Source organism: Conger conger, chromosome 10 (assembly GCF_963514075.1).
Source record: "Conger conger chromosome 10, fConCon1.1, whole genome shotgun sequence".
Taxonomy (NCBI): domain Eukaryota; kingdom Metazoa; phylum Chordata; class Actinopteri; order Anguilliformes; family Congridae; genus Conger; species Conger conger.
This window is the reverse complement of record NC_083769.1, coordinates 33,199,353-33,271,441: the sequence shown is the minus strand read 5'-3', so window position 1 is coordinate 33,271,441 and position 72,089 is coordinate 33,199,353. Positions and strand designations below refer to the sequence as shown.

General features: G+C 40.7%; 1 protein-coding gene across 1 annotated transcript; it reads right to left on the bottom strand.

Moving 5' to 3' along the window:
• Positions 1-12,577: 12,577 nt before the first annotated feature.
• Positions 12,578-68,265, bottom strand: klhdc8b (kelch domain containing 8B). The gene is made up of 5 exons (XM_061258030.1): positions 67,465-68,265; positions 36,772-36,936; positions 33,169-33,393; positions 17,725-17,826; positions 12,578-14,387 (listed from the first exon to the last, which is right to left on the bottom strand). The coding sequence occupies exons 1-5, from the start codon at positions 67,853-67,855 to the stop codon at positions 14,191-14,193; spliced, it is 1,080 nt and encodes a 359-aa protein (XP_061114014.1). The 5' UTR covers positions 67,856-68,265; the 3' UTR covers positions 12,578-14,190.
• Positions 68,266-72,089: the final 3,824 nt, after the last annotated feature.

The following is a 72,089-nucleotide window of genomic DNA, read 5'->3' as shown; positions in this document are numbered from 1 at the left end:
AGCAGCCAAGTGAGCTGTGCTGAATTCCCTGTCAATAATCCTCTCTCACACAGATGTCTGGGGTATAAAAATAAGGTTTCTTGCTGAGAAAGAACACAATCACTCGATGACTTGGATGAGTTTTCAAGCAAAATAAGGCAATCTGCAGCTGATGCTTTATGGAAATATGGCTTTTTAATGAATAATAAATGACAGGCATTTACAGTGCTGCTTTGGCACAGCGAGGCACACTTATTTTTAGACACCACTTTTTTCAGCTCAGGTCACTCGTTCAAGCAGGAGAATTTTCTCTGCTGAGCTCAAGACAAGGGCTGAGACTGAGAGGCTCTGTTTATGCTCTCCTTATTGTGCGTGAATGCAATTTGGATCCTCCATTTTGTATCCACGCCAGGACAGGACCTAAATAAAGTCCTGAACAGGAGCGAAACCCGATAAAATACAAGGAAACATTTAGACACAGTATGTTTCAGACATTTCCTGCTAAAAATACACACATCACAGCTGAAATTCCATTTAAACACAAAAATGACATTCAGCCTGGGTAGGTACCCATAATACTATCCTTTGCTGCCCAAATAAGGTGACCAGGTTTAGAAATGTAAATAGAAAACTGCTTTTTAGATCTGTACCAACGTTGAGTAAATGAAATTCTGAAAGATTGCGTATTCTATTATAAGAAGACTGTATTTTAGACAAATTTACGAAGAATTAAGGTTTTATGGAAGACCGAATTAATCAAATGAGGGGTTAACATACTTATAACTTTATAATTTCATTATTTTCTAATCATTTAATCATTTTCATTAAGCTACATATTTCTATTTACAGTCTGTATGTGAATAAATGTATGGAAGAATGAAGAGAAAGTGTAAGACAAGGCTGGGTGAAGACATTCTGCAGATGCGTATTCACTGCACACACACACACACACAACATGAGCTCCAGCAAATTATTCCTAAATGAGTTGAGCTTTGTACACAAGCTGTGAAGATCCAAACACCCAATCTCCCCTACTGTGACAGATCTTTTTTCTTCTTTTTTTAGCTTCTTCGGGGATAGCAGAGATATTATTAACAGCATTTCACAACCAAATGTTCTCTAGTTTATAATCCCCAGGAAAAAACAGAATTCCAGCATTGGTCAAAGGAAATGAATCACGTTTAAACAGACCTGTTAAGACCTTTTAGGAAAAAGGAAATAATGTTTCCACTGCGTCTAAAAATGGATACTCAGACACGACAAGCTTGTGCAAACAACGGAACAGGTCTGGAGGTGATTATGAGGGCAGGGGACAATGTCTTCAATACGCAACACAGTTCATCTATCATTTTCCACTAATTTGTGGAAAGTTTAGGCATTTCAGGGCCTATTCTTCAATGCATTTTGTCATTAAGTAAAATTTACCCTGGTATCATCACTGATGAGTCCCAGATTCTTAGGTGATCCTTGTGTGCCACACAACAACAAGAAAAAAATTGTTAGAAAGTAGCAATCCGGAGACTCAGAGAGGGCGTATTCATAACTAGCAGTCCAGGTAGTAGGATGGCGGTACACATCTCTGTGCTTAAATGGAATTCTGCTTTGGAATCAATGACATCAAGAGGTAATTTGTAAATTGTGTTTGACAATTGTATTTGTGACAATATTTTTTCATCAACCATGTGCATTGCTCATCATTTACAGTACATTTAACAGGTGTCAATACTCAGATTTAGAAACAAACAACTGTTCACCATTTGGAGGAGAAAGAAATGGTGTGGAATGAAGGTAACAGCAGAATGTTAATGGTCCAGCAGCACAGACAATCTGGCAAGATCCTGATAGCCTATTGTATCTGATTCCAGCAAGTGTCCCTCAACAAAAGAATGTAATGATAATGTTGTGGATCAGTGCTCAAACACAGAAAGGATCAATTAGAGCCAGACTGAAAGGATTTTCTCCTTGGTCTGTCACGTGTGGAAAAATGTCCTCTTTGGACGATTTTAGAAGCAAAGCAAATGACTGCTCTTACCACCTGAGCCAATGTCGCCCCATGATGATGATGATGATGATGGTAATAACAATTATTATTATTATTATTATTATTATTATTATTATCATGCCATGGCTGGATCACCTGACAGTTGACTAACTGAGACTGACATTGTTACAGTAAATTGTGAGCACTACCTCAGCACACAGTATTGGAAGTAATTAGATTATCCATGCTATAGGCTGTAGGTGCAAACTTATTTGTATTGAGTATTCTTCTCCAAAATAATTCACTCCACTAATCAACCAATGGCTACAGTACCAGACTTTGTGTTAATTGTCAGTCTATGATTGAGCACCAGAGGGTGCTAAAGAGCCAACCACAAGGGAGAACATAAGGTACCGCTTTCTGGGAAAAAGTTGATTTTTTCCCAGAAGTCTCGTTATAAAACACAGTCAACCACATTACAATCAAAATGGCTTTACTGATCCCATGCTGTCTTTTATGAGTGAAAATAGAGTAATTAGAATTCTAACATTATTGAAATTTTAAGCATTCAAGCTTCTGCAATGTAAAGCCTATGAGTCACTTCTGGGAAATAACACATGATAAACCACCCTTGTTTAGTCATTATCTGAAATGCACTAGTGGTCATTGGTATGCATACACTCATTGTTCCACCCTTGTTCTACAACAATCGTTATTGTTTTTTTCCTTATTTTACCAAACTGTGCTTGTTCTTTCCACTTTTTCCACCTACTCTTTCCAAAGGTTTGACATAGCTTGGCTGCCAGTATTTGCCTCGGAGAACAGCCAATCCTAAATGAGCTCACTTGGCAATAATCATCGCAAAAATTGATCATTATCATTTTGAACAAACATGGTAGTTCCCGATGTAGGATCATCTTGAATGTCACTCTTTGTATTGCAGTTTTAGGACTCAGTTAAGTCACTGCATAGACAACACCGGCCAAGGGAAAGATGCACGTATGGTTCTCGATATTGCTCACATTAACATGGTCTCACACAGGTATGTCATGACAAGTTATTTAGCTGACACCACGATCAAATGCTTTCACATAGACTTTTCACGCAGACAAGTGTAAGAGATCTCCCCACAGTCCAAATAGAGTTACTGCAGCCTGGGATTTTGCTGCAATAGCAAGCCCACTTTCCAGTGTCATTAATGTATGGTGAAAGTTTGTCATACAGACTTTGAAGAGATACTATAATTAATTGGGTTATTCAGAAAGAATCATTGATTTGGATGTTCTCATGTTTTCTAATGCATCTACTATGAATTGCAGTGATCTCTACCCAATTTTCTTTCCATGGTATTAGTTTTGGAATCATGTTTCATAGCCTACATTACATTACATTATTGGCATTTGGCAAACACTCTTATCCAGAGCGACGTACAGTTGATTAGACTAAGCAGGAGACAATCCTCCCCTGGAGCAGTGCAGGGTTAAGGGCCTTGTTCAAGGGCCCAACGGCTGTGCAGATCTTATTGTGGCAACACCGGGATTAGAACCACCGACCTTGTGTGTCCCAGTCATTTACCTTAACCACTACGCTACAGGCCGCCCTATACATTCATAGATTGAGTAATTGTAACTGATAATTTCAGTGTGTGATCTTTTGAATGTTCTGCACGATATCATGCTGAATGAAAAAACATAAACATATTTTGATGTTGACGTTGACACAAATTTCTGAGAGATCGTTGACCGTTTTAAGTACTAGCTGGAGGTTCCACATAAAATGTATCATTTTAGTATGAAACTCCTTTATAACAACTCCCCTGATATGCAAAGCTGTGTCAACAGTTGCAAGTGCTCATATTTTCACTGACCCACAGTCTATTTACAGAGCTTGCCCTCTGGCATGTCCTGCTTGTTTGAAAGGGCAAGAGAAATATTGTGAGTGCATGTGTGTGTGTGTGTGTGTGTGTGTGTGTGTGTGTGTCTGTGTGTATTACGGAAAGTTTATTCACTTGAGAGAATAAGTTCCAATTTCCTAATGGAAGGGGGAAGGAGGGGTTGGAGTGTCCACTGTACATTTTACGAATGCTCTGTTCCAGCTTTAGTCATCATCCGGCTTTTAGCTGAAGAGCTTTTCAGTTACCTTACTGATTCATGAGCACTGTCCCTGGGGGACTGTAATGGTATCCCTGCCCCATAAAGAAATGCACTGTTACCTAATGAAGTTGACTCCAGACGGGATACTGGTTAGGGTGCTGGACAGTGAATAGAATTTAGCAAAATGCTGCCGTTGATTCAGTGATATTAAAATGCATTTTAAAAGTCTTAAACTACAGCTAATTGGGTTTAGTGTGCATGTGCGTAATCGCAAGGCATCGAGCAGATTCTGCATTGATTGACCACCTAAATAATTCATTTATCCTGTTTCTACCTGGCTTCAATGTCTTCAATGAACTATCACCAGCCTCAGCTGGCACAGATGAAGCTAGGCTAATCTTCCAAAGAAATTCATTGTATTAGAGTGCACCCTTTTAAGGGGAGAACAGGTTGGAACTACTCGCAAGCTTTAATCAGAGTACACAAGAAACAGATCAAATCACGGCAGACAGGGCAATACAGGAAGACAGTACATTGCCAAGTCCAGGCAATCAGAGCAATGAGCAGAAGGCAGGGCGAGGTCTGAAGTTGAGTTGAAGCCTGGAGATCAAGCAGCCGGGAACTGGAGAACAGGAGGGTAGAAGGGCTGGAGCAGGGCTTGGATGGAGAAGCAGGCGGGGATCAGGAACTTGCAGGGTGTCAGGAGCTGGCAGGAACTGAAAGGGTACAGGAACTACGAGAATAGAGGCAAAAATAGAAATGGAGAACCAGGGAAATGAACTAAAACACAGGGGCATGGGATGCGACAGGGAAAACATGAACCAGAACATGGAACTAGAAAATACATAAAACAGGAAAATCAGGAAATTACAAGAATGTGGGACAGAGACACAGAACGTGACAGCACCAGTAATATACTGTAATTAAATTTAAAAATGTCAAATTGATTAATCATTTTACACAGGACAATATACATTTTCCATACTGCTTTTGCACAACTGCCTTCTTGTCGCAATATGTTAATTTAACCAGCTACACTCTAGATGGCAGTATGGGACCTTTGAAATTGAATTATGAATGGCAGCAGCATAGCTGTTTTTCCATGCAGTAGAATAATGCAGGTTAATTATCTCCAGAGATTTTTATTTATTGTTGTTATTATTATTATTATTATTATTATTATTATTATTATTTTAATTATAATAAACATGGTTTCTGAATTCACAAACCATTGTAATAAAAGTATGATTAGACATTGCGTGACAGAAAATCTGGCATGGTGGTCATGGTTAGATCTGGGCTGTGGCTGGGCTGTGAGATACATGTGGGACAAAAACAAATGTACTGCATGTCATACATCTTCTATTGACCATTCCATTCCATTGACATTCACACGAGTCAAATTAAACAGTTTGCCATTTGATTGGCAAATCAAGAGTTGTTAGAATGTAAATGCTGTTTTTTTGACATATCCTAAAACATATAGTATGCTTGAACATACGTATGCTAATATAATTCTAAAATGTACAGGTGGGTACAGAAGTGGGTGGTGGAACCTTGTTCTCCGGAGGACATCTTCTTCGCTCTGTGGAGGAGCTGAAGATGATGAACAGGTTGTTTTGGGTGATTGCCTAGAAGTAGCAAGATGTTTATTGTTATTTTTGGTTTAAGCCTTGACATTTTTCATTGCTCTGTATTTGCTGACATTTCCAGTGTTTCCATTTGATGTCCTATGACTCAGACAGGTTCTTTCCAGCACCCAATTAGAAACTATTTGATCATTATTCAAAATATGAGTTAGTATTGAAGCACACTATGCTATTGAAATCGTCAAAGGATGCCAATACCTACTTGGTAATCATTGGTTTGAGAGTAGGGATCAGAGAAGCTGAAATAGTGGAAACTTCAGAAATTATACTTTAAAGACAAATTGCTCAGTACTTTTTAATTTTGCTGCAAGGGTGACTAGCTAGTTGCAAATGAAACTAGAAACTGAAATTTGTATTTTTGGCCAATGAGAGCAGATGGACTCCACACATTTGAAACAGTTGGAAAATGGCTCACAATCAAATGTCTTTGGTACTTAGTCCTTAGCACATGGCCACTTAAATGGTAAATTGCTGGAGGCGTATTTGAACATTTTGAGGAAAGTCCTGATTTTATGGGGGTGAAAAGCCATTTTTTAAGCTTAGGAACTTGTCCTGGAGGCATGCCATTAAAGGCTTGGGTGTTGCTCTTAGTTCTTGTTCTTCACAGCCTGGTAATTCTGTATTTAGATGCAAAAAACAATGTGAATAAAAACACTGGTCCACCTGAGACAAAACCCCAGAGGTCCAATCTGCTTATAGGAAAGATGGTCATCTGGTGGAGTATGTTCAGTCCATGCTCCACCTGCTGACCACCTGCACCAATGGGGCTTAAATGATTTGTGAATGGTTTGGATGCTTGGGTGTGCAGGGGCTCCACTGGCAGTAATATTTTTGTTTGTGGTTTTCAGGTTGGTTTTGTTGATTACATTGTCATTACATTGGGTAAATCCGTTTTGACTTGGAGTGTGCCTGTCTATTGGCTATGTGTGGCCCTCTTTGAGGGTATATTTATTCTAAACAACGGTCTTTGAGGAAATGTATGTTTGGGAAAATGCATGGAAAGATTTTGAAACTCGAAAATAGGTTTTTGTACTGCAGATGGCAGACGTTTCGGACAAATGTGCCCAGAAATATCCCAATGCATTCCCAACCTGTGCTGTTATTCATGCCATGACGCAAAATGTCTGTGTTGCTAGCCATTCCTCTTAGGAGGATAAAACCTTGGTGATTTCAGCGATACACTATATGCATCCTGAGGCATAGCACAGTGCTTGATGTTTCTTTGATAGCTTAACTTTCTGATGGCTACATAGAATTGGGGCTCAGATTCTTATGCTTTGCAATATATCCTGAGAGACGTGTTTCTGCATAAAAAAATATCCTGATCTCTCTGTTTCATACTGTGATCCTAGAGGACATAATGTTGGTCCTTGAGGGCATTTACTTAGAGTTGGCCTTCTAATGACATGATGGAGGCCGCGTAATGTCCCAGATGGGGTGACTCATCAAGCAGTCATTGCTTGTAAGTACAGGCATGGCATATTTAGCATTGCTCATGGTGGTTTAAATCAGACATTTACAGGAATTTACTCAAGAAAACGTATGATCACAAACACTTTTGGTAGCCAAATTACAGATAAACCTCATCTGAGCCTGCCTATTCTGCTTCATCCAACACTAGTCACTAGAGAACCTTTCAGGGCACCCACCTTGGTGTTCGGCTGCTTCCCAGGTCTAAGGCAGGAAATCAATATTGCTAACAATGTGTGCTGCCACTCACTTCCCAGAGTTTGGGAACCTTCGGTTTGGGCAGTAATGAGCTGGTGTTTGACCACATGCTGTTGCACTCCTCTTGGACAGCTGAAAGACCAGTGGCTGAAAGATGCTCATCCATCCGACCTGTTGAAATATGTCAATGAATTCCATTCTCATTTGCATGAGTGTGACAACTGGGTTAGCAACATCTTGAATCTACTCAATGAAAAATGGGTTTGAAAAGTGTGAAAATGCAACTCATCCATGTTTAATGGTAAAGCCCACAAGCACAGGTTTTATGTCAGTAATAAGGTGTTGGTTTTGCTATCTATTTCCAGTTATGCTTTGTGAGTCTTTTTGTTGTTGAACAGAAAGTGTCTGATTGTGATTACATAATTGCCACTCCTGACAGCATACCCAGGCAGGCAGCTTTTGTGTCACATTAATATGGTAAGAACATACTGTGAGGCACAGTTAACCAATAGTGCCCTCTAAAGAGGATGCTGTGCAGTTTGATTCACCATCTATTTTTATAGCAGAAGCTGAAGATGTTCTTGGTCTGGTTAGGGGGCTGGCTGTAACAGCTTAGTTAGTTTTTCATGGAGCAAGGTCGGTCATCATCTGTACATATTTGGTCACCCACATGAAGCCTTGCTTTGCGAATTGAATTTTTAATGTGATGAATGATAATGGAAGCACATATTGGGTTATGGTTTATACATATTCCTGCTATTCAGTGTCTATTAGCATAAAGCTGATTTCAGATTGTAACCATGCCATACGTGTGATTTGAGAAGACTTACCACATTCACCAAATTTCACAAGTTGTCCTGACCTGTTGCTCGAATCGTGTACACTAAAGATGCTTCTGCACCAAATCTGGCATGCAATGCATTCCATTCATTTTCTATGGAGAGGCTTGCAGTGTGTTACTGGCACAGTCCAGTAAATGCTGTGCTTCTATTTTTCCACAGCATTGGTTCCGTTCAATGTTTCTGTATTTTTATACTTTGAAAATAGGAGTTGCAGATCAAATATGAATCAAGACTCAGCAACTGCATTGCTTATTTCTCACATGTTTTCAGAAACTTGTTTTAGTGGACTTTTTGGGAGGAATAAGAGAAAGTTTATCAACGGTCTGCCGTATGGCATGCCAAAACCAATGAATGCAGTCTACCCAATCAGGTACTGACAGACTTCTCTAGTATACTACACCATGGATACATGGAGACATCTATCCGACAGAACCCACCTACAGTACTTTCCAGAAAGCAAACCACTGGGGGGTCCAATGCCTTATTTATGAATGAGTTGTCTGGACATACATGGTTCACAACTCTCATCAATGCACGTTCATTCACGACTAGGTGGGATGACATGATTAGTTTGAGAGGATTTTCTGTAGTAAGGATCATTTTTTTAATCTTTTTAGTCTTTTTAATTAAGAATATAAAAATGTTCTTGCATGAGGATTGTGGTTTCTTTTCCTTGAGGCTGAATTAGTCACTTTTTTACTTTACACTGAGTCCTGGAGGTACTAAATGTCAAGTAGGGTCAAATAAAATGAACATGAATTGGGAAATAAAACTGGATTTTCCTTTTAGTCTAATTCAGTGTAATTTGGAGTGCCAGGACTATCAGTGGTATTGTTTGCCACACTATCAGTGGTAATAGCATTTGTTTGTCTGTCCTAAAGAGTGTAATATGATCAGCACAATGTGAGTGAATGTAGTAAGGGCCTTTTACTTTAGGGTTTATTATTAGAACTGACCTTAGCAATCGGGGGTTTGTTTACTCAGTAATCCTGTTTAGTGGAACAGGCCCCAGATTTTGTATAGTCCTCATAAGGATAGGGGATGACCTCAAAGCTATCATAATAACCACAACCACAACCTCATTTGGAGCCTTTTTCAGTTCACTCACACAATAAAGGAGCATGGGGAAATACTATTGCAGCAAAATGTATTTAGTATTGAAATCCAGGTCTTGGATTTTTGATGTTCATTATTTTAACCATGCTCATCAGCTAGAATATAAATATATAAATCAGCTATACATACAGTATATAAATTGGGACCTTGATAAAACACATGAAAATGTGTAACTTTTTAAACTTTAAACTAAGTAAATGTAAACATTTTGCAATATGTAAGGTTTCAGCCTTTTAGCCATCACACAGAAGAGAAAGGGACACAACCAGTGAATGAAACAGCAAATAAAATATTTTATTTTATAATCAGAGGCACTACCTCACAAATATAGGCACTGAGCTACTGTACTGACATCACTGCCACTCCTTAACATACATACCTTTTCTAGTGGAAATAAGTCCTCAACAATTAACCAATGGGCGTGTCTGCACAGCTCTCTGTAGTCCTACTACCTGCTGAGATCACACACAAGGTCCAGACTCATCATCATCAATGGGTCCAATGAGACCAAATACATGGCGTTGATGTAGACAGTTTCAACCTCCATCCACAGATCATAGATCAGTATTCACTTTTGTTGCAAAATGGCTGTGGTTCAGAGTAGAGGCAAGTAATCTGATCCTGGATCAGTTGATGTGGGTGTAGATTTCCAGCAACTTTCTGCTGCAATATGAAAACTGTAGGTGTTTTACAATAAAGTGGGGGAAAAGATGGGGGCATTATTCCTGTCTTTGGCTCGAATTGCCATTGCCATGTTTGGGTGAAATTGCATTCTGCAATAGTCTGCATACAAATACATTTGCAAGACACCCCTCCATTAACCCAAAACATCAGCCCAATATGGCATTTTTGAAATGGTGTATTGTGGAAAATCCATAAGTGTAATGTGTTCATTGAAAGAATAAGATAAATTAAAGCAGCGGAATTGTACTTGAGTTAAGAACAGCATTGAAGTTAAGTGATCACAGATCAGAGGCAGGGAGCACTGTCCAGCAATGTTATGTTATGTTATATTATGTGTACAAATGGTCAGGTAGTCAGAGCTGGTTGAGAAAAAACCCTATGTCTGTGGAACCTGAATTGGCCAATCTTGATTTATTTAACTGAAAATGTCAACCACCTACACTGAAAACTTGAACCCACTTGAAGCAGATTCTACATTTTCTACATTTCTACATTTTCATATTTCCAAAATGTTTCTGTGCAGAGAGAATACATATCATAGTGAGACACATTCAGGACCAGTCAGCTACAACTTCTGTATTACGCACTGATTAGATATTACAGCACAGCATAGATAAGAAAATGACAGACCTGATCTTGGCAGTACGTTACATACAGATCAATATTACATGGACCTTCATTTCACAAAGAAAAATGGCCAAACCCACTGAACACAAACTGTACTTTGAGAAAACGTCAAACAAACCAGAAGTATACACAAACACAGTAAAGCCAACGTTGGAGAGAGGTAATACCAAGAACAGAAAGAAACAATATATAACGTGAACACAATTGCTACAGTACGGACATCACTGTGACCATGGTGCTCTGCTGGTACAAAGACTAAGGTGCATGTTCACAGTCAAGATGGTGTAAACAAAGATAAAGCTGTGAGATAAATTAAAAATACATTTCAGATTTAAATACCAGCTTTAAAATGTTCTTTACAATTGGAGCTATTTTTCTTGAATCCAATCCATAAGGACTCTAATGAAATAAAATAATAATAATAATAATAATAATAATAATAATTTCACTGAAGAGTCCCAAAGATGAGCCTGCCATTTTCCCATCTCTGGCTGTAGCTAAATCTCTTCTCTGCCTTCTGCCTAAAACTGAGAAGGCTGTGACATTGGTGGTAGGGAATGAGTCAACATGCCTTAAGCCAAGTTTACATATTTGAATGAAGAAACAGGTGGAAGCATTATGTTTTTGGTGAGTGGTCTTCGAAGGAATCTCTGTGCTAGGCATGTATTTTCTCTGGGGAGATACCTCAGTAAAGGGAACGAGATCTTTAAAAATGAGAGGGTGGCATAGCACACTGTCACACACGTTCTCATCTATGAACACATGCAGGGGCAAACAGATCATCCTTTTCTCAACCTCCCCTCCTACTCTGAAATGAATATAGTCCCCTATGTTATATAACTGCTTAACTATATGTATGAAAAAAACATCCTTCTCCCACATGTATAACTTTAGACAGAGCCAAACAAATATGAATATGACAGAGCAGTGAAAAACAGGCAGGGAAATACTGACAGGAGTAAATCTATGGTATGTGCAAATGTGTCACCATTATATAAAACTCAGAATAGGTTAATTTTGTTTTTCAGGCTGGCGACAAAACCACTGAGTGACTGAGCTTTTAAAAGCCTCAGCATACAGCATGTCAAAATGCAGTCTTAAGGTGAAAGCTTACAGGCACACAGCTGAGCAGCTTATTGATTTATGACTGCAGACAGCCACACCAAGCTGCACAGAGATCTCAATACCTACTGGAATAACCTTGGTTCTTAAAAAAACTACTCATATTTCCTCCTTCAGGGATTCCACTATGGAGTTGATGTTTGTTTAAAAGAGGTCCCGTCAACCTACCTGTCTGGCTGGTCTTCTTCGACATATTTTTAAATAAGCCATTCTCTCAGTTGACAGCAATAATGATATCCTTACTCTAAATTGCATGTACTGTAGCTTAGAAAAGGTGTGTGTGTGTTTGCAGGGGTGGAGTGTGTTGTATAACTGTAGAAGGCTTTGATCCAAGTGCTAGCCTGCATCTGTTAGACGCCGGAGCAGTACCAGTGGCAATTAATTCTAATTGCAGCGGTATGATACAGGCCAGGGACAGCTGAGCTCCGTCATACTGCCTGTTCTTCCTGTCCAGAAAGCACGAACCCCTGAGACCACAGCGCAATGAATATGGAGATATCTCATCGTGGACAGCCTGGTGAAGCATGACAAGTCCTGATTAAAAACAGGGCACGGTGCTGAAGAGAGACACCGCTCCCAACACCTTGCCTTGCCTGCTGTGGAACAACATGATTGCCACCCCCAAAGCAGGAAGGCAGCTGATCAGAAAATAGATAATTAACCGGATGGCAGTGTCAGACCTCGGTATACAGGGACACGGAGGAAACAAACACCCCGTTAACCTCATGAGGGGTCAGCCATTTCAGGAGCATGAGGGGGGCCTGCTTGGTGATTGCATCAGATGAAATACTGGAATGATGTTTCAACCAGCGCATGCACACACACACACACACATGCACACAGGCACACACGCATACACACACACACACACACACACACAATGAGCCGATATGCAGAAAGTCAGTAATAGAGTATTCGGGAGATGAGTGAAGGCAGCCTCACTCCCGCTTTTGACCTAAATAAATGGTAAAAGTGAGATTGTTTTGCTTTGAAATGTAGGAGACAAGCAGAGGCAGTAGTACTTGTATTTTTTACTTTTCTTCCTCACAAAACTAAGACTCAAATTCTGAAACAAAAACACTCTGGTATAAATCAGTTTTTCAGGAGGCAGGCCTTTTGTGGTCCTGTTGACAGTGACCCCTACAGCATGACCACTGAAGTGTGAATGATTCCCTAGCACCTCCCGTGCTGCCAACTGCCTGAGTGTAAAAGGAGTGGGGAGAAGGGCAAGCCAGGAGTGATCAAAACACAAAGATATAGTGACTCTCTCATCTACCATTAATCTCACCATGCCACCACTGCAAAATCTAGCACAGCACACTTGGTCCAAATCCAAGCCAAACAATGATGGGACAAGGGCCCCCTCCGCCCCCCCTACTGAGAACTCCTCCCTTATCCTCAGTTAATAACTCTGCACGTTGTAAATAAAGCACTGATGTTTAAAAAGGTAAGCTTTGTGAGTGTGAGACTGTGTTTGAACTACCGCTCTGTCCACATCCCGTTGCCATGGCATCAAGGTAATCAGCCGTGGTCCAGCAGAGGAACTGTCATACAGACCACAGGGGTCACAAGGTCACAGCCCTGGGCTGCAGTAGGCTTACTCCCCCCCCCTAACATCTGATTCATTTGTTTTCATTCTCAACAAAGAGGCCATAAGCATCCAGTGAGCACTACTGTGGCAACCAGGGTAACCACTGGCTGGTTATGCGTCCACAAAGGCCTTAAATGAGTGTCGGGAGATTCCATACTGTGGTAAAGTACACAGATCTGTGAGCGACTGAGCATGTGCGTTTATGCGTATGAAACCCTCTGAATCCAGAGTTTGAATCATGCCTAGGTTTTATAAATATCACAGGATTCTAGCCTTCATTCTGTGTACTACTGGGCTTGCATCATTCCTCCTGCAGTCACTAAGCCATTTCACATCAGGTGGTGGTGTATTCATTCAAATGTTCAGTGTAAAATCTTATTCCTTATTATAAACAGTGCACTTTCCACACATGCATCTCTGCAGAGGTAAAAAATGAAAATAACTTGTATTCATATTGTTTTTTGGAAAATAAAAAAAGTGCTAAATATGCTACCGCAAACAGGTGCTGCAGTGGCTTTGCATTATGGCCCTAAGTTCCTTTTTCAGTAGAGTACCCTGCTGTGATTGTGAAAACGACTATACAGTTCAAAGGCTTCTTTAGTGTATTTTTTTTCGTTTTTTTTGCTTGTGTTTCCTGTTCATCCATCCAACTTTTTTCCCCATGAACGGGCATGTCATTATTCTTGTTTCTGTCGATGAATACCCATACAACATGGAGGAGAAATCAATGTTCAGAACTCCTCTGCCTCGATAGTCTTTGGTGGGTGGGGAGAACATGGAGCACTGCTGCATTCGCTCTACCCTTCCTTGCTCCTCTGTCCACCGGTCTGTGCGTGTGTCACACAGTCTCCCTCTGGCAGAGAGCCTCCACAGCATTGCTGGGGCCCTGGGCCACACCTCCGATGAGGAAGAGCATGTGAGGGGTCTGCAGGCCAGCGCAGGAGCAGCGGGGACTGGGCAGGGGGGCCACAAACTCCCAGCGCTTCTTCACAGGGTTGTAGCTCTCCACTGAGCCCAGGGGGGATGGCTGGTTGCCTGCCAACACCAAAACAGAAATCCAAACAATAAAAAACATACTCTAAAAACAAAGTATTCAGACTGAAAGCATTCATACATTGAGAAAAGATGGTATACACAGAGATTGCTATCTTTGTCACAATAAATGTATACATACACATGGAAATAACTGCATTTCAAAAGAATCTAATCTATTTTATTCCCAACATAAAGCCCTACTACTCCAGTAATATGCCTCATGTAAAATCCAGCTGTGACCTGCTTGAAATGACCAGCTACGAGCTGTTCAAACCATGTTGAGTATGGAGCTGGTCTGAACTGGTCAGCCAGTAACCCGCTGTTTCAAAACCTAGCTTCAGCTGTTTTTCTCAGCAGGGATTATAACTAATCATACCAACAGGGCCTTTCACCATAGCAACACCAATTCCAAATATCCCTCCTAGAGTTATATTCATTCTCAGATAGCCCCCAGTGTATTTGTGACACACTGACACAGCAGGAAGTCTCATATGCTGCACGGCAGAACAGCCATTTCCCCCAGATTAACTCCCACGTCGCATGCTTTACAGTGGAGACAAACACTCATTTTTACATTGCTTTTTTAATTAGGACTGAAAGATTAATTAGACAGCTGACAACCGTAAGCCCACTTGTTCTGTTGAACACAGAAACGAACCCATATCTGGCTCCTTCCTGTTCACATGCGTGTTTCTGAGTGGTAGAGAAGAAAGATGACCTTCGGCCCTTCATTGAATCCTGACTTGAGATTGGCAAAAGTTGAATTGAGTCAAAGGTTAGAGTACTGATTCCACTCTGAACAAAATCTTCAGGCACAATATTGATCATAAAAACAACAGCACATTGACAGGAAGATCACTAAATTCTGAAGCCTCCTGTCAGGTATAGTAAGTCCCAAGTTTTCCAAACAAGGCTTCAAGGCATCCCTCCTTTCTCCCTTGTGCTCTCTGGATATCAGTCTCCCGAAGCCAAGAAGTCAAAATAGAGCATGCAAGTGTGTGTGCCAGTGTGCTCCTCTTTTTCTCCCTCTCTCTCACATATTGCAGGCCCTGTAGCCTTTGACCCATTTCCACCCCAGGCTCAAGGCATGTTATTGCCATAGAGCTAGAGGAGACACTTCAACTCGAATCCTGAAAAACAATTATTTCTGATTTAGAACCTGTTTGTGTAATGATGAAGGTTACGGGTCCCTGTTTGCTCATCCAGTATGCATGCAATATGGTAAGATATAACCAATAATTTATGTTGTTATATTTTACTATATGCTTACGTATGAACCACCAATCAGAGGTATAATTACGTATGTTATTAGTAAAACACTTCTTTGATAATAAAATGGCAGAGTGCTTCCAATTCTTCAGTTTATGCTTGTCCACCTTGTTTTGTGAAGGTTTCTGCATAAAATAAATTCCCTTTCTTCTTAGATATTCCTGATTACTATAAGGAGAGAAATTTCTCTGCTCAACACATCTATCACCCAATAAGGGTGAAAGACTCACACACACACCCTCACAAGAATAGATACAGTATGTTCATATGTAATATCCACACAAGAACAAGACTGATGTATTGTAGCACTGATTGGCAGCTTTTAAAATTACACCAGAAAGAATAACACTTCCTTACTGAATATCTGTGCATCTAGACTATTGTTTATATCTAGTCTGTTGGTATCATGTCAATGGTCTAAAGCCAAGGGGCAACCCTGTTGTAAAGGCTAAAGAAGGGTGGTTTATTACCTTGCTGTTTTCTTTCCTGTTTTCTATTTAAACATTATAATTCCTGATTTTGCATTCATGTTAAGACATTAAAAGCCATTTAATTTAGTACATACAGTACATTCATAATTTGTACATACATTTCAAAAACATTATAAATGACTGAAATACAACTTCTCCATGAATGCTTCAACAAAGCTGACACCATGCAGGCATTTCTCCAAAGCACTTGTTTGAAGTGTGCTGTTTTACTCTACTATGAAGCAGAGACGTTCTTAAATCAACAATTCTGCTCAAAAGTTAGGGCAAACTTCATAAATAAACAGACAAAAAACACAGGTAGCTGCAAGATAGATGAAGAAAGGGTCTGTACGACTGAATTTTATTACCTCTGGTGTTCAGCTCCGTCATTATAAATCACAGACCACTCAAACCTCTAACTTGTTCGGGTTTCCATGGAGACACAAATTGAACTGCAGATGATATGGAATGAAGCATCTGATCCAGAGGGTAGGTGTATGTGTGTGTGTACGGGGGGGTGGTGGCTCTTTGTCTTTCACGGTAATCAGAGCATGCTTATTATGGTCAGTTCAATCATAAGAAGCTCAAAATCTGCTCAATTACACAGAAACAACAGTGGTCCACTGAAAGTGTGCGTGTGAGAGAGAGATGAGATAGAGAAAGACAGAGTGAAAAAGAGAGAGATGAGACAGAGAGAAAGAAAAAGAGAGTGAGAAAGAGAGATGAGATAGAGAGAAAGAAAGAGAGAGTGAAAAAGAGAGATGAGATACAGAGAGAAAGAAAGAGAGAGTGAGAAAGAGAGATGAGATACAGAGAGAAAGAAAGAGAGAGTGAGAAAGAGAGAGGGGATCCTTTCAATAGCATGACAATCTCATGTCACTCTGAGACCTTTCACCACCCAACAGTATGAATAATAAAGAGGTTCTTTATTCATCCTGAAAAGAAATGGGAAATTCTTAGCTGGCTTTTGAACTGTCTGTAAACCTCCTTTTTAGAGACAAAAGGCCTATGCATGAAATACCCTGCATTTAAAGTGCAGCGCTATGGCCTCAATATTATTTGGTAGACAGAAAAACTCTCCTGCCCCTACATCTATTCTAACATTTGTATAACTCTACCAATCTAATGCCTTGAATGATTTAAATGTGAACATATAAAGAACCAGAATTATCACATTCATATTTCACTCCAATTACTGTATGGAATAGGAATAGAGAACAATAAACCAAGTATGAATAATAATGCTCTAGGAAATATTGTTGAACTGTTGAACAGAAGCACACACATTCATCTGAGTTGCACGATTTATCAGTCTTTCTGTTTTTCTGCAGAGTTTTAATGGCATGACATAAAATCCCAATATTGAGGAAAAATCATCTCTATTTCATTCTAAACATAACTTGGAAAGAAAAGGTCTTTCCTCACCATGGTGGATTCAATGGCACAACTTACGTGAGTGGAAAATTAAAAGTGAACAAAGAATAATAATGAAATCATGAATAATAATATTAGTAGATAGTTCAGTGGCTATAGCAGTTGATTTAGAAACAATTATTATTATGTGTTAAGGTCAGGCTTATTGGGTGTACTCTGCTTACCTAGGCCACCTGCTGCAATGACCCTTCCACCAAGGCAACCAGCCACAAAGTCTGCCCTTTTCTCCCTCATACGAGAGGCCCGAGTGGGCTTGATCCAGACACCTGCCAGGAGACATCATAAAAAGGGGAGAGCGGATGTATTATTTTTAATATAATAATAATAATAATAATAATAATAAGAAGAAGAAGAAGAAGAAGTACAAAAGTGCAGATCCATGCTAAAACAAGTGAAACCACTAGAGAGCTTCCAATATTTCTGTTAATAATTATAGTAGAATGGAACAGTGAGCTAAATAACATTAGCTATACATTGCAGTGGCCTTAGTAGATAGCACATGAAGTTAAATATGTTAGTTAGAATTTTAAAAGCATTTTATAAAGATGCCTTGTTATACAGTGTGTACTGTATAGAATGTGCACACGTTCATGTTCTAACATGCAGGTATATGCACTCAATCTAGACTCTGGGTAAGTGGAAACAGCACCCCTTTAAATTGCACTCCTTTAAATTGTGCTGAGTATGGTAGTGTAGCATGATTAGCTCAGCTAGTTCACTAGAAAGCATGACAACACTCCCTAATGACGTAACCCTCAAATTCAAAAAGAACGCTGTTGCCCTTGGCTAGGGGTGAGTTTGTCTTTTGCTGATTGGTAACGCGTTCGTTCAACAAATAATTTGGACAAGTGAGAGGCTGGGGTTCAAATCTCACCTCGGACTCAGGCAATTTCTCACCTGTTACACTAGATTATGGGTTTGGTGTGTGTGCGTTTTAATTGCAATTACAATCCACCATGAAAAATGTCAAGGCATGGATAGTACAATTGAGGGATGGGGAAATTATGAGGAAAAATAAAGACACAGTGAACATGTTGAATTGGCTGGAGGTGATTGATTACTTCCTAATCTGTATTAATCTTACATGATATTGTGCATATGCTGAATGATCCTGAACTGGGAAGTGAAGGAAGACTGTTCAGAATGTGTGTATTTAGAGTCCAATGCAGGCTTAGGTTGTTATCTGGGTTCCTGTGCCTGACAGAAGAATACATTTACAAATTTAAGGATTGTATGTCTTTAAGATATTTCTTCCTGTCTCTTTGTTAGAAGAAAAGAGATGTGAAGCAGGTTTTACATTTACATAAAAACCAGATGCTGAGGGCTCCATCATCTCTCCATGGAAATTAATGAATAAAGAGTCCTGGTGCGATCTGGACAGCAAGTCAGTGAGCACCCCAGCCCAGGCACACCATGAAGCTGAAATTATACTGGATTAGACTGGATTTCTCTCAGTTTTGGACAATGGTGAAAACAATCTTACTTGCGCGTTTCTAATATGCCTACAGGGGAAGCAGGCTCTGGACTCATCGGGCACTATGCTGTCAGAACCAGAGCAGGAGGCAATTACAGAATTTGATTCTACAGCCTAGTAATTCGTGGTGGCTGCCATGCTGGATTAGGCCAAATGAATGTTTTGGTTTGTGTCTTGATCACCAGCTTGGCGTGAGTGACAGAATCACTATCTCGGATTTTCCCAAATGAATCACATGGAGCAACCGAGGTAGTGCATCTACTGCAGACATGGGAAATTACTTCATTTTTTAATAATGCTTCGCTTTTCTGAAATAGAAATGTTGCGCCTATTTGTAGAAAGCCTTAGATTGTGTTCTGTTGTTACTGGTGGCCTGGTGCAACTGCAATCCATTCCCCAGATCAGGCCTGCAAAGAGGAATTCAACCAAAATACATTGCTGTAATACATTGATATTACATTGATGGCATTTGGCAGATGCTCTTATCCAGAGCGACGTACAGTTGACGAGACTAAGCAAGAGACAATCCTCCCCTGGAGCGATGCAGGTTTAAGGGCCTTGCTCAAGGGCTAAACCGGGATTGGAACCACTGACCTTGCGGGTCCCAGTCATTTACCTTAACCGCTACGCTACAGGCTGCCCTACAGTACATTGATCACAGATAATGTACATAGATCACAGATAATAACTTTTACATGTGGTAACTCAATATTACTGTCATGTTCAAGCTTTGCCAATCATCCAGTGATCTGATCGACAGAGCCATTTCTATTAGGTATAAGGTCGCTAACAAAAAATGTGAAGTGAACTGCTGAGATCAATAAGACCCCTCTTTCTGGCTGAGATGGTTCTACCAGTACAAGTTGGCTACACATGATGAGTCAGCTTTTAGGTCTTTCTTAAAATCTGTGTGAAAACCAAGAGCCTAAAGGCAGACAAAAGCAAGTACTGAGCCTTGAGCAATCTTGGGCCCTGTGTCGTACACATCACTGATTTCTCTATTGTTTGACTGTCTACATTAAAATGACAAAGCAGAATGCACACCTCTGCAGAAAGATTGGCCTGTGTTTCATGGGTAGTGTAGCAGGTGCAGCAAATCACAATGTTGAATGAGTGCACACACCTGCAAAGGCTGAAATAAGAAAAAGGGCATTTCGTTCTTGGACTTCCCGAGTTTCACCTTCATTTAGCAACATGAGTGTTATATTGACTGGCTGTTATGTAATCAGAGAGGCGAAAGCCATATTAGCTTTTATGCACAAACACAGTTCTTAATGCATCACTAGCTTGAGAGACTCAGAGAAGAGAGGTGCACTGGGCGCTGAACACAGAAAGCCAATGTCTCCTGGCCTGTGATAAATAAGTCCCCAGCTTTGGGTCTGCTATCATGCCACGTCCCAAAATGCACCCAACCACTTGCTCTGCGGAAGGAGCACAGCTACTTATGCTGCTAATTTGTGTACTTGAAGACTTAACTGAGCACTCTTAATGAAACCTCGGCAATTAGGGGATTTAACTGCTCAAACCAAATAAGAGAAAGGATAAAGGAGAAATAAGACGAGAATAGTGAAATCAAGAAATGGTTTAAGACGGTATGAGAAATGAATTTATTCTCTCATTTTAATCACGTCTTTGTCTCTATTGTGGTAAAATTATTTTTTTACCTAAGGGAATAGTCATAGCACAATCCACCCTGCTACAGTCACGCATGAACACATTAACAACCAATTTACTAAAACTCGCAATCAAAGAAATGAAATGCTCTCATTTGCAATTTCAAACCAGGCTCAATTAGTGAGGCCACTTAAATTTACTGATCAGGAAATGGAGGTAATATTCAATGAGGTACAGTTTTAGAATGCTGTATCATAGCATAGGAATATATTAATAATTGAGAGAAGAGATTTGAAGTAACATGAAACCAAATTAATTTAAGCCTAACAAAACGGAACCTACAGAAAAGATGGCATGATGTTAGGTGTCGTAGGCTACAAAAGAAGAAAACTTTCCTCCAACATAATGTGGGCAAAAGGCATATACTATATTGGTCTAACCAAGGAAAGATATGGGCAAAATGAACAAGTATGAATTTCAACTGAACAGATTGATCGATCCCTGCACCATTTCAGTAAAATAAGCAGAATTTTCATTATACATACAAGGAAAGTGTACACAATAGAAGAAAGAGTAAATCACTGGGATGGAACCTCAAACAGTGCAGTACAAAACATCAATTAAAAAATACCTACAACTCTAGGGTATTTTACAAAGATCTGGAAGCAAGGACATGTACTGTGAGGTTGAGAAAACTTCATCATAGCCTGCGGGCAATTTCATCTTTCAGTGTGAGGCTCCAGTTCCTCTTTTACTTTATTTTTAAACACACAATGCATCAGACCTCTAACTGGATTGGCTATAGCGGCTGAAAACCAGTATGTCTAAAAAAGAAGTGTAATCTATACCTAATTCAAGCAGCACCTCTCCCCATCCCTCCCTACCTCCCTGTGATCCTTAATTGTTGTCTTTGTGATTTACTTTGTGTTTTGGTATTTTTAGTTGGCTAGGTAAGCAGTATTTGGATAGTTAAGTTTGGTCACTTTTGCTTTGTTGTTTGTTCATTTGTTGTTTAAAAATAAAAAAAAATAGGCCCTGGTCCTTATCTTTGTTGTACGGGTAGCAATTGAAATTGTACTTCCCTCTAGGGTCTTTCTGCGCACTTAGCCCTGGTTATGGGTATGCACTTTGTTGTACGTCGCTCTGGATAAGAGAGTCTGCCAAATGCCAATAATGTAATGTAATGTAATAAAGTGCTCACTGAGTGTATATCCTCTAGTCGTGCAATTATTGTGTGGTCATGCAAATTGCATCACTTCAAATGTTCACTCCACCCTGTTTCTGTGCATTCATCCCTGGTATACGCATACTGTAGATGTGAAGATTTAAAAATATACATATCAAAAGAAATGTTGCCAAATGATGCAATCATTGCAATGATGCAATCACATCCTAAAAGTGATTTTGACCCATTGTGGCCTTCTAAGTCTGGCTTAGATATTATTATTGTTATTACCAGACCATAAAAATCTAGCATCAAGTTCTGATATAATGGCCTTGTAACCCTACTTAAAATGACCTCATACTGACTTCTGTGGCTGGGAAAATATGCAGAACGTTTGTGGGTAGTACATATGTCCGTGGTACTCTGTGTCAGGATTTTCTCATGGTGTTCATCTCATCATTACAGCTGGGCACAGCAGAATCCACTCAAACTCCTCTGGCTCCCTGCCACCCTGCTGAGAATGAGCTAGGTGTCAGGAGTAATGGAATGGCACTCACAGTTTGAGCCGGTTCAGGCTAGCAATTGGGGAAATGGGACTGACCCTGTTATCAGTTAAGCTTTCTGGAACAGGCGCAGAAAGGTTTTTCAGAACGGGGATATGGAGATTATGTAAGTAAATTAAGCAGGGAGCAAGTTGTCCATCTGCAGGCAACGTAGCGGGAAGAATTTGACCCTAATAGCATGTTTTTACTCCAAAATAAGACTGGCATCAGCATTGGAGTATTGCCAGATTTTATGCTGACCATCCAATGCGATGTCATGCCATATACCGGGCCTCATTTATCAAAGGTGAGCCAAACAAACTTCATCACAAATCGTTCAAAAAGTATTTACACAAACAATGTGGGATTTACCTAAGTTTTCCTGTGTTATATTATATATGACTATATTTCCTACTTGGAATTACAATTCGGAGGTTGAAGTGAACTGATTTTCCTAGGCAGAAGGTGGTAATTTTGGTTATCCCAATATGACGTGAATGCAGCATTAGGCTTTGTTGCTATGGCTGACCCCCCCCCCCTTATATTGCATGTACTGCTTTATTAGATTTGGTGTGTGGCGAACTTTGTTTGAGGCTTATGACACCTCCTTCTGGCTCAGTCCAATGACAGGGAAAATGTAGACTATTCCTTTCACCCTCTGAGGGTATTCCAGACAGTGAAGTCTCTTCTATATTTTGGCCAATGTGTTCTTCCAGCGTACACAACTGGGCCAAACTCTGACCTTCCCATGTGGCTTCATCTGTGTACAAGTTTTCTTTTTGCCACCCGTTTAACTTCAATCTCTGCTTTAGAGATTTTTTTTCTTTTGTCTTTTTTCGGCTATCTCTTTAAATAGCCTGCAATGACTTTCAAGCTCCTTGTATAGTATATTAGGAACGTAAATGTATGAAAATTCTGTGAACACGCGTTTGATGTACGATTTCTGGGTATATATCAACATACTGGGAATATAAAAAAATGCATGCGTATTTGATAAATCTGGCAGAATTTGTTAGTTTGTATCTGATTGCTGATACATGGATTTATGAAAATATTGATAAATGAGGGCCATTGTTTGTAAATGTCTGATGTACTTCCTGAAGAACTGTGGTTAGTTTCAGAGGTAATAGAGGCTTCTGTTTGCTTGGATTTATTCTTTTACTTTCCCGATGTAATTTACTACCAATTTAATAGCATACTGTATGCCAAAACACATTCATAGGCCCTTCTCTCTACTGTAACATCCACCATAAATCTGAGAGAGCCACTAAATTCAGGAGAGCCATTTCCTTCACAGTTCACCAACTGAGCTCCACAGTCCTTGTGCTAGTACACTTAGTGCACAGTCAGTGCAGACAGACTACCAGTTCATCGGACCAGAGGTAACTCTTCTGTGATGAGACAGAAACTGACTGAGAGTCTTCCTCTCTGGATTACATTGCACCCTATCATGTACCCTCCAGTGCATTAACACAGGCAGAGTCCAATACAAGACCATGGGATGTGTCACTACACAGGAACCTACAGTGTCCGCGAAGGAATTTCATATTTAGGCAGCCCAAATATTGTGTTCAAAATGAAACAATGTACTGTATCATAGTAAATATACTCTACCTAGTTAATTTAACACTGACAATTTTGTTGTGTACTGTAGGCTATGATGAAACCCTTTGATTTAGTATAATAAATAAATAACATTTTACACTCTCACACACTTTAGCAATGAGGACGGCTTCATCAGCTGACTCATTATCAAAACAATCACTGCCTTCAATTACTGACCTGAAGAGATACAATTTACTTGGTGAGTCGGTAGGAATTATTGACAGGCCTGTAAAAACTGTAATATTTCTGTAGGAGTGAAGTGGGTGTTTGTATCAAAAGCAATACTCAGTTTTGTACATTTTGGAGTCCAAGTACCATTTCTTTGGCACATTAGACAAAATCATAAGGAGATATTTAATACCCTCCTCCTCTACCCTGACAACGGGAAACTATTAATCTATCAATGTACAGAAATCTTTGAATGTCTGGGATACTAAAAATATGAATGATAAATGTGATGAATGGCATGTTGTGGTTATACGTATTTATACTAAAAGATTTTTACATACATTTGGCAAGTGTTGGACACATCTGTGCTATGGCTATTATTTATCACGAGAAACTGCTTACAAGTAACATTCATTAAATCCCACAGCCTGTTCACTCTTTGTATGTATAACGTATTGAATTCAACCAATCCGATGTTACCCACAGATGCAGCGTGACAGTAATTGGACCCTGTCATGAAAGAAAGAAACGTGGATAACAGGAAGGGAATTATGCCATGAAAGGCCTCTCACTTCCCCACCCTGCTCACGCGTTTCTTTTCCCACAGAGCTATGGTAAACCGCCATGGGATTATGTGTGAGAGTGAGCATGGGGGAGAAGGCAGAATGTCAAATCTTTCTGGCTTGCGTGGGTGTACAGGCACTGAACTGAAATAGGCCGGCATCGTAATGAGCACGCAGGGCTGCAGCTCTGCGAACCAGTAGGGTCCCAGACACAGCCCGCGCCATCATGCTGATTATTTCTCATTTATTTGTCTGCCGTTAGCATCATTTTGTCATCGGACAGTGAGGCTCTTAGTCTAGACCGAGCGCTAGCTCCAAGTGAATTAAAGTCAAAACTTTGTGCAAAAGCAAGGGTTACACAGTGAATTAGTTTTGGAATTTACACATCCGTACTGTATGTATGCTCGTGTCCCCACTCCTTGTCTGTACCACGGTGTGCCAAAATAACATTGAGGGCATATCACAGTGACAATGGACAGTGCTCCTATGCCATTTTACATTACAGTTATTTATCTGATGCTCTTGTGACTTACAGTTGATTAGACTAAGCAGGGGACAATCCCCCATGAACCAATGTGGGGCTGAGGGACTTGAACCAGCAACCCTCTGGGTCTCAGTCATGTACCTTAGCCACAAGGCTACAGGCTGACCATATGCAGTAAAGTTCTTGATCTAGTACTCTCGTACTCTGCTACAGCAAATAAGCCAGCTGTCCCCTGACATTCACAGCTCTAATACCACAGAGCTTCGGCACAATTGCATGTCACTTTATTCTGAGAGGACCCCTAGAAGTTGTGCGACAATTTTAATGAGTTGGTGTCTCATTGTCCCAGCTCATCAAAGGTAGTAATTGCTGTCCTGTTTAAGATAAAAGCCTCACAAGCGTGAGTTTTTTCCCCTTTAGTGTAAATTAGCCACTTCATCACTGATTTTTGAGTAGCCCCACCAAATTTATGTAGAACCCTTTACACAAGGACCAGGGGAGCCAAACTGTGGGGATCATTTAATGAGAAGTAGTTATCTCTTTTATGAATGTGCTAAAATGTGCTTCAGTTCTGAACTGTGGAATTCCAGTGCTGTAGTTACCGTATATTACTTTTTGACACTATTACCACTGGTGTTTGTCTCGCTGTCAATGCAAATAACGGTCCCATACACTGCCTGGAATGACAATTAAAAAATTTTAATTTAAATAATAATAATAAACAGAAGCCAACCAACTTGTAGTCAGTCAACATACATGTTTATGGGGAAAAAGCATGCTTGTAGCTGTAAGGGTATAATATCATACTCCATTAATAATGTCTTCATTGTTAGATTAATTCTTAAACACTGAATATTTATAATGCAAACTAAAAAGTAATTTAACTGTGAACAGATGATTCATAATATATTGTATAAATTAATAGATTCGATTTCAAATTTAACAGAAAGCTCATCCTTAGCCCTGTCTGTTCCCTTCAAGGATCCTTGGACACTTCTCACACATGGCAAAGGAAGGCCTATTGCACGCAGAGCTGTCATTTAACAGTATACACTCAGTAAGAACTTCATTAGGTAGACCTGTACACCAGCTTGTTAATGCAAATATTTAATCAGCTAATCATGAGGTAGCGACTAAATGCATAAAGGGATGCTGACATGGTCAAGTGGTTCAGCTGTTTTTAAGGCAAATGTCAGAATGGGGAGAAAATGCGATCTAAGTGACTTTCATCGAGGAATAATTGTTAGCGGCAGGCAGGGTGGTTTGAGAATCTCAGAAACTGCTGATCTCCTGGGATTTTCATGCACAACAGTGTGCAGAGAATGGCTCAAAAAACATCCAGTGAGCAGCAGTTCTGCAGACAGAAACACCTTGTTAATGAGAAAGGTCAGAGGAGAAGGGCCAGACTGGTCAAAGCAGCAGAAGACCAATAAATAAAATAATAAGTTTGATAAATACTATATACTATGTATATATTGTGGATTACCTGCGACCTACAACATAAAATTAATCCTTTCTACAATGGAGTGAGAATTTACTGGGCTACTGGGGCCCTCAGGGGGAGTCAGTGAAGTGGGAATGAGACTCAATTTCAAAAATAGAACAGCATGTATCACAAAAAATTATGAAAGTGATTGATGCATTAATCTAGGCCCCCTGTGGAACTGGATGCTTTGCTTATATTGATTTTATCCATCTTATCATTATTATTTTAAACAAAGCGCATTTCAACAAAATCCCATTTTTGTCCTGCAGTTTAAAAGTTTTTTTCAAATGATCCTCTGAAGCTCAGAGTTAACCACTTTATAATGCTTGTCGGGTTCTGCACAGTTGGCTGCTTTCCAGGGGAGACTTACAAGCCTGGAGATATGAGGCCAGAGAGATGTGCAGTCACGTACAACATGCTGCATGCACACACAAACACACATGTACACGTCCTGTGGGCAGTAGTCTGACACAGGGCTCCACTTCACCAACACACACTTGTAATTACTGTAGACTATTCATTACTGAACATATGCCATTTTTCACAGTTACAAGCTGTTTACTGGATTTAACTTAAAAAAATGGGTGTTATAGATCCAGTTGTATATCACAAACAGTAATTTGCATTAGTACTGGATCCTTACTTACTGAATATGCACATTGTGTCTACAGTGCAATTACAGTATTAACTGTACTGCCTCAAGCAGCAGGAACAATCGCCAGTCACACTAGTAACATGCCCTATAATTTGCTTCTTGTAATATAATGTACAATTAATAAAAAGGTATTCATCTGACTCCAACAGCTGTGTTAAATAACACAGGAATATAAGAACAGACTACACGCAAACCCACAACAACTTGTGCACAATGACTTTATTAATGCGGTATTCTCTGGGCTGACATCTTGCATTGTTGTGAAATGAAATGATGCAGAGGACACAGAGGCTGCGTTAATGGGAACATTAGAGAAGCACAGAAAGACTGACTGAAGGACTGATAAACATAGTTCTGAGTCTAGGCCCTTCCATGAGGCGACATCAGGCATTCTGAGGACATTGAAAACCTTTTTCAGTTTCGATAAAATTTCACATACACTCAGTAACCACTTTATTAGGTATTTATTAGACTTACGTTTGAGACTTATTGGTCTTCTGCTGCTCTAGCCCATCCACTTCAAGGTTAAATGTGTTGTGTGTTCAGAGATGCCCTTCTGCATACCACAATTGTAACACATGGTTGAGTTACTGTTGCCTTTCTGTCAGTTTGAACCAGTCGGCCCATTCTCGTCTGAAATCTCTCAGTAACAAGGAGTTTCTGCCCACAGAACTGCCGCTGACTGTTTTTTGTCTTTTGTTTTTAACAATATTCTCTGTAAACTCAAGAGACTGTTGTACATGGAAATCACAGGTGATCAGCAGTTCCTGAGATACTCAAACCACCCAACAACAATCATGCCTTAGTTACGTAAATCATATTTCTTCCCCATTCTGTTGTTTGGGCAGAATAATAGACCTGCTGGAGGCATGGTATCACTACTCAGACTCTTGACACATTCACCAGGGGCTTCAAAAGCATCTATGAGAATACTGCTGTTCACAAGTAGAGCACAACAAAATCAAATATATTTCAAGGTGCAAAGCAAATTTGCTAAGGCCATTTGTGGATTGAGCATTCATTTGCGTTTAGTTTCTCAATGATTTTGTGCGTGTGCATGCGTTTTCACATGTTTTTACATTTCATTCACCAGCTAATATCCTAATGTGCTTCAATGTCACCCTTGGATCTCGTAATAATGGACATTCATCATATATACCAAATTTATATTCAATTTTGTCCCCAGCTCCGCAGTTCCTGGTGGAATACGGAAAAGCTTTAAGACCGCTAGTGCTGAACTCCACCTGAATACAAATCAGTCAGCAGACTCCCTCCCCTTCCCGCTCACACAGTTCATTCACACGCCTGAGGTTCATTTACCAAGGATAGATCATCATCATACATATTTATGTGAATGCCAAATTACTTGAACTAGATGCTTAATTAAGCAACCTTATAACTGCCTATACGTGAAATATGCCAGTGTACTGCAATCATTGTACACCGCTGAACTACTCTCTCAATCTGGAAAGCTTATGTGAATAAAATATAACAAATGGTACTGGCTAATCATGACAGTACATTAGATTTTTTTTTTTTTTCTAAATTTCTATTTTCTTTTCAAAAGTCCATATCAATATTTCTCAGATAAACTGACACATTACAATGGAAGATAATGTTACCTGTGGTACCATGTTGTCCACATATTCTTTTTTTGTGGCAGGTGGACACATTTTTTTCTGCTATTTTCTCTCTTAACAAACACACAGGAAATAACAATGTATGCAATTGTGTGTGTGTGTGTGTGTGTGTGTGTGTGTAGTATGTATAACAAAGTGAGAAACAGCAGAGAGAGAGGAGGAAGGGGAAGGGTATAAATGAATGAGAGTGAAAGAAAGAAAGTATGTATGTGGAAAAATGCCCGTGGAATTAAAGATTCTTTGAAAGGATCGCAGCTTCTCCCCCATCCCGGTAAGGAACAGTTTGGACTGACATGCCCTTAGCGACAGCTCTCATTAAACACTAGGCAGGGTCAGGGCAGGTCCTGCAGCCTCTGTAAATGTCAGCCCCTTCATCTGCTGTCCTGGGACCAGCTCTTTCTGCATTTCATACAGACCAGCATGCCTTCACATCCAGCCCACCACTGTCCTTTCATTTCAGCTACAGCAAAATACACTCTTCTGTGTGCCTCAGACAGCAAAACCTACTGTCTGCAGAGACGTGAGTCAGCCATGGTTTCTTGGAGTTACCACTCTAATAATCCCTCTAAACATTGTGCTAAGCAGCCACAGCTTAACAGCTGTTGTAAGCAAGAGATATAACCCTCCTCTGATATGTGCAAGCTGTGTCCTTTCGTATTGTGTACATTTTAGGGTGCAAAATAGTGAAGTTTCATGTAGACCAATTAAAGGAAGGAGGGCATGCATTCAGCTGCAGTTTCTCCTGTTATACACAGTAGTAACACAAGAATCACAGTGGCTAGGGGAACAAAAAGAAAAGAAACAACACAAAGAACCCCTGTTTCCTGTGTACCTCATTATCATATTTAATGATGACCTGTAACTTCAACTATAAAACATGCCATTGGCAATCTACTAAATTAAAGAACAGCAAAAGCCCATTTTCTGAGAAAATAAATATGCGAAAAGCAAGTTTCAAAATGGCAGATGTGTCAGTCCCTGTCAACTCTTAGTAGCTACTAAGAAAAAAGCGAATGAGAGAAATGCAACTGTTTCACTGGAGACTGGATTCTGCTGTCGACAGCGGTGCATTGGAGCATGGTAATTCTCAAATGACCACTGTTTGTTTTATTAGAACTAAGAAGTATGTTTAAAGATCTCTGAGTGGCCGTAATGTTTCTCAGATAAAAACAACATCATTATCAATCACATTTATTGGAGCTTAACTATGTGTGTAAATGTGTGTAGGCGGTGCTATAGCACAGTAGGAATAGACAGAAAGCTGCATCCCAAATGCCAGTGCTTATTTCAGATCCCACTGCGCAAGCCCCTGTCACAACTGATTTATCATGACTTCGGCCTGAGAGAAGCATGGATTCTGAGATACCACATAACATTGAGCCTTCTTAACCTTCCCATTATGTTTGGGGGCAATTTGACCGCATTCAGTATTTGATATCTCTTAAAAACCAGTTAACTTTTTTTTTCATTCTGATACTGTATGATAAAATTTTTTTTGGCAGGATTAAATAGTAAACATGCAATAAACAAAATGCTTTGTTTTCAGAAGCCCTGTGCCAATGTGTTTTATGGGCTATAGCCTGCCCCTTTGGAGTCAATTTGTCCCCAAACATAAAAGCGGTCATAAAAGAGTAACATAATAGGAAGGTTAAGAGAATAGTAAAGGCAAGGGCATCTTTGGTTGTTCCCAGGCCAATGACTAATACCACTACTACTACCCAGTGCACTACTACACTACTACCAATACTACAAATACCACATTATACAAATATAATTGAAGTCCTCTCTTAAGACAACAAGTGTGAGAAAGGAAAAAGTTGAACTGCTTTTTTGTATGAAATGTTTATTATTAATAGTAATTAGTAGTTGGCGAGACGAAGCGCAAGTGTGTTTGTGTGTGTGTGTGTATGTGTGTGGGTGTGTGTGCATGTGTGTATACATGTGTGTGTGCCAGTGCACAATATCTCTGTGGCTGGGGAGATGGTCTGAATTGCCTAGAGGACAGCCCCATCTCAACCACCACAAAAGGCAAGTCGTGACAGATGTCTGGTTCTCTCCGGCCACACACCTTTCTACTGTCTGGGTATCTCTCTCTTGTCGTGTCATAATCTCTTTCTCTCACACACAGACACACACACACACACACACTGTACAGCAACGTACAGACATGCCGGTCTCCCTGAGACTGTGTGCAGTACATCTTCCAGAGCGGGCACTGGGAATTAGAAGATAAGCGTAATCTATAATTGATGAGTTGCCCCGTAAACCAAGGGCTCATTATTACACAGGGCTAAATTATTGTCAGGTTTTTCAGAGCAATGGGTGAGCTGATAATGGAATTACAGCCAAATAGGGCAGCACAATAGGTTCCATTAACTCATACCACAGCCAGGAAATTTAAATGTAACCAATCTTGATTCAATTATTTGAGAATATACTGTATATTTGAGCAGGTTACAACACCTCCTTCTCCTGAACTAGTTACAGCATGACAATATTAGCTCTGTCTACTGCAGGCAAAAACATCCAATTTACTTATTTTTATTAGAATGAATTCTCACACTTCACAGAAATGCTGCATGAATATGTTAAAGCAACTGAATCCACAAAAGGGCTTGTCATTATGAAAATGTAATGCTTTATCTTTTCTTTAACACACCCTCCCTGGATTTTAATGCTGTTCAAGTCATGCCTAAAAATGTCTCTGGACATTAAAGAGATTAAATATAATGATGGCTTGTGCTCCCAGGCAATCTCTCCCATAATCACCGTCAGCAGAGGCTTGAACCTTTGGTCAGCCTTTCAGAATCGGGATGTGAAGTATATGTGAAAGGAAATAAGCCTTATCGCTACCCTTTCCAACTTTACGATAAGGAAACTCAACAGGGTGCAGAGAAAACATTTCCCTCATATTAAAAATGTGTCAAAGAAAGTTCAGGTCGCTATTCAAACATTAAACACAAAGAAAAATTTTGATTCAGATTTAATAAGTACAGACCATTCAGTTCTCTATTGTATCTATCTAAATCTACAGGAAGGGAAGAAGCATTGTTAATATAGATGAATGATAAAAACTGGGGCTAAACAGGGTCCTACATTCCACACATTCCCATCAGAAGACTTCCATCTAACCCCTCACCCAGCAGAGAGCATCGCCTACAGAACATTTTCTCCATCACTGCACTGGGGAATTGGTTTCCTGCTTGATCCAGAGGTAAGACTGCCCCCTAATGGCCCACCAATTCTACATCCAACAGCAACTTGTAACACAGTGACTGTGTTACAACTAAGCTAACAAAAACTCCTCAATCAACATTTGGATACAGGGTGGTGGAGAGAGTGAAATGTAATTGACTGGATACAGGGAGAAGTGATCTGTCACTAAGAGGGCACAGGCAAAGGGGACAAGTGTGATTGAGTAGGGTTGTTACATGTAATTCAAATGTACTAATTTGATCTATTAGGATATGGTATGGTTCATTTGAGCTCTTAATTTATCAGTTGATAGAAGCATTGAACTGAGGTTTGGTCCCATTTACTTATATTTCCAACTCATGCCACACCACCCCGCACCCTATCAGGTTATTAACACTTTCTGTCAGAGGAGCACTCTTTTCGAAAAGCACCTACGCATACAGAACAAAGACATGTTATCAGAGCTATCTTTAGCTTTCCTGTACATGACAGAAGCCATGGCATAATTGGAATTTCTAAACTGCCATCAGTCAATGGTTAGTTCTCATGGCAACAGAACAAGACTAATAAATAAAAAACCCATTGTGACATACGTAAGTGCGTTTGGCAGCAAAATGTCTTGGCTTAAAAATGTGTTGACTGAGCATTTAGTCGACTGAATGCGAGAAGCTATCGCCTAACTAGAGAGCAGAGAATGAAAAAGTACAAGCATATACAGTATAGTCTGTAAGTATTTGGACACGGACACAATTTTGGTTGCATTGGCTCTGTTCTCCAGCACATTGGAATTCAAATGAAATGCTGAATATGAGGATACAATTCAGACTGTCAGCTTTAGTTTACATGGACATCCACATCGGGTGAAGCATATAGGAATTGTAACCTCGTATTAATTTTTTTCATTTCAAATCCAATGCGCTGCTGTACAGAGCCAAAACAACAGAATTGTCTCACTGCACCTTCAAGCCGCCACTTCTGGTCCATGTGACAGGACTGAGCGCGCTCTCTGTGACTCACCAAGCTCGGTGTCGTACTCCTCCATGGTGCTGACGAAGTGCGGGCGGGAGTAGAAGTTGTGGGGTCCGGGCTGCTGCAGGCCCCCCAGGCTGTAGAAGCAGCGCTCGCTCAAAGCGCAGCTGGCAAACGCCCGTCGGCTGGGGATGCAGGGGAAGCGTGTCCAGCTCTTCACTTCCAGGTCAAAGGCCTCAAACGCTGTCACAGGCAGCTTGCCCTGCCGTCCACCTGTGAAAGATGAGGGGAGGTGAAAGGAATAAAGTGATGAAACACGCACAGCTTGGAGGAACGCTGAAAACAGAACACGATGAAGGTTGGAGAAACTGAAAAACCTCTGATAAATGCAATAGTGATACAAAACACATCATAACAACCGTTTTAAAAATGAGGCTGCACAATAGGGATTGTTGTTCACTCATGAATATAAATGGCAGTAATCATGTGGTGTGGGTTTTTAAAAATGTGCTTGGCAGAAACATGAGAGCTGATAGGAGACGAAAAAGACAGAGGAATCTCCTAATGAATGGAAGGAGATTTTCTTCTTTGTCTGTGGCGTATCCCGATGAAGCCAGCCCAGACAGTCACAGGGCCTCTCCAGGAAATAGTTCCTCTCCGACTGCACCGTTGGAGAGCATAAGATATTCATAAGATATCCACCATTACTTAATTAAAGTCAATTAAATAAGCTACCTTCTCTTCACCATTTACAGCGTTTGTAATTATGTGGGATGTGACAGCAATTTCTCTGTCCTTGCTTCACTCTGCTTTGATGACATTGACTGAGTGTGAGGGCCAAATCCGCTGTCACTCTGGTTCTTTTCCCCTGTGACATGTTTGTGATTCTGCCTGATATGTTATCCAGGCCTTTGCCCCGGCTCCCTTGCAGTGACCACCTGAGTCTCCTCGCATTCTGGCTTTGGCCACGGGTGCACACACGGGAGGGGCCACAGAACACATGGCGTTGAGTCGCTGGTCAGATGGTAGCATTCTGCCAGCGGTCATTAGTGAGGCAAGGTCGGCAGAGACTGAGAGGGAACCCTGCATGACGGGTGGCTGCCATCCTTCAGCACACACATTCATTTCAAAGCAGACGGAACACATCGCCCCCGTGTTTGTGTTTCCATAGCTCCCAGCTTGAAGCCACACAGATAAAAATGCCTGGCTGATGCCCACCCCCTCACCTTTAAAAAAAAATAATAACGTGTTGAAATGCTGCCGGCAATGATGCTTGGGCAGTGTGAAAAATGTCACAAGTACAGCACAGCTTCAAATATGTTTAATTCCGCCAAAGGCGAATGTCAAGAGGGCTCAGACTCACTGTGTTTCTGATCCACTGCCAACACGGGCATCTATTTTCCATCAGAAAAAATAAAGGAGAAAAAAAATGCTAAATCAGCAAATGGAGGATTTAATGTCTGACACAGCCCACATCACTGTCAGACACACTGTCCAGTCACGGTGTAGCACTGCTCCATCGTGCTGTTCAGAGGCCTGCCTGAATCAACTCACTCTCTGCACAAACCAAACTGCTCCTGCTTTGAAGATGAGCTGCTGCAGAACGGCACAAACATCTCTATCTCTGCTACTGCAGTACAGTCTAATGGCACGGCTCCAGACTTTCGCAATGTCGGGCTGCCTGACAATATCACATTTGGCTGACTAAGAGAAACACAATCTGGATGATTAAAATATCGCCAATCATAAGTGCTATAGGAAAAATGCAACAAATCTATCAGCGCATCAAAGTGAATTCTGCCTGAATTCCCCATTGTTAAAGTAAATCCCCAGTAAATATAACAGGAACAGTAACTTCAGGGGGTTGGATAACCTCCGTGTGTCCTGTGTTTTGGCTTCAGTGGGGATGCAATTGCCTACTTGTGGGCCCATTTTTACCCAGGACAGTGACTCACAGCCCCTCGGTGAACAAAGCGGCAGATACAAAGCACATTTATCTCCATAAAACAAACGATCATTATCCGCACCATCCCTCACTCCGCTGCATAATGCAATTCCCTGGCTTTCGCTGAGCACAGGCCCAAGAGGTGATCTTTCTGCCTAGAATCCAGCAAGTCATTTCCTGCAATGCTCGAAATTAGGTTTAATTCCTTTTATTGGTTCAAAATATCACTACCCTTTCCCCCAATCTAGCACTTATATGATGAGCAGGAAGCGAGGAATTCACATTCTTTCGATGGGAAATTGGAAAGCGAGATCATGGTTATGATCATAGTACCTCATCCATAATTCCAGGATTACTATTATCCAGCTAATTTATGAGGTCTGGGCTCATACCATTAAATTCAACTCGATTTTATTTGTATAGCGCTTTTCACAGCAGACCGTCACAAAGACGCTTTACAGAGGTACAGAAGGGAAGACGAAAAAGGGAAATACCAGCTCCGAGCCCCCAGATTTTTTTTACATGAGGTCCCTTGTGGGGAGAAAAACCTTCAAAAACTCCCAGATGGAAAGAAATCTGGGGAGGAACCCAGCTATAGGGGGGATGCCCACTCTCTGCTCTCTTATGGGTTGAGTTGGTAGTCCACATTAAGGAAAGTAAAATACGGTATGTACTTCAGAGGGGTGGGGGATGCATCTGTAGCTGCAGGATGTGTAGGGTGGGGATGACCCGGGGAGGAACAGGGCTACAGTAGGACCTCAGAGCGGGGGCCCTCATTGGCCGGAGCACTTTTCGCACAGACCCCATGTCCAGGGGCCAGTGTCGGACAGGGTGCACATGGTGTTCTGACATGTAAACACAGGACTGCACCGGGAGGGCTGGACATCCCAGACACATGACACATACAGCCAGCTGTTGCTGACTGCGTGCCGAGCTTGCCGACCTGCAGGGGGCGATGGTGATGATAATCCTGACAACAAGCACATCCTGCCTGAGCCACACGCCACGTTGTATACAATGTGCTTTGGTCTATGCTGCAGCGAAATATGTCATCCTTAGTGATAAGACTGCACTCTCCCTCTGCCATTGCTGAAGCCTCAGGATGTAGTGTTACTCTAAGAACTTACCAAATTGCACCCAATAGCTTGGAATTAAATCCTCACCAATGGCAGGTTTATGATGGTGAACTTAGCTGATTAGTGACAATGTTGATTATGACACTATTGGCCACTGGCCATAGCATTTCCCTAGTAGGTAGTGTTTCTAGTGTCACGGTACCTACAGCCAATGCCAAAGAAAATCCTATAGTTGACTGTATGCCTGCATTTAGCCCTCACTAACTGCACATCAACGTAAGTCCACTGGTGCAGTGCAGCTGGTAGACTGCAGAGGGAAAAGAGGAAGCTGGCTGAAGATGTTCCAGAAAGGAGATGCAACAATTTCTAGATTAAGGGAAGAAGTAAAAAATGGAAGTACAAAAGATTTCTGGTTTCAAACATTCCACCCTTTCTCATAGTGAAATGAATGTGGACTCGTAAAATGACTACCTCAGTACCATGAACTGTATTCATAAGCACCCAACCTCATGAGGATACTTCATTCAACAATCCATCTATACAAAGTGCTTGTTATAGTGTGTTTTTGGATGAAATGTGTGGAATGGGTTCCTTCCTCTGGATGTTGGCGATGGACTGTGAATAACCTACCCAGAACATATATCTTGTTCCCACGCAGGAAGGAGGCAGCGCCATAACGTGGAGTGGGCATGGAGGGAAGAGGCTGCCATTGGTCTTTCGCTGGCTCATACACTCGCACCAACGCCTGGGGAGTCGTGTCCGCACCCATCCCTCCCAGGGCGTAAACCTTCCCATCTAAGAGAAAAAGAGGGGGTTATAACCTACAGTTTCAAGAACATGAAAAAAGACATGGAAAAAAAAACATCCTTGAAGATACTGAAATCATGATCACAGAGTAGTTGAAGAATTCACTTTCTTTCCTTAGTCGATTTTTGTCACGATAACTTTTTTTTTCACTTGTCAAAAAAAAGTGAGAACAGTTGGAATGTCATGTACAACCCAGAATTCTTTTTTTTTATCGGACATAGAGGATCATGGGAGAAATTCTTTTCAGTCCCAGTAGATGTGCTCTACTGATCTACAGAACGGAACACATTCCCCAGCACTCAACACAGTCACAGACGCTGTCTCTGAAATGGAACGCGCACTTTCTTTCCCTGTGACCAAACTATTTTAGCCTGTCGATTGAACTTTTTGACCCTTTCAATCATTTGCCAAGAGACTGCAATATTTCCCATGATCCACTAAGAGCTGAGAGTAAAATATGTCTCCAAGGCTAAAGTGAGGAGAAATGAGCAGCAGCCTTAAAGAAATCATCAAACTCAGCAAGGAGGCTGCCCAGCACATAAAACCACAGGTGCTGCCCAGGAGAAAGTGCCAACATTAGTGACATCACTGCACTGCTGGCTTATGATGCCGCAGTGAAACACGAGCCCTTTATGTCACAGGAGGAAGGTGAGGAGGCATAGAAAAAGTGTATGGGTGGGGATTAGCACTAAACTCTAACAGTCAGCGCTGTTATGGCACAAATCCAGTGCACCACTGCACTGAGCCAGGAAAGCATAACTCCTGCAGAGGCTAAGTGGACTGCCTGATGTAATTTTTATTTTATTTTTTCCACTGCAGATTTTACACCCTCTGTGAATATCTTATGAAACCGAAGTAGCAGAACCTATTCAACTCCATTTCTAGTTAAACTAGTCACATTTTCTAGTTCAACTAGATTATTTCAAACTGAAATAGGAAGGTTAAAATGACGCAAAAATCTAGCAGACGCTCTCTTCCAGAGTCACGTACAATGAAGTGCAAATCAAACCCAGAGACAAGAGCATTGAGGACCATAGAGGAAAGCAGTTCCGAGTCCTAGCATGATCACATAGATACAACTTGAACCCTTGACATCAACTTACCATTTAGCATACCACAGTTGGCAGCAAGAATACCCAGAGTACTACAATAACTATACACAAGTGCTATTATAATCTATGGCATACATGCATTTATGCATTTATGGATTTATGGTGTTGGAACAATGGTGTTGGAATCATTTTTCAAACTGGAGCAAGGATCCGCAATGACTATAGCTCACCTCTGTTTTCCCCATGAAAAGTTTCTTTGTTCAGCTCTTTGCATCAAGATTATTTCCAACTCTCATTTCCTGGTTCAAAACTTCTCTCACAATGTTATTATCTACGTCTCCCTCTCCTTATTCATTCTTTGGCACATTTTATTGTGTCATTCCTCTCTGGCTCTTGGCGACAGTTTCCTGCTTCTCCCTCTCTGTCAGCTGGATGGACACTCTGTCCTTCAGCTGTGCTGAGCTGTCGCTGTGGGCACTCTTTATTAGCCTGCTATTTAACAGCTGTCAGAGGTCCCTGCTCTCAGTCCGCCAGCCCACGCTGAAATGAAGAGAGGGATGGGGGAGCTGGAACCGATAGAGAGAGATTGAGAGAGGTAAAAAAGAAAATTCAATGGATATGCAGAGTAAAATAAAGAGGGGGAAGAGAGAGAGCAAGAGGAAATGAGAGACAGAATGACAAAGAGGGATAGAGAGAGGGAGATGCATTTGGCTTCACAATGCACGATTCCTCTTCATTCCCCCTCCTCACTCCATCTTGCAAGGCCTGTCTCAGGGCTGAGGAAAAGTGCCTCTTCAGTAACTATCTGAAACTCTGTCCATATCCACTTGTCTCCAAACATAATTTAAACACATCCTGCTCCTCTGACTTCAGGATTATTTCTGCCAGCAGGCAGCTACAGCACTTCCTGCTGCACCCCATTATTAAATATGCAAAGAATATAGAGGACAGCGTAAACTAGTACAGTAGACAATATACAGAAGGGAAGAACTCAACTTTATTTCTGATTAAAAATGAATAACATTGTAGGCGAAGCAAATTTTGTTATATAATCTCATATTTGGACTATAATCTTAAGAAATGAGATTTGCCAATACTTTACATTAGCACAGTATATTATCTAAAATATTCCATGTTAAGAGGTTAACCAGGCCATGCATGAAACATTAACCCTTTGCAAAAAGACAAATAGCCCTTCCAATTAAGAGTCCCAACACAAACCTCCACTCCACACACAGCTCCTCAAAGAGCTATAAAATGTGCCCCACAAACACCCACATGCACATACAGTACATACATCTACTTTTATGTTCTTATTTGTAATTTGCCATGGTACTACGCTTTCATATCACAATTCTCAAATGAGCAGATGTGCACAGAAAGCACAGCAGCCCACACATCAAGTCAGAAAATGTACTACAGGGGAGATAAGGCTAGAGACCAGAACCCTCGGTTGCTGATAACAAATAGTAACCTGTAAGTCTGTAAACAACATTAACCCAAGGACACTTGACCAATGTAACCTACGCCACTCTGGAAAAAGGAGGCCAATTTCATCAGCCATTGTTAGCTCATGGCTGTTGTTGGCTAATGACACAGTGTACATTAATATTATAATATCTGTTCAACCTGCACTAAAGGCAGATGTCATATCCGACTGAGCCCCATAAAATCCATATCATTGTTTCATGAAGTTGTCTAAATATTTCCTGACTATACATCTTACCATCTCTGTGAAACTATGAGAAACTATGTTCCATATTTGGGGGCACACAGTACCCTCAGCCCAGCAACCTACTGGATTGAGTTTGAAAATTCAGCTGGATAAGAATTAAGCACAGGGAACCCTCATGCTAGTGATGTAAAATAAAAGTACTGTAGAAACAAGCCTCCTTTAAAGCATATTCCCCTTTCACATCTCTAATGACTTCATAAAGATTCAGTAGAGGATACAGAGCTGAAACTGACGATTGGAGTTACACAAGATGAAAAACTTCTACATCCGAGCTCCCTCAGCTCTGCACTCCCAGTGGATTTCAGTTACGTAACATCTGGACATGTGTCTGGATCCATACTGCGCAGCATCTGCTGCAGGACTCCAGAGGGGGGAGTGGGGCAGCTCCACACTGAGGGAAGGTTTTACCCGCCTGGGAACCAGACTCCTCATACCCCTCGAAAGCAGCCCCAACTCTCTAGTGGTTTCACAGCACAATCTGAAGAATCAGTCCTAATTAGGGTACCTCCACTCTGATCTCTGCCTATTTCTCCTGGAGGTGCCATGGCAACAGAAATGCAGTACAAGAAAACTAAAAAGAGCATACATAAATGCATGTGCACTCTCCCTCACACACACACACACACACACACACACATACACACAAACACATACACATACAGGTAGCAGATCAGAGACCTTTGAATCTACAACCCACACTCACACACATATTACAGCCTGAGAACCTGTTGTTAGTCACTATTATGGGTGCAGTTCAGCTATCATCCTTTCTCTTTTATTAAAGAAAATTAAATCTTTACTTGTTAGTTTTAGTATGAAAAATTTGTAATAATTAGTTCAAACCACTGGGCTCTCAGTGGGTTTTCAAATTGTACTTCTAAGCTGCTAGCATTTGAACTGAAACACAGAGGGGAGTCTTTATATAAAATAACAGGAGGGATAATTTCAAGCACTTACGCTAGTGCACCTTAGTTCCAAAAGACAACTCTAAACACACAATCACCATAAACACACCACTCAAGACCATATTAACTATTTTATGAACTGCAATGTAAATGTAAACAGTTGCTATATAACAAAAACAAGCTCACATAGACCAAATCTAGTAGACTTTCAATGTACCACATGAAAAAAAAAATGCTTGACAAGGCAAATGGTAAGCTTTGTACCCATGCTCTCAAAAAAATCACAGTACCTGTGGTCAACGTAGGAACATTTGCATCATGGAAGTCAAGTGTGCAGTTGTTCATTATATGTGCTCATGGATGAGATAGTGTAGAACTCACAAACTGCAGATCAGACTTATGCGGACTGGAAAGGTACAAAAATAGAATAGTCCTTAATAAATTGCAAGCTAGCCTGTTGTTTTTCTTTCGGTAGTGTTGAAGAACTGATATTGCTTAGAGTAAAGGTACAAATGACAAATAATAGCTGCTGGCAGAAAAATAACCTGTTTGGATTTGGATGAGACATGGTATATACAATAATCTTTGGACTGTAAAAGCAAAGGTCCTTTGGAATAAAGGTGCCTGTGAAGTTAATCTTGTTCAAGGAATTGTGTGCATAATATGCCATATTAAATGGCATATTCATACAATGCAATCTTGCACTGTGCATTTCTAATATCAGCATTATCTTCTTATTGTTTAAAAAGCTTTTGCCAGAGCAAAAAATAAATTCAAAATTTCAATTTCAGAATTTTGAGATATGACATTTTGAGCCATGACCTACAGGTAATCATCATTCAACATCTTAACATATGTTATCCTCTCTGTACAAGGGTACCATCTGGTCAGGTAGATTTATTATTATTTATTACTATTATTAAAACATGAGTTTTGAATAATGACTTGCATTTGAAGAAAACATTATATATACTGTATTCAATTTTTGTTACATCATAAATGGGTCTAAAATGCTACATTTCATTAATGTACAATACATTATTGAAGTATTTAAAAAAATATGCCACTTATTATGAACAGAAATTAGCTTTAGCGGATCAGCAGAAAATTGTGAAATTGAGAGAGAGAGAGAGAGAGAGAGAGAGAGAGAGAGCTAAATCAACAGATTTTCAAGTGTTACAGGTGAACATACAGAGAGTGCAGCTGTTCTGGTATGAAGGCAATGAGGCACAGAGAGAATCAACGTTCTCTACAATGGAAACATACAGCATTACTGAGGTACTGTGTACTAGCTGCAAACAAAAATATGGAAGCCTTCATGTTCAAATAGCATTGTAAAATATCCCAATAAATGGTCAGATGGGAAGCACTGAGGGATTCATCGACTCTGTGTTCACTGAGCACTGTTTCCATTTGAGTGATAAAATATACCCAGCTGCATGAGGCAATCCTGCGTGCTTATGGCACTGTTGAGGAAAGTGCATTTAAAGATTTTTTCATTATAATTATAACATAAAGTCACATTGTAGACCAGGAATATTACTAGAATCAATGTGAATTACAATGTTTTACCTGACTGTATATTCAATATCAAGCAATATTTGGCTTATGGATGGAAAAAGGAAAAAAAGAAAAGGTACTGATGAGGCTCTATATGATACTGGGCTACAATGAGGACAGTATTTTAGTTATCTAAATCAGAGGCAAATACCTTGATGTTGACTTTGTCGCCAGAAAAACAATTGCATTGTCACTCTTGAAGACATTTGCATCATGTCATCAAAATGTGGGAACCATAGAATCATGTGAAGAAAGCCTAAAACGCATCACCCATTTCAGTAAGTTCACTGTTGCTGGTGACTGTAAATGTCACCGCATTGTATTCTAACAACAGCCAGGAGAATTCACAAGCACAGGTACAGGCAGAGAGCTGAAGGAGACAGGGGAAATTATTGGCTACAGGTAAAGATAACCTACAACTTCACTAGTTGTCAGATAAACACAGATCACAGGTACATTTCTGTTCAGCTGAAATGTCAGGGAACTGCAATAGAGGCTCACAGTCAGGACTGATATCGCCTTGAAGGCACTTTGTGCCAGATCAGTTACACACAGACAGACCTCTAAGGAAAACACAGCAGCTGCAACAAAAACATGCTAGTGGGCAAGTCTAATGCACTCTCATTTTCAGGCGAAATAAAACATGTTAATGATGACACACTGCAATTAAACAGTAGGTGCCATCTTAGTGGCGAGGCATTTACACAGCACATCAATGTCAGGGCCTGAGGTAAAAACCAAACAGGAGGCATTGCAGTAATGCTCTAACCACACAGATACTATCATAGTGCCACCTGAGTAAGATTGTGCAGTAATTACAGGTTAACATCCTCCCTTCGTGATTAACATTATTTTATTATGCCAGTTTCTATGCTTTGCTGAATATCTCAGTTGCAGAAGTAAAATGAGAATGCTTTGAGTGTACTCTGCTGCTTCAAGATGATTTAGACATACTTGAAAAAAACTGATCACAGTCTAAAATGAACTAATTTAAACAGTTCTCAACTGTTTGAAATAACTAATGGTATATGCTTGACTGTGGTTGAATTTCACTGTCACAGTGAAAGTCATAAATATGAAGTCAATAATATAACATACTATAATCTAACAGCTGTAGAGAATTGAAGTTTAACATCTCTGCATAGATAGTCACCCTCTTCATCCCCTTTATGTCACACTATTAGAACACTCTTTTTTAATTATTATAAATCCGTGAGTTTCCTGTGAGTGAAAACCAAAGAAAATAAAAATAAAAATAAAAATTCAACTAAAAACCAAAAACAACTAAAAAGGAAAAGCGGAAAAGAGCCAGACAGGCAGTGAGACTGCGTGGGTTTGTTTGACAAACACAGTCCTAGACACAAACTTGGAGTGACAGACTGTCGACACTATGAGCAGCTACAGCAAAATGCAAACTCAATCTCACATTATGTGGCACATTATCCATCAGGCTCACACATATCTCACCTGTGTTAGAATCAGCTTCCGAATGATACATCTTGCTTGCCGTTTATGATATCTGATTACTCATGATATGATGTTCATGGCTGGGGTGTATGAGCAGGAGGACAAGAGGACCTTTGTATTTGAAAAGGTGCGGTGATTATTTTGGATATCAAATCAATGAACAATACAAAAAAGTTCAAATATATTCACATGAGGTGCACACATTTTGTTTACATCACTGGCACTTCTCCTTCAGGATTGTTTTCCTCCAAGAAGATCTCACACAATTAGCCCTCTGCTTTCTCACAACAGGTATGGAATCACAATAATTTAACACATCCTCTTCATAGCAAAGAAACAGTTGTACCAATGTTGTTTATTCTTTAGGATGGACTGCCATACTTGAAAAACTGTAATAGAAACTCGTAGATTCAGATTTTGTCAAACGTTACACACACTTGTTATACACTAACATGGGAAAAAACTGTAAAGGTTCCTTTGCCAACAATTGTTAATCTTCTCCTTTCTTGTGATTTGAATTCATTGGACAGACTTCCCCACTACTGTGGAAACAGGTTCCTTTGTTGCAGTTTCAGAAGCTCCCAATGCCCCTATCAATGTTCAGACAAAATAATATTGAAGGAGGATAATTTTAATTTAATTTTACCTATGAGTAAGATATAAGATAAGATATACCTATTACTGCCAGATGATCTTCCCCATAGGGTCTTAAAGGAGTCGTCATCATTACAGCACTTTATTTGAAAATAGATATGGGAATAATCATTTTAATTGATTATTGTCTTGTGGAAGGATGTACAAACTTAATATGTTGATAAACAAAATCTAAAAGTATACATCTAACCAGGTGATGAATAAATCAGTGTACAGTATAGGTGTTTATTTAATCCTCGATAACCATCCCTATAATATGCAGGTTTTATTTCTTCCCATGACCCCTGGCTAACACACTGGACATTTCTTGCCTGTGGTTCTGTGTGCAGTAATGGCAGGAGATCGAGGGCAGTGAATTATGATTCATTAACTGCCCTGATTACCAACAAAACAAATGTGGGAGGATGTTTATTTTTAATTCCATTCTAATTGGCAGCCTATTAACTTACTTATTGGTATTTTGCATTGAGTAAGCATAGACCCACTGAAGCAGAAGGAGTCAGATGGCTCAAATTCGCCACATGCCAGTGCGCTTGTTGAATTATTATTGATCTACTGAATTGAATTAAGGTGTGCGGAAAAAGGTACATTGGGACAAAGAAATACAAATAGCACAAATATTTTGGGGGTGGAAGTGTGAGGCTAAATACAAAGCAGACCTGGGTCAAATACTTTTTTGAAATATTTTAACCCTACACTACCACTATGGACAACCTGCAGATTGAACTTTTTTTCACAAAAATGTAGTCTAGCTAAGACATTAACCCCACTACAATCACGAGGAACTTACCCCAAGAAGGTCACAGGAATTTACCTGCCATTAGCATCTTAGCAAAAAGTGAATAACATTTCATATCTTTAATGCAAGGTGGTAAAAATAACTATTTTGAGTCACTTGAAGCTATCCCATTTGTACAGTTGTACAGTTCAACACAACAGCTCCCTGGTTATACAGATGGGCTCTGTCTGGGTGGATAAGCAGCAGATCCCACCACACTACACATCCCTGTCAAACAACACATTTGAGGAGAGGTTTTGCAGGTAAGAGGGAGGGCTAAGCTAATAAAGTGTGAATCCAGTATTGTCATGGCTGTCACCATATGCCTTTTGGGGACCTTCTGCCGTCTGTCGTCTTCAGATTTTAAAAAGCAAACTTGTTGTGATTTAAAGGAGGCATATGATAGAAATATTTTTTTTGTGATATGATCTGGGCCCATGCCCTTAGCTAAACCAAGTCTGACGAGGAGAAGTGACTGTATAAGGTCATTTTTGATCAAGTGATTAGCACTTTGACACAGATGTCCTCGCACAGGTGAGCATCTGCATTTAGTGATAAAAGTGGTCCCATCTACAGAGGCCCCTTTGATTCCCTTGGCACAGGAAATTAATTCATACAACAAAAGGTTATGCTATTCAACGTGCTGTCGGCATTCTCTTTTATTGGACTGCAAAACAAAATCATGGCCATTGTCTCTTTGGCTTTTCATAGCCCCCCATTATGGCACGGGCATTACCAGCACAGCTTTCAAGTGAATGAAGTGCTAGCCAGACTTGTAGCTGACAGCCAATTCAATGTCTTTTGTATCCTGGAGTGTTTTGGAACTGAAACAACAGACACCAGGAACTTGGAGGGGACCAGAGAGAGGTGGACACATTTATTATTATTATTATTATTATTATTATTATTATTATTATAACATTTTATTTAACAGACTTTTATCCAAAGCAACATACAAAACAGTGCATATCAAGGTCATAGAACAATCAACTGATGTACACAGTAGATTTGATCTTTCATATACTTCAAAAGCGAATAATGATTTGCACATCCAGACACAATACTTTTAGCAAAAGTAGTTGTCTACCTAACAGTTTTCATGGAAGGTCCACTTACAAATTTATATCTATATTATGTCCTCAATGTGTATATCCAGCAACGGGAACCTGTGTCAATCCAAAATGTTCTTATATTAAAAAAGAACACATTTCACAAATTCTCGCAACGGCAATATCGATTCAATGTGTTTGCATTCTGAAATTATTCCTTTATATGCTCTTTTCCATTTGTGGTGGCAGGACCGACATTCCCACCATGTATTCATATGTGATTATGCATACACAGGAACTTGCATGCCGAATGCAAAAAAAACAAGCGTCCGAAATACAAAAAGCATCTTTAAAATTAGGTTTGATATGTTACACAATATTACCAGCTCAGACAGGTTGGTTGTCTCTGGGCAGACTTCTTTCTCCAAAATATGCTACTGCTGAATTATCTTCTAATAAAAATAAGCACTGTGCTCCTAGCAGCTAATAGCTTCGTATCTGATACAACTGTGGTACTGCATTTGCAGTGTGAAAACAAACCTTTGTGACCATCAGTGGCCACAGATCCACCAAAAGTGAAAGATTAAGTATAGATCCTTTAACTTGGTTGGTTTATAACTGGTACAGCTTGGATATTTAGCCATGCAGCCTCAATGTGTGGTAAGAGATCAGAGAAAGACTTTGAATACCCCACTGATGTGTGGATTCCCCAGGCTACCCTGCCTGACCAACCGCAATAGTTGATTTTCCAAGCGCACCATTTGCAGTCTGGATGAGGATCGTGGCCTTATTTATGCTACTGCAGCATAAAGAAAATAACTGAAATTGAGCCCTGTTGTTTCTCCCATTTTCCAATCTGTCGAACCTTCACATGGACTTTTCTCTCGCTTGAAGAGCCCGGTCGATAAGACTCAACAGGAGGGGGGAGAGGTCACAGAGAGCCCAGATAATGTTGTCAGCGGGTGGTCAGAGGTCTCTTGTTATGGAGGAAAAAAGTGGTCTAAATTTGGAAAATGGGCCTTTCAGGCAGGACCTGCCAAAGCTGTCTTCTTAGGGACATCATTAAAATGGCTGTGGGCCTGTACATAGCTCTGCAATTATAGGAGAGAAAATAATACATCAAAAGATTGTGCCCTGCTAGATACAGTGCAAGGAAGTAAAGTTGTATATTGTACATTGCAAGGTATTATATTGAAGTGACATGACCTTATGTTCATCACTATAATATAATGTTTTCCAACGCACCAACTAAAAGGCTGAAGAGCAGTTGTAGAATGATCTCTCATATCGTTTAATCACTTTTTGAGTTTTTTATTATGTTGGTGGTTGGACGGAGGTATCAAATTATATCTTGAGAAAGACTTTCTTTCTCTTGATAGAACCACCAGGTTAAACAGAGGAGAAATAAAAGCAAAGTAATTACACCCCATGTAATTTTGGTTGTGAATATGACTAATGTATTTAATCTGTAATGAATGACAGCAACAATTATTAATTCCCAGACAGTCTGACTTTTTCAGATTTTTTTCTTCTGTTTTCTGCAAAGAGCTTCCAGTAATGGCCACTCTATTGTTAATATTCACAAGTTGATGCATATTATGATTGGCAGTCACAATAGGTCAATTAATTCTAATCAGTAACAAAATAGTAGGTTTATTTTAATGCAAATTAGTGTTTAAGAGCATCTGCCTTTAGCAAAACTGTTTGGGGCTAGAAAGATACAGAGACAGAAATGTAAGGAAAGGGGAGTCCAGTATTCTTAAATAAAATATTTATTATTCCAAAACTCAAAAGCAGCTGGCAATGCTTTCACAATAATGTGAGCTAAATCACTATATCGACTCCATTTTTATCACCACAACACTGCTCCTGAGAGCAGAGGTGAAGGGTTTAGGCACATTCATTATCTGCAGTGGCTTCCAGCCCCCTGTGATGGCCTTAATAACACCATGTTTGTGCACTGGATTCTGCTCACCCATTAAAGGCACACTATATATAGACCCAGGAATGGTGGGGGAGGGGGTGCGTAGCGGCATGTGAAAGATCTCCAGCTGTGTGTTGGTAATCTCTGTAGCTACTAATGGAAGGGCTCCTTCATACACTACTGCTTGCCACCGAGTGAATAAGCAGCTTGGTGCATACACTCAGTGAGCACTTTATTCTCACTTTATGAGTCTTTATTAGACTTATTTATTAGATTTATGAAGTATTCTGCTGCTGTAGCCTATCCACTTAAGAGGTTTGACGTGTTGTGTGTTCAGAGATGCTCTTCTGCATACCACTGTTGTAATGTGTGGTTATTTGTGTTACTGTCACCTTCCTGTTGGCTTCGACGAGACTGGCCCTTCTCCTCTAAATGGTTGGCATTTATATAGCGCCTTTATCCAAAGCGCTGTACAATTGATGCTTCTCATTCACCCATTCATACGTACACTCACACACCGACGGCGATTGGCTGCCATGCAAGACACCGACCAGCTTGTCAGGAGCATTTGGGGGTTAGGTGTCTTGCTCTGGGACACTTCGACACAGCCCGGGCGGGGGATCGAACCGGCAACCCACCTACTGCCAGACGACTGCTCTTACTGCCTGAGCCATGTCGCCCCTCTGACCTCTCTCACTAACAATGCATTTCTGCTCATGAGACTGCTGCCCACTGGATGTTTTTAGTTTTTCTCTGCAAACTCTAGAGACTGTTGTGCCAGGCGATCAGCAGTTTCTGAGATACTCAAACCACCCTGTCTGGCACCAAAATCTAATTTCTTCCTCATTCTAACATGGGTCTGAAAAACAGCTGAACCTCTTGACCATGTTGGCGTGCTTTTATGCATTTAGTTGCCGCCACATGATGATTAAATATTTGCATTTACAAGCTGGTGTACAGGTCTACCTAATAAAGTGCTCACTGAGTGTACATGCATGGATCCTGCTGTGTGCTCCATGGAGCCCCATGCTGTATGCTGGAGCCAGGGGGCACAGTTGGTGTCCAGACTCAGGAGACAGATTCATACAGAGAAACCTGGATCACACTTCAGCCGAGTTGGAGTTTTAAAATGCTACCAGACGTAGCCTATATGGGGGAAACACACTGCATAACGCCCCTGTACATTTTGCATCATACCTGACGTAAAAATTCAAGAATATTTATAGAAACTTATTTTACAATAAGCCATGCGGATGCTGGCAGCTCTAAGATTTTTAAAATAAATTTTTCATGTAAAGTCGGGCACTGCATGGGAAGTCACGTGTATCGTGTAAAAACATGTCCTGCCATAGAGCCAGAATTGAAATCCATGCTGGGAAAATCCTTGGAAATATCCTCAAAACAATTGTGTAAAGAAGATATGGTTTCTTATTCAATTCAACTCAAAAGCTTTCCATTGACAGGTAAATATCACCAACAAGTATGCAAGAAAAAAACTAATTATATAACGTGTAACCGATTACATAACATAAGCTTTTCTCCCTGGTGGAAGATGTATGGAGCAAAGGATCATGGGAAGGAATCAAGAACACATTGCTAGGGCTTCAGTGGGTGTGATAATATACAGTAGCTGGTGAAGAAGCCACCAGTTCTGTCCTGCTCTCCCCTGGAAAAGTCGGGTGCCAGGCAGCAGTAATGCGCATAGGGACAACTGCCACAAGCTTTGGGGATTTCAGCACCCCTAGATATCACAACTGCAGCTGCAGAGATTGCTGTCTCTCAAAACAGCAAAGAGGATGCATTTAAAAAACATATAATCTGCAGGAAGACGGCGACATTTTTTTGAAGAGCAATACTGAAGTTGTCTCTTTACTTCTCTCTTTTCACAGCATGACAGCACAGCCAATCAGTCTCTTCTCCTTGGGGCTCGAACAAGCACATATTCCTTTCTTCTGCTTGTCGGTTTCACAAATCGCAAAATCAATATGTCTTAAAGTGAGAATGAACAGCACTGGTCTTCCATATATTTGGTGTGCACTGGGTATATGAGTCAGACATGAAAACAACCTTCATGGTGATGAGGACTGAGCTAAAAAAAACATTGCACATAAATGTAACATGAGTAATCACTTTTTGCCTAATAATATGTTACAAAAAATCATAATAGCATAATAGCACAATTAAATGTGATATCACGTGATATGATTCTTCTGACAGCCTCTTATTGCTCAGATGAGTATTCACAGTGTCAGATTCTATTGACAGACGGCGTGATAGCTGTGTGATAGCTATTTGCTGCTGGCAGCTTGAATAATTACACAGGCTTTCATACTTATGTGTTTGTGTCTGTGTCTGTTCCACCATCAATTCTCAAGGCAAGCTGTTTAGTATTTGCTGCGGTTAACAAACAAGATAATGATCATCTGTTTATGAAAGAAGTGTCTGTTAACTGGAAAATATTACTACCAACGGCTGTGCATTACCATGTGTATTTTACACCGTAATGCCTTCCATGGTGACAGACATCTCGGCATTATTTTGCGTCAGCCACAAGAGCTTTGTATGGAATGTTGCATTATACCTTTCAGTTGCTACAGTTGATTTCGTTCTGCATAATACCAGGCCAGACCAGGCTGTGTCTATGAAAGGGGAAGGCTGGGGTAAATGACAAAATGGGGACTTATTTCATAAGCTTCACTGGAAAAGAACATCTGCTAAATGCCTAACTGTAAACAATGGTCAAAGAGAAAGTAGACAAGCAGGAATATAGTTTCCTGTTATATTCTGTCAACTCCCTTTCAACACCAGAGTGTTGACATCATGGGCAGGATGGTGTGTAGGTTCTTACACAAGCCCTAGCATAAATTGGCTTCTTGTGAGACAGAGCTGGGGTGCCGGCTGTCAGCTCACTAATAGTGTGTCACGGTTGGACATGGAAGAAGACTGGAGGGGCTGGGAAGATGACCCAGGGCCAGTAATGTCTAATGCAATGAGAGCACTTCTGCCAGGATGAGAACCAGCCAATTTGTCTGAATCTGCCTGAACCCAAACACACTGTTTTGCATGTCTTTTCACATTAACTCATCTGCCCAGCATGAAACTCATCTCACCATCCCAAACAACCTCATCTCCAAAATCCCTAATACTATCATCTCTCTCATATTCATGTAAGATTAACTTTGCCGTACAAAGTACAAATACAACATACACATGTAATGTGAATGCACACTTTCCAAATCTGTAACACATAAATCAACTGAAATAGTACTGGAAGGGAAATGGAAGACATTTTAGAAAGCAGAAATGATGCACACGCAGGAGCAGGATGTTCTCGCCTCAAATAAGCAGCTTACAATTCTGCTTGCCTGAGACGGGGCATAAGGGGACTGTCTGATTCAGGGGTATGAATAAGTATAATATTTTAATATTTGTAGGCAATATTAAAATATAAAATTATCTTGGCAGTGGTGTTGGTAACGATTGCCTATGCCTTTGCTTTTAAAAAACAGACTGTTTAAACACCCAGTCAGCTTGAATTAAAAATTATTATAATAATTTATTTCAGTCAGATTTGCAGTATCTTAGCTTAAGAATTTATGAGACTACCATATCATAATACAAGCATTTAAATCTAGAGTGATATTATTATAGCTTCTTAAAATATCTATTCTGGCTAAAACTTCTGACAGTCAGGAAACAACTCAACCTGCCAGATCTTTCTGATTCTTTCTGAAGGGGAACAGCATGAGCTCACAGAATTAACTTTATTTGTGAGTTTGTTGACCTTCAGAGTCTAAAAATTGCTGCTCTAAAAATAACACAGAATAGCTGACAGATCAATCTGTTTTCAGGCGACTCCACATTAGGACTACAGACCACAGTACTGCAAAACCTACAGTACAGCTACGTGGAAAACTGAGACTCAAGTTAAAGTGGGCCTGAGAAAATTCACCCTTCTAATAGCTAATACCCACATCAGTGCAATTATGGCTTTTCTGGGAAAACGTGGCTTAAATCCAGTGAGATCAAAGCAGTGTAGCCAAAGCTTTGTTGTTTTGGTGGACTGCTGTCACACTCTTCATACACATAATGGAAGCCCTGCATGAGCTGTCATTAGAAGAGGAACTCACACTGCCATTTCATACTCAAAACCGCAGCAAATATAAACATATACAATTAATTACAATATGCATTTGTCCAGGGAGTTATATAATATTGCAAATTCTAAGAGTTACACAGCTCTGATTAAAAAGGAAATTATGCCTGCACACTGCTATTAACACTCAAGAAGACAAAACAGGTTGAAACGCTGTCTGTCTAGCTGACTCTAATAAATATCACCGGGGAGCATTTACAGCAGAGTGGGGGAATATTTTCCTTTCTTTGCGTTCCTCTTTTTTACCTAGCACCTGCGCTAAATACATTGGATGTGCGCTTGCTTCTGTTACACTCACGTACACTGCTCTGATTTTCACCATGGCAGCAAGCCTGAAAGAATCACCACTGTCATATGAAAGTGGAGGCAGGAGAGGAGATAGAGATTAAATGAGGCATGCTAGAACATGCTTCCAAGCAGAAAATATGGTAACACTGGTCTGAATTTTATATTACTATTTCCGTTACTGTAAAAATTATTGCAGTTACACACTGATGCCTCCCTCCACACACCACCGCCCCTTCACGCAGTGCTCTTGATGAAAAGGGGCAAAATAACCGCTCTTATGGACGTGTATGGAGGTCTCTGTTGTGCTCTTGGCAGACAGTGCAATTTGACCCTACTCTATGTTTCCTGTGTCTGCTCAGTCATAATTTAAGGTGGTTATCTGACACTGGCTTCCATGACTCCACCTTGGGTAAAGGAAGATTTTGAAGGGGTTAATTAACTGCCCATAGCAACAATTTCCCATAGAAACAGACATTGCCATAGTAACAAATGAAAAAAAAAAAAAACATTTGATGGCGGTCTTCTGTGTAACGGTGAGTAAATGAGTATATGGCCACTATGGCAGCTGATTTACAGTCAGACAGGAAATGTGCTCATTTTACAGCTTCAGGGTAAATGGCTGAATTAATCAAGATTAGAAATGCCTACCCTCCATGGTGCTTGCAGAAAGAATCCACCATCTCTTCCCCTTTTAATAGTATAACCATCATCAGTGCAAGTAATTTGGCAGTGAACACATTATGTGAATTACTAATAGAACCTCTTTGAAGGTGATAATCTCCCTTTGGTTAAAGGAGCTCAGTAACCCCTCTCTGTTCCAGAATATACAACAGCCATATAACAGCCATGAAAATGTTATATTGTATTCCAATATACACATCCATCAAATATGAATACCAATAGCCTGCACAGAATTTAAACACTTAAAAATAAAATGACATAAATGTACATTTTTTACATAATTTGGTGCCCAATGACCCTGATATATTTTTCAACGACCTTGGATATTCTGTAGTCTGAATATTTAAAGCAAAATATAAAATGACTAATGAAGGGTTCCCAAGTGCATACAGTCTGTAAGTATTTGGACAGTGCCACAATTTATGTTCTTTTGGATCTTTATTCCAAAACCCTGGATTTGAAAGAAAAGGAATGGAAACCCTTTAATTTGATTGTATTTACATCCATAACATATGATCGGTGTAGGAATTACATCCTTTTTTATACATAGTCCCTCCATTTTAGGGGACCAAATGTAATTGGACAGCTGTTTCTGATTAGTCAGGTGTATTCAATCACTTCCTCATTGCAGGTATAAGAATGCTTTCAGTGTCTAGTCTTGATTCTAGGCTTTTGATTGCCTTTGGAGTTGTTGGCATTTATCAACATAGGGACTATACTTCGCCAATGACCGTCAAAGAAACGATTATGAGGTTGAGAGATAAGACAATAAAAAACCGTTATAGATATTGGCTGACCTAAATAAACTGTCTCAGCAAAATATTAATTGTTTCATTTTAAATCCAATCTGCTGTAATACACAGCCAAAGTAACTGAAATTGTACCACTGTCCAAATGCGTACGGACTGCACTGTATAGTCACATAGTTAAGGAACTCTTATTTTGCACAATTTATGGACTGGATTGAATCATTAAGCCAGTGCTAATGTAGCTGGGAGTCACCTGAGATAATTTCCAATAGCATCACCGAAGAAAGACAAGTACTCTACAATTCATCGCTTAAAGGCTACAAGCTATTTATACTCAGTGATCATTTTATCAGGTAGACCTGTATACCAGCTTGCAAATATTTAATCAGCAAATCACATGGCAGCAATTAAATGCATAAAAGCATGCAGACATGGTCAAGAGGCTGAGCTGTTTTTCATCAAATGTCAGAATTTGGAAGAAACAGATTGAATAGATTGAACACCAAGAAAAGGGGGCGGCCTGTAGCGTAGTGGTTAAGGTAAATGACTGGGACACACGAGGTTGGTGGTTCTAATCCTGGGGTAGCCACTATAAGATCCGCACAGCCGTTGGGCCCTTGAGCAAGGCCCTTAACCCTGCATTGCTCCAGGGGAGGATTGTCTCCTGCTTAGTCTAATCAACTGTATGCGTCTGCCAAATGCCAATAATGTAATGTAATGTAATGTAAAAGAAAAGTACACACAAGCAAACAGATAGGAAGGAAAATCATGCCATGGGAACTGCAGACTGACGTTTAAAAACAAACAAACTTACAAACAAGGCTAAGGATAATTCATAGTTCCGCATGACATACACATGGGGCCAGGACCAAACTGCTAAAAACAACGAAACATTACTGAATATTGCGGCAAACGGCCATGATCCTAAAGATTTCATAGCAGTGTAATTAACATGTATATGCAAAGCTATTGCACTTACAGCATATTATCCTGCTGTGAAAATATCTTGTAGTTTATTGTAAACTGGTTCCAGGTATTTTTCACCCTAAGGAACGGATCCGGGATCAGTTAGCCCCACTTCATTCTAGTACAAACCATAGTGAGAAATCAGAAACTGGCCCCAAGGTCAGAATGCATCTGCATTGCCCTCATTGGGAATGTGATCTTGTTTCTTCATCCTGCAGTTTTCCGGCACAGCTGCTGTATAAGATTCTTGTGTCACGATATATAGAATCTGCCTGCTCTGCGAAATTCCAGAATACAGTGCAACAACAGTTATGATGTCCTAGACTGTAAATCACTGTGATTTCATTGAAAACATTTGCCTTATCCAAATGTGGAAACATAAATAGCAAATGGACTGATTAGACACTGATATTTAATTAGATGATTTAATAAAATAATTGACCGATGTATGACTAAGACAGATCTTCTCAGCCCCAAAAGGCAAGGACAAAAGGCTCTAACAATCAAGTAATGCCACCATGTACCTTTCAGAAATGTTTTGGTGACTTAAAAGTACAGTAAACTGTGGACAATATATTGAGTGTAATTCCAGGCTGAGCTCTGCCTCTTTCAGCGTCTCAGGGCTTCAGTGCACGGGCCTCTGTTCTGATAGCTGTAGTAGCAAGGTTTCATCGCTCTTCAGTGTAAACTCCACTACACTGTAAAGTGAGGATAATTGCTATCCAGCAGCGTAGTAGCTCAAAAGGCAGGGCATTCACATTTTATCATCTTTGCTATAAAAAAAAACCCTCAAATGAGTAAATTATGTTGCTTTCCATTTTATTAAGTTTTATAGGCAAAAGATATTTCCCGTTTTTTGGATGGGTATATTTCTGTTACTTCAGCTAACAAATATGTTTTTTCATGGCTAGGTTTTGTTTCAGTTTTTCTTTATTACTACAGATAATAACCTTGCCGTATAATAGTGCAGATACACTCTCAACTGCATACATCCACACACACACACAGACCCCATCAAACATAAAAATACACATACTTTTCTGTCTATTGCTGTCATTCCACTAGACCTAACTTCATGTTCAGATGAAGGGTGGGATGTTATGGTGGCCTTGGCTGCAGTCCACTCTGCAGGAGCACATCCATCACTAACAATGAAATCATGGTGAGAGATCCTGCCTGCTGCCTGAAGTGACCCTTCTGCACAAATACAGTACACTCACTGACCACTTTATTAGGCTCCTCAATGCAAATATTAAATCAGCCAATCATCTGCCAGCAACTAAATGCATAAAAGCATGCAGACATGGTCAAGAGGTTACGTTTTTGCTCAGATCTAACACCAGAACAGGGAAGAAATGTGATCTTTGTGCCTTTGACTGTGAGTTTTGATGTTGGTGCCAGGTGGGGTGGTTTGAATATCACAGAAGCTGCTGATCTCCTGGGATTTTCATGCATAACAGTTTCTAGTTCACAGAGAATGGATTGAAAAACAAAAAAACATCCAGTGAGGGGTAGTAATGTGGGCGAATATGCCTTGTTGATGAGAGAGGTGAGGGTAAAATGGCCCGACTGGTTCAAGCTGACTGAAAGGTGACAATAACTCAAATAACCACATGGTACCCCGAAGAGCATCTCTGACCACACAACACATTGAAGCTTGAAGTGGATGCGCTACAGTAGCAGAAGAACAATAAGGCAACTACATACAATCTGCACACACAAAGGCTGGGTGAAGCTACCTGAATGACAGACAGAACAGCAGGCAAAAAGATGAAGCCGGTGCAGGCAAATAGGTAAGAGAACTGGCATATAGAGAGAGAAAAACAGTGCAGACAGAGAACACAGACAAGAGTGATGGACAGAACAAGTGAAGCAGAGAGGAGAATAAGAAAAGGAAAGCAGAAACACAAAAGCAGACAGACAGCCACATCTTCCCCCACTCACTGCCTTATTCCCGCCCAGGGACCACATGCTGGAAGCCCTCAGCATTACGGGTAATGAGAGGAGATAGACAGGCTCTTTGTGGCAAACCCAAAACTACTGCAACTCCTACTGCAAGCTAAGAGCAATGCAAGAGGGGCCACAAAACACAACGTCTGCAGTTTCAGGTCTTCAGAACATCAATTCTGCATTGCACATGATTGATCCACCCTCCCCTCGGTGAAGACGCGCAATGCAGTACTGAAAACCAAGATCAAGAGGGTGTGTGTGTGTGTGTGTACGTGCATGTCTGTGTGCATGCATGCTTGCAAGTGTGTATGTAATTATAATTTTAAATTCTCTCCCTCCCCCAAAACTAGATAAAGTTAAGAAAGGCATATGCTGCTATATAAATTTTGCTTGACATTTATTCTGATGCTTGTTGGGAGGGTGGTGGCTGAAGAGACATCTATAATATTGCACAGTTGGATGGGCTGTATGTCAGCCAGTGCACTCTTCTGTAAATTCTGGAACACAATGGGCAATGATCTGTCTCTCTACACGGCGAGAGGCAACAGGATTTGTGGAAGTGGCTGCTGGAGAGCTTTTTGTACAATGATAAAGGGAAACACTGGATGCTTCTCAAGGCACACCAAGAGTAAGGAGCGGAAGACAAAGCAGCAGTTCGGTTCATCATGACATCAGCATCAAATTTCAGCCAAAGTACTACTTTCAAGGCATTGCTCATTTTGTGCCCTCTCCCTTGTTATTATTCCCTAATAAGAAAAAAACTAAGAACCATCTCCCGCTGCAGACAATACCAGCAGACAAACATTCAAGGTGGGTCAAGTACAGGCCAGATACAAGCAGCTCATGGGTTACCCACTGTACCCTCAGTACTGGTCTTTGTTCAACAGCACTCCAGCTGTGCTCTTTTGGCTTTTTATTTGGCTTAGCACTACTTGAAAATAAATACATAGCAAGATAAATAGCAATAAAAACGTCCAATGCTCAGAATAACCGCAGTTCATTATTCCAAAACAGTTTAGAGTCATTTTAGATAAAGAGGGAGTTTTATGTCTGAGTGAAATTTGTATTTATTACAGTAGATATGCTGGTAAGAGCCAGTCCAGGCAGAAGAAGAAATCCTTAAGAATAGCAAAACTGAATCGACAACATTCCGGATACTGTACTGATTGGTCTGGTCCTATTATTGTTGTCAGAATTTTCATACAAGATGCATTATTTTATGAAGCCAGAACATCATGGTTAAGAAAAAGAATAGTACACATTTTAAGCTTATTAAAAATGTGAGTGAACTGTGAGTAAACCGAGAATTAGCACATTCAAATTGTCATTGCTAGCATACCACATAGATTTTCAAAATAGTCAACCATGTCTATCACTATCTCAAGGACAGAGCGATACAGTGCCATTCACCTGACATTAATACTGGCCAAGAAGATTATATAGCACCATAACTACAGGACACTGAGGGGCACACTGTTATTAAGCTACCCAGCTATTATTCTCACCTCTAGTGCTGTCATTGTTTGTGCGGGTAGCTGTTTGTGAAGATTAAATCCACCCTTATGCTCTTTCCACAACTCAAAATATTCAGCATCCTCGCTTTTTCACCATACATTTTTATCTTGTGTATTGTGCAGTGCGTTTCTTATTCTACAGGTCTCTCAGCTTTTACTGTGCTTCTAAGAGAGACAAACAGCACACAGAATATATGTGGTTTTGGGTGACACATTCTACTAAAGAGTCCTTTTTCACTGGCAGTTGATAGCCACTTAGTGTTTTTAAAAGTTGACACTGAATCGGAATCAAGGAAAAATTATGAATCTGCATGATATCTGCAGCCAGCTCCAAAGCAGACATCTTGTGAAGCCTGGCTGTCATACCAACCAACAAGAGTTAAGCCAAGACAGTTTCAGCAGAAATGCATCACATGTCACCAAGGGGAAAATAAAAGGGCAAAATCATGGCCAAACAGCAATTTGCCAGTTTGCATTTTAAACAGGCATTGTATTATTGATAGGATAAACTGACTGTATATAGAAGAGTGAGCTGAGACAGCATGGGGTCCTTGCAAGATACATAAACGACGGAGCAGAACATAAAATAAGCTAAAATCATCCTGCTGGTTCACTGCTCTAATAGCAGCCCCGGGATTCCAGTTTACGAACACAAACAATTAGAATCAACCAAATGATCCCACAACAAAAGGGAAACTACGATACCTGTTGGCAAGACAAAATCATAAAACTCAAGGGTTACTTGGCACTAAATATATAGTACACTATGCCCGACTGTTTGCACAGTGACTGACAATTGTGAACACAAGCCTGGACAGCAAGGCTTCCAGGCATGAGCAGACTTGGCTTCCTGAAAAGACAGACTAAGAGTCCACTGCCAGCAATAAGAGGGAGGGATAGACTTGAATTAATACCACAAGATAAGAATGGTATACAATGATGCAAAAAGCATTACTTTTATACCGCTTCCTTGTACTACAGTACATTTCAAAATAGCATCCTGGTTAGAGTATACACTCCGTGACCACTTTGTTAGGTAGACCTGTTTTTCAGACCAAACATCACAATGAGGAAAAAATGTGATCTACGTGACAGACAGGGTGGTTTGAGTATCTCAGAGTGTCTTTGACACAATCACGTCAAACCTCTAAGTGGATAGGCTACAGCAGCAGAAAGTCTAAACAATAAGTCTAATATATACTGAATAAATTTCTCACTGAGTGTATATCTACAATACCTGTCACAACCTCAAGGACATATCTAGCACATATTACAGTATACAGTAGGATACTATTTATTTAATATTATTAGAAGTATTACAATTTTAGTTACACTCTTGTAGTTTTAATTATATCAATTATATTAAGCTGTAAACACACACGTCATCATTTCATAATTATGCTTAAAAGTAATTTATCTTCCTTATTATTGTACCCGTATATGATGTGTATTCACATTTAAAACCTTAGACAAAACCACAATGTGGAACAGTACAACAAAAGCACTATTTGAACTTGAACTGGACAGTGAAGAACATAGGTCATGAGACCACAAAGAGGCTGGAGAGGGTGACATTCATTTTCTCCAGCGCTTCAATAAACACCAACAATTTCACCATGTTCTTCTTTGAAATAAAAATAATACTTTTATCTCAAAAGATTTTATCATTTTCAAACACCAGAGTACACAGACCTTGCTATTATGTATGTTCACCGTAGCAGAAACACTAACCTGTAATAATATATAACATTGTACAAAATATATAAAAACCATGAAATTATAAATGCTATTGCCCTTATGATTAATAATAATAATAATAATAATAATAGATTTTATTTGTGGGTGCCTTTCAGAGCACTCAAGGACACCTTACAAGACACAGTAAAAACATCATATAAAAACTATTCATATAAAAATCAATAGCACCAACATGTTATATACAACAAGACATATAAAATTATCAACATAAAACATATAACTCATCAATCAGGGTCAGGTTTAATATGCCAGTGTGAAAAGGTGTGTCTTGAGTCTAGATTTAAAAGTGAGGAGAGTGTCAATGTTGCGAATGTCTTGTGTCGGAGAGTTCCAGAGGCGGGGGGCAGAACGACTAAAGGCTCTAGATCCCATGGTGGTCAGGCGGGGGGCAGATGGTGTGGCAAGTAAGGAGGCAGAGGAGGATCTGAGAGTACGTGAGGGAATGTGGCTATGGAGGAGTTCAGAGAGATATGAAGGTGCCATGTTATGAAGGGCTTTGAATGTGAGTAGCAAGATCTTAAAATCAATATGGGATTGAACTGGGAGCCAATGAAGTTGCTGGAGAACTGGAGTGATGTGATCAATGGAAGGAGTTCTGGACCAGTTGAACTTTATGGAGACACTTACGTGAAAGACCAAAGAGGATGGAGTTGCAATAATCAATACGGGATGTAACCAGGGCGTGGACAAGAATGGCAGTGCTGGTAGGTGTAAGTGATGGGCGAAGGCGATTAATATTATGTAAGTGGAAGTATGCAGACCGAGTAACATTATTGATGTGTTTTTCAAAGGATAATGTACCGTCAAGGATGACACCCAGACTCTTAACCTGAGGGGAAGGGGAGACTGTGGAGGGAGAAACTGTCAGATTTAGCCAAAATGGATTTGGTGCCAAGGAGGAGAACCTCTGTTTTTTCACTGTTGAGCTTTAGAAAGTTGATTGAGAACCAGGATTTGATTTCCAGCAAGCAATCGGAGAGGGAAGTGGGCGGAAGAGGTGGGCTCAGTGGACAGATAGAGCTGGGTGTCATCCGCGTAGGAATGAAACTGAATCCCATATTTCCTGAAAATATTGCCAAGGGGTAGGAGATAAATAATAAATAGGAGGGGGCCCAAAACAGAACCCTGGGGAACACCGGTGGTTACTGGAGTGGGCTGTGATTTCAGATTTTTGAGTTGGACAAACTGAGTGTGGCCAGAGAGGTATGATGTAAACCAGACAAGAGAGGTGCCAGTGATTCCAAATGATGCTAGTCTCTCAAGGAGGATGTTATGTGAGATGGTATCAAAGGCTGCAGACAGATCGAGAAGGACTAGTATGGTTAAGAGCCCAGAATCGGCTGCCATTAATAGATCATTTGTGATTTTCACCAGGGCTGTCTCCGTACTGTGGAAGGAGCGAAAACCAGATTGGAATTGCTCAAACAGATTATTGTTGGTCATGTGGGCTTGTACCTGGGCTGCAACTATTTTTTCAAGTATCTTGGTAAGAAATGGTAAATTTGAAATGGGGCGAAAATTACTCAAATTGTTAGGGTCTGCACCGGGTTTCTTGAGTATAGGAGTTATTGCAGCTGTTTTGAGAGATGAGGGAACAAGACCAGAGGTAAGGGAGGAATGTATGATAGCAGTGATTAAAGAGGACAGAGAAGGTAGACAGGCTTTCACTAGGTGAGTAGGGAGGGGGTCTAGCTGACAGGTAGATGATTTAGATTTGCGGATGAGACCAGATATTTCACCCACAGTTGGAAGTTCAAAACTAGATAGAGAGGAAAGCACAGAAACATCAGAAGGGGAATAGAGTGAACTGTATGTAGTGTTAATAGAAGACGTCACTTGCTGGTGGATATTTTCAATCTTCGCATCAAAAAAGGTCATGAAAGTATTACACTGAGCAGTAGAGTACATATGAGGAGCAAGAGTGTCTAGAGGCCGTAAGATAGTCTTAACCGTGGAGAACAGGGCTCTTGTGTTCCCTTCACCCAACCTAATTAGATTAGCATAGTAGGCACATTTTGCAGTGGACAGAGCATCTTTATAGCTACGTATGTGACTATCATACATATCTTTGTGCACAACAGGGCCAGTTTTAGCATAAAGGCGTTCCAGGCGACGACCTTTAGTTTTAAACTGGCGTAGCTCAGGTGTAAACCAAGGTGCAGAATGGGTAAAGGAGACAGACCGGGTTTTTAACGGAGCATGGGCATTAAGAAGACTATGGAGTTCATCATTGTAGAATGAGACCAGTTCATCACCTTTAGAGTGGGTAGGGAAATCAATATATTGTTGTAATCCAGAGCTGTCCAAGCAAGATGTAAAGTCCTTTGTAAGAGTATTGTTGACATTGTCCATGTGAATATTAAAATCCCCAAGCAGTATTATATTGGGGGACAGGGAGCATAAGGAGGTTAGAAAAGCAGAGAATTCGTTTAGGAATTCACTACTGGGCTTGGGTGGTCGATACACAGTAACTAGTATAGTAGGAGTTGGCCCATTGATTTGGAGGGCCACGGACTTGAATGATCTATGGACGGGGACAGTTAGAGAAGAGACTTTCCACTTCTCATTGTAGAGTATAGCGAGCCCACCCCCCCTAGGGGCGGGGTTGACAGATGTAAACAAACCCAGGTGGGATAGTTTGATTAAGCTGCGAAAAGTCATTGGGTTGCTGCCACGTCTCAGTTAGACACAAGAAATCAAACTTACGATCTTTCAGTAGGTCATGGAGTAGAAGTCCCTTGTTGGTTAGCGAGCGGATGTTAAACAACCCGAAGTTGAGGTTGTTTTTGTCGGGTTTGACGCTAGGGTTAACCGACCTGGCTAGGCTAACCAGCACGCTACTCCGTCCGCCGGTGGGCTTTCTTGCGGGATGCGGAATGGAAGACCAGAAGGATCCTATTGGTTTTGTGTCATCATGATAGAAGCTCCGTCTGGAACTTCGGTGGATGTATTTCCTACGGAAATGCCGAGCAATATCCAGGTGACGATGCAGCCCCTGTGGTGGCTCTGAGAGGAGGAATCGCAGTTGGAAAAGTTCCGGTGTTACTGGATGTGATATGAAGGATAAAGTAATCCAGACGGACATAATCCATACAAGCAGCCTGTTGATCCACATTGTTGCCCCGGTGTTGTACCAACCCTCCAGAGCAGGGGAGGAGACGGATCCAATGGCCAAAACACACCGAGTTACACACCGAAAGACACCGAAATGAAAGTTTAAAATGGCAGAACAGGTTTCTACCTGTTTGCTACTGTTCATTAGCTTAAGAGCACAGTAGAAACTATCAATAAAAGAAATATCCGGAGAGCAGCGGCAGATAATCACGCCAGCGTTCACTCATTGACGGACTGCCGTTAACATTCTTTGTTAACATTCAAAGTAGGCCTATTTTATTACACTGGTAATCATTTTGTAATTCTACTTTCTGTTATGTATACCATGCCATATGTCTTTACTGTGAATGCACTGTATATGAGTGAGAAGGAGAAAAAGGGAGGATGAAAGCTGGGTGACAGAGCAGGGAAGCTACAGATTGGGACATGGCTGGAGAAAGAAATAAGTCATACAAGAAAGTACATGTGCACGTGCCTTTATGTGAAAGAGCCTGACTTCAAAACACACCAGGTTGAGTCTAAGAGTGGACAGCCAAGCAGAGACAGCCAGGCAGAGAACAGCAAGCAATGGTCCTGTCCTGCCAGGACTATTGCAATTCTCTGCTGGCAGGCCTTCCAGCATCTGCCATCAGACCCCTACAACTGATCCAGAATGCTGCAGCCCGTCTGGTATTCAATGTTCCCAGACATTCACATGTCACCCCCCTGCTCAGCAACCTCCACTGGCTGCCTGTTATGGCTTGCATCAAATTTAAAACTTTGGTGCTCGCATACCAGGCAGTTAAGGGATCAGCCCCTGTATATATTCAATTCCTTATCAACCTATACACCAACAAGACCCCTCCGTTCTGCCACTTTGTGCCGTCTGGCGCCTCCCCCTCGCCAGACCTGCACTTCACGCTCACGACTGCTGTCTGTCCTGGTCCCAGGGTGGTGGAACGGCAGAGTCTCTGACCTCCTTCAAGCGCAGACTGAAGAATCATCTCTTCAGGCTACACCTTTCCCTCCCTATCTCACCACCATGATTAGCCTTAGACTGTAATGGCACTTATGTATAAATATTGTAGTTTTTTATTGGCTGTTGTATTGTTGTATTCAAGGTATTCTAGCTGCCAACTGTGGTATGCTAGTTTGAAAGTTGATTGTACTCTTCAAAGGGTTCTGATTATCTGTGTTTACACTAGGACTCGGAACTGTACTGTCCTCTCAGGTCCTCTTAGCACTCATACTTGTGTTTGATTTGCACTTCATTGTACGTCGCTCTGGATAAGAGCGTCTGCTAAATGCCATGTAATGTAATGTAATGTAACATGTTGGAGATGCCACACACTGCCAGACTGCTGTCACCCAGGCAACACTTCCCATATTATGTTATTTTTAATGGCTAGGTTTTGTTTCAGTTTTCCTTTATTACTAGGTATAATAATCCTGACAGAAATATTCTAATTTATTTGTGAATAAAAAACAAAACAATAAATGTAAGTTGACTCCAATAAAACATATGAACAAATGCAATGATTTATGGGTCTACCATAGCCACAACCTCTACTGTAGGTCAGAGCACAGACTGTCTCAACAGCATGGTACTGTGACCTTAAACTTCAGCGCGATGCTCTGTTTATTATTCTTGTGCTGGAGACACTTGTACGCCTTAAAATGGAAATCAGGGTAGTTTCTTTCTGAGAGTACAGCTTATCATTCTTTCCTACAAAACAAGAAACTGAGGAGGAAGAAGGCGGCTGTCATGTGGAATCCTAGCCTAATGCTAGCACAGCTACAGGAGCCAAAGCTACAGTTTCTTTTCTGTGGAGGACAGATGAGCAGACATGTCAACCTCAACTCTATTGTTCTAAAAATGTCTCATGCACGCACGCACACACACACACACACACACACACACTCACGCAGACACATACGCACACCTGTTGCTAGGCAACAGTAATGCTGGTTTTTAATGCTGACAAGTCAGTCAGCTTTGAGATACACTGTCTTCTGGAATACAGATCTGCGACATCAAGCAGCTTTTCTATTGACATTATAATTACTATTACAATCCCCCTTGCTTAGCTAATGCCCTTGGCAGACCAGCCATTTCCCTGCATCATTTATCATAACCACTATTACTGCTACCATAATAATAATAATAATAATTATTATTATTATTATTATTATTATTATTGAAACAAAAATCTTAATAATGTAAAACATCCACTATTTTTGCACAGTACACAGTACAATGTCCAATGTTAATTCAACAGAAAGTTTTTCTGGCCATAGTGGACTCATCTAAACACTGTAAGTGAACATGTTAATATACATATATTAACCGCTGCTTGCTTTTATGTAGTTATGTTATTATGTGAGCGATAGTGAAGGGGCTGGCCATTAAACGGGTTCAATGCTGCAGAGGTAGTAAATTGCCTGAGGTGAAGGCTAATTATTAATGATTATTATTCATTATTATTATTAGTGGTTCAATACGACTGATATTATCGGACCCTTCCAATAATTTAAAGTTCCACTTTTAAACTAAACCACTTTAAACTATGATGAAAAGAGTCATTCTATTTAAATGGTGCCAAAATAATAAGTTCCTTCCAAAACATCTTTGCTTATTTCTATTTATAAATATAAAATAAATATTTTCACTCTCAAGCTGGTAATATTATGAGTAGGTGAACCTCAGAATAATTTTAGACATGAATATGGATTTGTTGCAGCTGGCGAGCTAAAAACAGAGAGTGAAGAGGACCTACCGTTATTTGATAATTTTGATAATTATCCTGAACTGGCCTTCTATTGTTCTGCTTGATTAACAAGTGTGTTCATTCACAGTGGTAGCATCTGACTTGTTTTTCCTTCATTTTCTCTGCAGCCTAGCTTTTCCAAAAAAAACAACATTTTTTTCATTTACCTTTCATTTTACGTTTAACATTTTAATATATAAAATAATATGATCATAATTAAAAAATGTCATCTGATCACTGTGTTATAATTAAAATAATTTAAAGCGAATGCACAAGGGGTATGCTTTAGTATCTCATTAAAAATAATTATGACAAATTAATTAGCTCCCACTTGGAGATGTTTGCTGAAACTACATATAATAATAACAGGTGAAATATTCAGTTCACATTTGCTCATTTTTAACTATACACATTACAGCACATACTTTTAAGTGTTTAAGGGTGATTTAAGGCATTAAACAAATGGACAGGTGTGGCATGAGAAAATGCTCCAAACATTTAAAAGTGAACAATGAATGTTGTTAAGAAGTGAATGCAATCATAATTCATATTCAAAAAACTGCAGTTCGTAAATTAAAAGTAACAAGACATATTACCAAAACACAGGCCATTTTAATCAGTACCAATATAACACATTAGCAGTGTAAAAATCTATAAAATGTGTTGTCATTATGGGAAAAATTTATTTCCGCAGCTATTTCTCACAGTTGTAGAAATGTCTCATAAATCTGGAATAGGTCAGGCGAGGATTTGCTTGGGGTATTTTTTGAATTAACCAGTCAGAGAAGCACAAATCCACCATCAAAGGCACTCACACCCTCTTCCCTCCTGTGTATGATTCTATCTGACTTCTCCATAACTAAAGGGCTTTCTGTAATTGTCGCAGCGATTTAACTGATATCACTGCTCCAACAACCACTAGATGAGGATAAATTACAAAAGCAAATTAAGCTTTACAGCAATCAAAACTTGCCCCTGGCAGACTACTGCATTTATTTATTTTGAAGAAAAAAAAAAAAAAAAAAAATCCTTTTCCTTTCCGTGTTTATAACATTTACTTCTAAAATTCTGTATCTGACCATTGAAGGTAATGTTGACTCAGCTCAGTCATAATTACTCATACCTCATGGTGTGACAGTGCCAAACTGTCCAAGAATGTAAACGCAGACCAAGATGTTACACTGTAGCTAGGAGCGCCATCTAAACAAAAGAGCATTTCCTGCCCGTCGTGGCATTCCGCAGCACATAGTCAAACCTTTAACCATCTCTGGGAGAATAATTGCAGGAATGTGGCTTCTTAACAGTGTTTTAATTGTTAGCAAGGGCTCTGTAAGTCTGATTGTACATTTGATTACTGTGTTATGCCAGGGCTTCAGTATTTGTTCTTTAACTGTCCCCAGTGAGAGATAACATTTGCGACACTATAAGTGTCCCAGACTCAGGGTGTTAAATCAGCATGCGTCGCTTACCTTTCTCCACAGACGTGATGCCCATTGAAGGCTGCCCCAGACTGGCCTTCCTCTCCCACTTGCCCTCATCAGGATTGTATATCTCCATGGTTGAAAGGGGGTTCTGCTGAGCATCCATACCCCCGATCACCAGCAGCCGGTTGCCCAGCGTCACGGCGGTGGCCCCTGCCCGGGCTGTGGGCAGCGGGGGCAGCTGGGTCCATGTCAGAGACGCCACATCCAGGGCTTCGGCAGTGTCCAGCGGCAGGCCTGTCTCACTGCAGCCCCCCAGTACGTACAGCCGTCCTTCCTGGAAGAGAGGGGTGCAGTACACCCTCCGCGTGGACATCGGGGGGAAAACCTCCCAGTACAGGGACTTGACCGAGGTTACTGCCATCTCGGGCACGGGCATGGCTCCTGGGCTCGGAGGCGGAGGGGGATCATAACCCGGAGCTAAACTGCAGGACACTGCAGCTCTCCCGTCCGTCTGAGGCTCCTCCTGCTCCCTCACTACGAGAGCGAGAGCAGGGGAGATTCCACCTCGATGCTCTGCCAGATCCTACGCTTCTCTCACGATGTTTTATTCATCCGCTCCTTCCTGTTGGAGAGCTATAGCCCGTTTGTCAGCAGCTTGGCAGCACATACATTCAGCCCAGGCTGTTGTTTAAACATGGGAAGAAAACACAAAATTAAAGGAGGTCAAAATAACTTCCTGCAGATCCCAATCTTAATACCGCCTTGAGAAAGAATTAATATAATAACTCCAGAGAAGCTCGACAATACCAAAGAAGGAGATGGAGTTGATGGTTAAGAAAAAAAAGGAAAATCACCTCTTCTGGTGCATACAAAAATAGAGGGCAGTAACTGGTTTATCTGCACTTAGATTCAGCAGCAGTCACCCACTTATCTCAGTTCTAAATCCTTTAAGGAATGTTAACACACACACAAAAAAAAACAGATCAAGAGTCCACCGCAATATCCAAAGCCACCCTATTTAAAGGAAACACAGTTCCAAAAATACAAAAATAAAAACAGCATCTAGAGCACATCCTCCACTAAGTCAGGAACATCCCAATGTTGATCCATACGATTCAGTGGCAGGAGCAATGACATTTATTGCAATGTTCCCAGGGTCCCAGCTGAGAGGCCAGTGATCCCCTCAGGAGGCGATACACAGCACGGCAGCGGCGAGAGGGGGGATATGGAAAGGTCACCACACAGCGAAGCTTACGCAGCCACTCTAATTGGGGCTCAAACTGCCTGACTACCTCCCGGACTTTTTGGGGATTGTGCGACTAGTGGAACCTGCTTACATGGGAGAGCCAGTGTCCTGGAACAGATGCTGTATGCCAAATACTGGGAACTTAGAGGGGAAGTGACCTTCGGAGATGAACGGACTTGAGCAAGCATGAGCTGCTTGATCCACAGGGAGCAGGTGAGCAGATGATTGCATCAAGGGACAGTGGAGAGCAGAGGGTGGACGGATGTTACGGGGGTCCCCTTATCACTTTACTTCAGGTCTGTTGGTCCTCCCCACACTGCAGAGGAGGAGCACGCCTTCTGTTTTAATTGGTTAATTAAGAGGCTTTGTATGGAAAGCCCTACACCATGTTGTACATTTCTACCAAGAGAAAGCAAACCCACCAGATTGCAGAATTGCAGCGTTATTCTTATTCAATAATGAAATATTGATGGCGCATGAAGTTTGATGAGTAGGGACTTAAAAAAGGAACAATATGGAGGAAAGTCAGCAGTAGTGATTTATATTGATCCTGCTAGGTTTTATCCCATTATGCAGGGCGGGGAGAGTGAGTGTGTGCATGGTTCTCATCTCACAAAGGTGGATCAGTGATGGAACAGGGGCAGGTGGGTGTAGACCGTAGTTTTCTAGTGGTGTTGTATCCCAGCGTTAAAGCTCTATAGCAGCTGGGAGTGATGCCATGTTCACGGCTCTCATTATTTAAGGTGAGGCTACAGCCACAATGCAGTAAGCCCAGACCCAGCATACATTTCAGGTGCTGGGGTGTGTTGACTACCAAGAGGCAGAAAACAGGATCAAAGACTACTGGTAAGAACTTCGACGTGCTAGACAGCTCAGAGCCAAATTAGGGCTGGGCTATATTTCAGTGGAGCAGGACAAGACAGACCTTCTCCATTCTTCTGTTGAGTGCCCAAAGGGCTCACACTAGAGATGCAGTTGGGAGGGAGATTATGGGTAATTATGAGTCTGGCTTTTTCCAAGGGTTCCTGGATTCACAGAGAGTGTGAAAATATCTTGGATTGGACGGGGGTTCCAAGTATTGCTCCTGAAAGGAAGAAAAGGAAAATATCAAATTAAGTGACAGGATCCTATTAAGGTGATCATTATTTATTAATTTGGCTGACATTCCGGAGCAAATTAAGAGACATGTTATTAGAACTGCAAGAGCAATGAACCCTAAATCCTAGGCCCTCCACTGGTGAGGATAGCCCCTTTTTTTAAAAACTTGCTGCCTCTCTAATGTAAAGCATGCTGCACATACAGTAGGCCTGGCTGAAATGCTTTAGTACCTGGTTAAGGTTGAGCTTAAATTGTTTATTTGGGGCCACTCTCTGCTTAGCCCATATCAGCCGGGGTTCAGGGCTAAGCACATCAGCATTACTGTCACGTCATAAATTACATTGTGTCTGCATCTGCATTTGAGAGGAGGCTTCATTGTGCTGTAAAAAACTGTGTTATGACCCAGACTGGTTCAGACTGTAAGAGAATATGGGTTAGGGAAATGGAGTGGGAAATGGGGAATGGAACTTCGGTCCCTATCGGCCTATCCAGAAAAAATCTCAGCTGGCTAGTCTAGAAGGTTGTTGGGCACGAGGGGGCTTTAAACACTGAGCTTCAGAAACCCTTAATCTGCAGGCTGCGATCAAGTGTTCTAATAGTGTACCCCCCATGGACATTTTATTTCCACCCAGAGTCACCTTCAAAAACCATAAAGGAAAAATAACAAAGCAAAATAACAAAATATTGTCCTAATGGAAGGATGTGTCATCCAGCTGGGAACACTCTAACTAACCAATGTCACTAAATGGTGAGCAGAGTAGAAGAGCAAAAAGCGAATGTCATGAGCGAATCAGGATCATACACACACAAAATACACTGGGGCAATCAGACAAAAGAACTAAGGCAAGAATCACAGTTGAATCGAGCGAGGCAACAGTCAAACACAAAATCCAATCATCAAACAAGTCAAAAGGGTCCACACAAGTCAAACTAAATATGGTCAAACAAGTCAACAAAGTGCTCAATCCAAAAATCCACAAGTTTGAATCGCAATTCTCCACTGCGGAATCCAAACGGTTGCTTTTCAAACTGGAAGGAAATCAAAGATAATCACGCAGGCAGCAAAAACAAAAATTTATGACAGAGGTCGGAACAACAGCCTGTCACTTCGGACTAGATGGTGCTGCATGCACTTGGTTCCAAAATTACCTCTTGGACCGATCTCAGTGTATTTAAGTGGTTGATGCACTGCTTGAGTTTGTACATTTGTCCACAAGAGTCTATATTGAGTCACGTGGTGCTGGCACTCACAAATCTTATTAATAGTGATAAAAGTAAGTGCCTGCTGTTTACCAGAAAACACTCAAGATGGTACTCACCCATTATAAATACGTGGGCACCTGGATTGATGATAAATTAACTAAACTAAAGCTTAGTACATGCATATAATACACTGGCAGTTGTAGCACAAATAAGGCTTCAGTTACTCAGCGATTTCTTCTGCTTCATATAATGTAAAAATAAATCAGTAATGTAAAATAATCAGGTCTGATATCTCCCATATGACAAAACAACAGCTGTAGAAGGTTCCCTGTGGTACTTCTGTGGAACATGACAGAGAACACCGCAGTTTGTTGCTAATTCAGTCACACTAGTGGTGAGAAATAACCTTTGTCACAACCTCTGTGCTGCTATCAGGGAGGCACAAACCTGTCAGGACAATACATGGCTTTGATTCATGGCAGCAGCCACATTTCCAGGCAGGAAGAGCAGGGGTCCCTCAGTTCTGCTGACTGATCACTTTGCACCACTTAATCCAATGATAGATCACTATACATCACCAGTTAGAGGAGGAGCAGGGCTGGCTGTTGACCAGGGACAAGGTCTGCCACTAGTCTGAGTGATTGATGTATGTATGATGTGGGCCCTTTTATCATCTGACCACCTGAGTGAAAAGCCATTGACTTGAGGGTCTCTTACAAGTGGATGGACGTTATTTATTCCCTTCTTACAGTGCTGCAAGGCACAGCAAAGGACACTTAACCTCAGTCTGTCATCACTGTGTAGAGATGGATGATTTGTCAGGATTTAAGTTTTGTCCTTGTTTTGTTTTACCCCCTGCTGGCTGCTTTTTCTTTGGGGGGAGTGGGGGCATGTGCTCTGGGGAGAGGGGGATGCCAGCTGCAATTATATCTCCATCAATGTCACAGTGCATTCACTCAGAATAGTGAATTCTGGTGTGAGGTCATTGCCCTGATGATGCTAGGTGGTATTAAGAACGGCTCTTCGTCCTTCCTCCCTTTTTTGAGATTGCATCAAAATTCTGCATCATAAAAGGGCACCAAAGTCCAAGCCAGCATGTGCTTCTTCATTTCAAATTCAATCA

What these genes read in the sequence shown, in the direction of transcription:
- klhdc8b (XM_061258030.1), bottom strand. Translation starts at nt 67,855, where the DNA reads ATGCCCGTGCCCGAGATGGCAGTAACCTCGGTCAAGTCCCTGTACTGG. An exon ending in GGAGTACGACACCGAGCTTG is followed by an intron (nt 17,827 to 33,168) that starts GTGAGTCACAGA and finishes GTCTCCTGGCAG; the next exon opens with GTGTCTGGATCAAGCCCACT. An exon ending in CATTGCAGCAGGTGGCCTAG is followed by an intron (nt 14,388 to 17,724) that starts GTAAGCAGAGTA and finishes TGGTGTTGGCAG; the next exon opens with GCAACCAGCCATCCCCCCTG.